We start from the raw sequence: 72,089 nt of genomic DNA, 5'->3' as shown, positions 1-72,089 counted from the left end.
TGTTGTTGGGATGACTATGGAACTGGTATGTAATTAAACTGTGTGTGTGAGGTTTCAAAACGACTTTGCTTCCGCTACTAAACTGGTTTGTAATAACTTTGTATAATACCCCGATGTGATGTAAAACTATGTTCGGTGATGAATGTATGTAATCTGTGATGGCGATGCTTGATCATGTACGATCTTGGTTGTATGTTGGTTGAATCGAGGTCTTCTGAGATTTCGTCGTACTACCGGGTTTATATGGGTTCAAGACCATTGGCTTGACTGCTTTCGTGGTCGCTAATTCACTTGAATTCTTATAAATTAGACGGTTCTGTTACAGTGATTTCCCCTCTTGATAGTCAACTACCTATCCTAAACCCGGTGAATCACTTCTCTACTCATCTTAGACCGGCAAAAGCAAAACCCTATGTTTATACCTTTGCCTTGATAATTTTACTCCGTGTCTATCATCATGATCTCCACTTCATGCTTTATCTCTTTGTGATCATGTGGCCACCTTTCCATGCCACCTTGCTGGTGAGGTCGTTGTTCCGATCTTCACGACATAGGATAACTAGCTGAAGATCAGCCGATAACTTGCTGCAAACAGCGAGGATAACTAGTGCAACCGGACGACACGCACAAGGAGCCAACCACCGTCTCTATACGGCAGCCAGAACCAAGGATTCGCCCAACCACACTCTCAAAGAACCAACCTACGCAACCTGAACTCGAGGATCAGGAGCACGGATTGGGTGCCGATGACGCGGCCGCTTCTGTAATCTCCGCGAAGGAAAACACAAGAGCAAAGGGGTAGAGATCTCTCTGAATTTGTTAGCGCACAGCTGAACAAAGTGGTTTGTATTCTCAATATCATAAGTCTGAGATAACAATGAGTCTAGGGGGTATTTATACTAGCAACAGCCCTGCTAGATAGGTGGAAAGTCGAAACAAAATAGTTAATACGAACTGTGTGAACGGGCCTCCTCGAGATGCCTTCCTGGAGAGTTTCTGCGTGGTCGTTTTGTGTTCTGTGCAGTCTTCAATGTTTTAGCCATAACTCCTTCTTGGTAACTCCAAATGACGTGCGGTTTGTTGCAACAGAAAGTTAACTTGATAAGCTTTGACTCCATTTGCCGCATGTACCACGAAACCTGGTAGATTGGTACAGTTTTGCATGGCAACTTGAACTTCATGCAGACTGATGACTCGATGACCAGTGTCGACTAAAACAGGTCGGCAGCTTTACTGGCATTACCAAACAGGTAGGCACCAGTGGTATTAGAAAGTAGACTCGAAGAGCTTTCCAACAAGTGCTCATGGACCTTCATAGTATCTCGGAAGTGAAAGTTATGATCTTTTCTTTCAACTGGTCCGTTCTGCACCGCACTGGTCCGATCTGCCCTTCTTTCAACTGGTCCGTTCTGCACCGTGTTGTTCCAATCCTTGCGGTCCAGGTCACCTCCCTCCTCATGTGTATACCTAAGCACAACCAAAGTAGAACACTTTGGTAGTATAATATTCTCATTAACATTAATAGAACTCTCATAAAGTAGCGCGTTCACCTCTTGTTGTAGCTTCTTGGCTCGGCTACGTGTAATTGCTCCATCACTAGCTTGGGCTGGTGCCGGCGTAGTCGGTGTAGAGGTTGGCGTGGAATTAGAGGGAGCATGCTTGGTTGAGATGTCCTCATCATCCTCCCCCTCTTGAAAAGGAGTCGACCTCGACTCTGATTCTTCTAATCCGAAGAATGGTGTCAAGTCAGCAACATTGAAGGTTGTGCTAACACCATAATCTTCAGGAAGCTCAATCTAGTAGGCATTATCATTGATCCTGGACAACACTCCGAATGGACCATCTCCCCGTGGCATCAACTTGGATTTACGCTTCTCAGGAAAGCGGTCTTTGCGAAGATGTACCCACACTAAATCTCCAGGCTCAAATATCACCTTCTTGCGATGCTTGTTTGCCCAATCAGCATAGTACTTGGACCTTCTTTCGATTGCTTCTTTGGTCTTCTCATGAATCTTCTTGACATATGATGCACGCTTGGATGCTTCCATGTTAATCCTTTCCTGCAATGGTAGAGGCAACAAATCGATCGGAGCAAGGGGTTTGAATCCATACACAACTTCAAAAGGACACATATTAGTTGTAGAATGTACTGCCCTGTTGTAAGCGAATTCCACATGTGGCAAGCACTCTTCCCACTCCTTCAGGTTCTTCTTTATCAAGGCTCGTAGCAACATAGAAAGTGTTCTATTCACAACCTCAGTTTGTCCATCCGTTTGAGGATGACAAGTGGTGGAAAACAGCAGCCTTGTTCCAAGCTTTGCCCACAATGTCTTCCAAAAGTAGCTCAAGAACTTGGTGTCACGGTCTGAAACAATTGTTTTTGGCACGCCGTGTAATCTTACAATATCCCTGAAAAATAGAGAGGCTACGTGGGAAGCATCATCGATTTTATGACAAGGTATAAAATGTGCCATTTTAGAGAACCGATCAACAATAACAAAAATTGAATCCATTCCCCTCTTTGTCCAAGGTAAACCCAAAACAAAATCCATGCTAATATCTTCCCAAGGGGTACTAGGAAAAGGCAAGGGAGTATATAATCCATGAGGGTTCAGTTTTGACTTAGCTTTGTGACATGTGATGCATCTTTGCACAAGTCGTTGGACGTCTCTTCTCATCTTTGGCCAGTAGAAGTGATCAGCTAGCATCTCATATGTCTTTCTCCATCCAAAGTGACCCATCAATCCACCTGCATGTGTTTCCTGTAGCAACAAAAGCCTAACAGAGTAGTGGGGTACACACAATTTGTTAGCTCGAAACAAAAATCCATCATGTATATGATATTTTCCCACCCTTTTCCAGTTGTACAGTTTGCAAATGGTTTTGAAAATTCATGATCAGTAGGGTACAATTCTTTTATGCTTTCAAGTCCTGGAACCTTGACATCTAGTTGATACAACAAAACATTTTTACGTGACAAAGCATCAGCAACAATATTTTCTTTACCTTTCTTATATTTCACAACATATGGAAAAGTTTCAATGAATTCAACCCATTTGGCATGTCTACGATTCAGTTTTGCTTGCCCCTTTAAATATTTCTAAGCCTCATGGTCTGAATGAATAACAAATTCTTTTGGCCATAAATAATATTGCCAAGTCTCAAGAGCTCTTACCAAAGCATACAATTCTTTGTCATACACCGAGTAGTTCAATTGCGCACCTCCTAACTTCTAACTGAAGTATGCAACTGGCTGTCCATTTTGCATTAGGACACCACCGATTCCGATTCCACTTGCATCACATTCAACCTCAAAGGTTTTAGTGAAATCCGGTAACACCAGCAAGGGGGCTTCGGATAGCCTCTTCTTCAATTCTTGGAATGCTCTCTCTTGTGGTTCACCCCATTGGAAGGCAACACCTTTCTTTGTTAACTCATTCAACGGAGCAGCTATGGTGCTAAAATCTCTCACAAATCTCCTGTAAAAACCAGCAAGTCCATGAAAACTTCTCACCTGACCCACATTTTCAGGAGTTGGCCAATCCTTGATTGCTTTCACCTTTGATTCATCAACCTGAATTCCTGAACCTGAAACAACAAAACCAAGAAACACAACCTGATCTGTACAAAATGTGCACTTCTCAAGGTTAGCAAATATTTTTTCTTTTCTTAGCACATCCAAATCTTGCTTAATATGATCAACATGTTCCTCCAATGTCTTGTTGTAAATTAGAATATCATCAAAGTAAACAACAACAAACTTTCCAATGAATGCTCGCAAGACATGGTTCATCAATCTCATGAACGTACTAGGGGCATTGGTCAAACCAAAAAGCATAACTAACCATTCATGCAGCCCAAACTTTGTTTTAAAAGCAGTTTTCCATTCATCTCCAATCTTCATTCTAATTTGATGGTAACCACTTCTCAAATAAATTTTAGAAAACATCATAGAACCACTCAATTCATCAAGCATATCATCTAGCCTAGGAATAGGATGACGATAACGAATGGTGATGTTGTTTATGGCTCTACAATCTACACACATCCTCCAAGAACCATCTTTCTTTGGCACCAAAATCACACGAACAACACAAGGACTTAAACTTTCTCGCACATATCCTTTATCTAAAAGTTCTTGTACTTGCCTTTGAATCTCCTTGGTTTCTTCTGGATTGGTGCGGTACGCCGGACGATTTGGAAGTGCAGCTCCAGGGATGAGATCAATTTGATGTTCAATACCGTGCAAAGGAGGAAGTACAGCAGGTGTTTCCTTTGGAAAAACATCGTCATAGTCCTGCAAAACACGTGCAACAACACTAGGGACAGATGTTAAGTCATTAGCTGAAAGCAATGTGTCCTTGCACACAAGTACAAATAGTACTTGATCTGGGTTTTTCCTCACATCTCTCATTTCAGATTTGGTGGCTATCATCACGAAGTTCTCTCCCTCTCTTTTTCTGTCATCTCTCATGTTTGGCTTGTTGCTCTCACTCACTGATTTGTGGAGGGCACTCAAATTATTTTTCTCTCCTTCTTTTGCACTCTCATTCCTCACTTCGGAGCTCTTTTGCAAGTGCTCAGCTAGGACTTGCTGCGGTGTCATGGGTTTAAGAATCAACTCCTTGCTCTTCCACTTGATGGTGTATTGATTGGTTCTACCACAATGTAGAGACGATCGATCATATTGCCATGGTCTTCCCAACAGCATGTGGCACACTGTCATAGGCGCCACATCACACTCTACAGTGTCAATATATTCACCAATCTTGAATGGAACTTTCACTCTTTGTGCCATCTTAATAGAACCTGGATTATTAAGCCATTGCACATGATATGGATGGGGATGTTTCAGTAGCTTCAACCCAAGCTTTTGAACCATTTCTTTGCTTGCAAGATTGTGGCAACTGCCACCATCAATGATCACTTTGACAACCTTATCTTGCACTTTAGCTCTAGTCTGAAAAAGATTGTGCCGCTGTCCATTTTCAGCATCGCTCATTTGTACACTCAAAATCTGAGTTACAACAAGAGCAGCACCAGATTCAAATTCACAGATGTCCTTCTCAAGATTACTCTCACTTCCACTATCTTCTTATTCTTCCTCACTAGCAGATTCATACTCCCCTTGATCATTCACAATGATGGTTCTAGCGTTTGGACACTCTCTTGCAACATGACCACGACCACCACACTTGAAGCACTGAATTCCACTACTCTTGCTGGAAGAACCCACTGAGTTTGCTGATTTGAATTTCTCGTTTTGAGCAGCCAACTCTTTGCTACTAGAAGAACCAAGGTTGTTAGTTCGTGCTCCACCGTTTGAGCTGGAAAATGTACATTTACTTCTACTTCCTTTGGGTGCAAATTTACTTCCACTTGCTGCACTCTTTGTGCTGAAAGATACTCCTCTAGTGGACTTCATATCCTGATGCAATTGCCGCTCAGCTTTGCTAGCTTGATGCACCAATTCAACAAGATTACGATATTGCTGAAATTCAACAATGCGCTGAATATTCCGATGCAGCCCTGACATAAATCTTGTAATTGTTTGCTCCTCATCTTCAATTACATTGGCTCTAATCATCGCCTTCTCCATCTCTTTATAATACTCATCAACACTGAGGCTTCCTTGCTTCAGATTCTGTAGCTTGTCAAATAAATCATGGCGATAATGTTTGGGGACAAATCTTGCTCTCAGTTCTCTCTTCATTTCAGCCCATGAACGAACATCACCTTGACCATCTTCTTCTCTTTCATTCAACATTTGCTCCTACCAGCCCATCGAACTCAAGAGCAGCCATGGCAACCTTCTTTCTCTCAGAATAATTATGCACACAAAAAATTTTATCCACCTTCAACTCCCATGTAAGATATGCTTCAGGATCAGATCCTCCTTCAAACTAGGGCATGGTGAATTTTAACTTGCCAAACCTCTCTTCATTGTGCTGATTACGCCTACGATTTCTTCGGTGACGACGATCATCATAATGGGGCTGTTCATCCTCTTCTTCTTCATCCTCTTCCTCAGTTTCACTTTCTTCCAATCCAATACCTCTCCCATGTCCATGACCAGCGCCTCTACCACCATGATCACGTCGTGGAAAAGGAGGTCTTCTTGCATTGGCAGCAGCTCGCTCTCTACGCCGTTCCCTTGCACGACGAGCAGCTTCTCCTTCGCTTTCTTTAACTTCATCTTCATGGTGACTACCATTTGCATTATCATGAGGATGAATTTGCAACTGGTTTATGAGTGCTTGAACATTGTTTGTTAGCGTCTCCATGCTTTGTTTCATCTCATTGAATTGTGCCACGGTGACACAATCATCAATCTCCGGATGCTCATACATCTTGTTGTAAAAAAATTAGTGAAGGCAAAGCAACAATATATGTAGAATAGGGAATTATATGTGGAATCTCACAATCTCACCTCTCTTACCAACCGAAGCTCATGTGAGTTCCCCGCAGAATACAACGGCCAATGCGAGGTGGTAACCGAGAATGATGGTTGGGAGAATCCAAGATCAGTATTTTCCTATGACGGTGGGTTATTTGTGGAGCTTGGTGGGGATATATTTCACAAGGAATGCAGTCTGAATTCTTGATATTGTAAAGTTAAACCACAATCCAAACTAGAAGTTCAATGCCTAGTGCTGACCACAAGATATGAGTGATGTAAATAGATCAAACACACGCGCAAAAATAATTCAGATTTGATGCAAACAAGGAGTATGCCTAGGATGCAAGTGTTGCAATCAAACCCAAGCAAAATTTTGCACCAAAGATGGATAATGACTGATTGTGTGACTTGATATAAAATTCAGAACTTGAGGACATAAACAGTGTGAACTTTCTACTCTTTCTTCACAACTTTCCTTCCTCAACTCTCCTTTTTTTTCACTTTCCTTTTTTTTGATACATTTTTTTATAACTAAGAATAAGAGCAGATATATCACTTGCACAAATTTTTTTTTGAAACAACACAAAACCGTCAGCGTTCTAACTTGATAGGCTCAAAGTTTACGCGAAGGATGATACCGGTTTCAGATTTTCTTTAGGGATTTGTAGATATAAAAGAGGCACAAAGGACACACAAAAGATATGATGATCAGCAACTAAACAAAACTCTAATGGACTGAAACTTAACCAAACTCACAAGAAAAACAGATTGAAACAAATGAATAATGCAATTTTTGTATGGCTTTTTTGTGGATAGGACGAACAAGATATATATATGTAGCTAAGGCTAAAAATCCTACCGTGGAAACTTGAGCTTTGATACCAGATGGTGAGATCGTCGTCCCGATCTTCACGACGTAGGATAACTAGCTGAAGATCAGCCGATAACTTGCTGCAAGCAGCGAGGATAACTAGTGCAACCTGACGACACGCACAAGGAGCCAACCACCGTCTCTATACGGCAACCTGAACCAATGATTCGCCCAACCACACTCTCAAAGAACCAACCTATGCAACCTGAACTCGAGGATCAGGAGCACGGATTGGGTGCCGATGACGCGGCCGCTTCTATAATCTCCGCGAAGGAAAACACAAGAGCAAAGGGGTAGAGATCTCTCTCTGAATTTGTTAGCGCACAGCTGAACAAAGTGGTTTGTATTCTCAATATCATAAGTCTGAGATAACAATGAGTCTAGGGGGTATTTATACTAGCAACAGCCCTGCTAGATAGGTAGAAAGTCGAAACAAAATAGTTAATACGAACTGTGTGAACGGGCCGCCTCGAGATGCCTTCCTGGAGAGTTTCTGCGTGGTCGTTTTGTCTTGTGTGCAGTCTTCAATGTTTTAGCCATAACTCCTTCCTGGTTACTCCAAATGACGTGTGGTTTGTTGCAACGGAAAGTTAACTTGATAAGCTTTCACTCCATGTGTAGCATGTACCACGAAACCTGGTAGATTGGTACAGTTTTGCACGGCAACTTGAACTTCATGCAGACTGATGACTCGATGACCAGTATCAACTAAAACAGGTCGGCAGCTTTACTGGCATTACCAAACAGGTCGGCACCAGTGGTATTAGAAAGTAGACTCGAAGAGCTTTCCAACAAGTGCTCATGGACCTTCATAGTATCTCGGAAGTGAAAGTTATGATCTTTTCTTTCAACTGGTCCGTTCTGCACCGCACTGGTCCGATCTGCCCTTCTTTCAACTGGTCCGTCCAACACCGTGTTGTTCCAATCCTTGCGGTCCAGGTCATCTCCCTCCATATGTGTATACCTAAGCACAACCAAAGTAGAACACTTAGGTAGTATAATATTCTCATTAACATTAATAGAACTCTCACAAAGTAGCACGTTCACCTCTTGTTGTAGCTTCTCGGCTCGGCTACGTGTAATTGCTCCATCAATGGCTTGGGCTGGTGCCGGCGTAGTCGGTGTAGAGGTTGGTGTGGAATTAGAGGGAGCATACTTGGTTGGGATGTCCTCATCACTTGCTCCTTCATCACATGTGTTGTTGTGCCTATCTCAAATCACTTAAATAGAAGGCATTAGCAACTTGTTGTCATTAATTACCAAAACCAAACTTGGGCTTTCAATCTCCCCATTTATAGTAATTGATGACAACCATCACAAAGATATGAAATAAAATCATAATGACCTTGAATTGCTTGTCCAAAGCATTTTGATCATGAAACAAGATTGGACAATCTCTTCAATTTTGGTTTTGGTAGTATTAGCTCCCCCTACATATGTGCTTCCATGAGTTTGGTTCAAGCCTACACATATGCATGGATTGGAATTTTGGGAGATTTATTACTAGCAAAATGACGCTAAGGTATATAAAATGGACATTTGAAGCATGATACCAATGGGAGTTGCCAATATACCATCCTTAGCACCAATGTAGCTAGACATACATAAAAAACTCAAGATACCTGGTGAGATCACATTATATGTCTAGATAGCATTTGTAAACAACTACTCTATTCTAGAATTCAAACATCATTCAAGTTATATTTCTAGCAAGCACCAAACAAACAAGAGTGATTGGTGAATTTAAACTTGCAATGCAACACTTCATTATGTTACTGTACATACAAATGCAACAAATGGTTCACGAGCTTGCTCCCCCTATTTGTGTGCTCAAGTTTTAAAAAGTTTTTCTCTTCTTTTCTATCCCTATCTTTGTTTCTCTCCCACTTTTTGACTTTATCTTTGTTTCTCTCCCCCTTTGTCATCAATGACCACAAAGGTTCAACTTTTAGTGAGAACTAAGTCAATCAATGTGAGGGTCAAATTATGGTTCAATCTAGTTCACTTGGCTAAAACATGTAATTCGGTTTGATCTAAGGACAGGCTTTTTCACACCTCATAAAGTATATGGGTTATCTTGACCATGTTGAATTACACATCATAAGCTCATATTCTAAATTCAACACTAGGCTTGCAAGCTCAAAAACAAGTCATATGCTACCACTAGATCAACCAAACATAGGAGCAATAGTGGTACCATACATACATCAAATCTTTTTGATTGTCATGAATGATCCTATTGTCATGCAAACATGTCTATATATTCTAATCATGTCCTTAGCAAAGTATGAGTGCTATATCAACCAACTTTACCTTGCTTTGTTGGAGGAGAGGCATGTCAAATATAGATGTGGGGGTGCACTCATTTCAAGATGGAGAAGTCGAGTATGTTCAATTCATTCCTCAACTTGCAAAACCTTTTCTCATCAAGTGGCTTTGTGAAGATGTCAGCTAGTTGATCTTCGGTGCCAATGCTTTCAATGCTAATATCACCCTTTAGTTGATGGCCTCTTATGAAGTGGTGACTTATGTCAATGTGCTTGGTTCTTGAATGTTGAACCAGATTTTGTGTCATATTGATTGCACTCTTATTGTCACATAGCAAAGGCATACTCTTGAATTTGATTCCAAAGTCATTCAAGGTGGCTTTCATCCAAAGCAATTGTGCACAACAACTACCGGCACTAATGTATTTGGCCTCGGTGGTTGATAGTACATCACTATTTTGTTTCTTTGATGACCATGAAACTAGATACCTTCCTAGCAATTGACAAGTGCCACTTGTACTCATTCTATCAATCTTGCATCCACCATAGACGGAGTCCGAATATCCAATCAACTCAAAGTTAGACCCCTTGGGATACCATAATCCAACATCATGAGTGCCCTTGAGATACCTCAATATTCTTTTGGTTGCCTTCAAGTGACTCTCTCTAGGTGAAGCTTGGTATCTTGCACATTTGCACACATTAAACATCACATCCGGCCTTGATGCGGTAACGTAGAGCAAACTACCATTCATAGATCGATATAGCTTTTGATCTATCATGTTGCCACTTGCATCACTACCTAATTGATCATTTGTGCCCATAGGTATGCTCATTGATTTAGCTTCTTGCAATCCAAACTTCTTGATCATGTCCTTGATGTACTTTCCTTGACTCACAAAAGTGCCATCCTTCATTTGCTTGATTTGAAGACCAAGGAAGTAACTAAGCTCTCCTATCATGGACATCTCAAACTTATTTGCCATCATTATTCCAAACTTTTCACAAATGTCTTGATTGGTTGATCCAAAGATGATATCATCAAAATAGATTTGCATCACAAACAAGTCATTGCCTAGCTTCTTAGTGAAGAGGGTAGTGTCAACCTTTCCCATCTTGAACCCTTTGGAGAGAAGGAAGACTCTTAATCTCTCATACCATGCTCTAGATGCTTGCTTCAAACCATACAATGCCTTCTTGATGATGAGGACATCGCCATGCTGGATACGTTGACACCATCATCTTTTCCAAGTTGCAATTCATCTTCAACTCAGCTACCACGTCACTCTCGGATTCAGCAAACACGTCGTCATTGTTTTGATCATAGCTTCTTCATACGACATCAAAACGGGGTGATCTTGGACTCGTTGGAAAGGGAAAACGACGCCGTCGTTTTGGATCTGGTCCCAGCTCCTGATCGTTTGTGGATTAATCATTATGTCCACGACAAGGTGCTGCGTCACCTATTTTGGGCCAACTTGGTCATGTATCGAATTCGGGCCTTAAGCCCATGCTGTGGGCGCCTCTCCCTGGTCGCCTCCAACCCTAGGTCGCTTCTCCTTTATATTCCACATAGGCGCTGCTGTTTAGACTTGGGTTTTGTTTAGAGTTTAGTTTTCCATCGAGAAACTAAATTGTTCATTGTAACTGTGGTGAGAAATCCTTTTACAGTGATCCAGGGCCCCCGTTCTTGATCTCCTCCACTGTGTCGATTAGTCCTTTGGAACCGAGTTCTTGAACCCTCATTTGAATATTCACATCATTCATATCTGCAATTTCAGATTGCGTGTTTATACTTTCTTGCTTGTGTTCTTCGATTCGCTTGTAGGAAAAGCCTTCTTGGCAAGGTCAATCAAGTTGTGTTTGGTTGATAACCAACAGAGCAGTGGTGTAATGGTTGCAGGGTTTGAATCGTGCTGATTTGAAGCCGGATCGCCAACGTCGAGTTCTCCACAACCGAATTTACCAATTACCTCTCGAAAGATCGGGCCTGACACTCTTCAATTTACCGATTACCTCTCAGAAGATCGGGCCTGACCCTCATCAATTGGTATCAGATATCTCAGGTTTACTGTGAGGTATAATCTCGTTTGCCCTAGATTCATATTTGTTCATTACCTACAGTCCACAACAAGCCCAAAAAAATAGTTTAGTTTTCCGCTGTCCTATGACCCATTGTGCCTTGCAAGTTCGTTTTCAGTTTTGCTTTGCTCAGTTTGTGTTCGTGGTTGAGTCTAGTTGCTGGTTTTGATTGTGTTCGTCGTCGTAGTTCATTTGCACCGTTGCTGTTCTTAGTTTCCGCCGCTATCCTATCCACTATTTCCAAACAACAAGTCAAAGCCACCACATTACTCGACTTGCCTCCGCTAGCCGCCTTGTGTGATCTCTCGCCGCCGCGCTAAACCTAGATAGGTTGGCAGCCGCTGTTATTTTGCCTGGTTCATAGCACTCCTTACATCATGTCGCGAATACCTACTACTGTTAGTCACATGGACGATTCATCCTGTGATCAGTGTTGGAGTATTGGGACACTTTGACCAAACTGCCGCCACCGCCGTCGCCGATGCCGTGTTGTGCCTTTTGAAAAACATAACTTGAGATACCTTTGGTAAAACAGGCATAACTTTTCGCTCGTTTATCAGAAAATTCTAAATTTTTCACAGTAGTTTCTTGACATCATTTGGACCCGACCCAAACTCGCCTTCGGCCTGTTTGGTTTAAGAAAAATTGCCAAAAAAATTTAGGAAAATAAAGAAAAAACTGACAAGGGTTTTGCACGCTTTTCAGAGAAGTTGCTGAATTTTTGAAGACCACATCTGTCCTCAGTTATCGTTGCCAATTTTTGTGGTTACATCTATTGTGATCCTTGTTCAGAGAAAAATATAAAAAAATAGTGAAAAAATAAAAAATCCAAGATAAATCAGGATAGAAGAAAAACCTGCTCTATTGCTTGTTTGCTGAGTTCCTTCCATCATATTTTGTTTCACCTCGTTGCACTACGTCTAGACACGTCTTAGCCAACAATTATGATTTGTTCTTTGGATACTTATTGAACTTAGCTAACTCTGCATTCGAATTGTCCAAAGCTCCACATATACTTCTATCACCACAGGTTCATCTTGCAACTGTTTACCCACGCTCAACAACAGTTACTTTGCCAATTTGGTTTTGCTCCTATTTGGCTTTGGTAAGAACACTTGTAAGACGGTGGTAAGCCACTTCTAATTTTGTATTCCACTTTTACCACCACCAAAACTTGGTTCCTTTTAGTTGTTAGGGATAATCCTTTGGTGTTGGTTTTCCCTATTTTCTAACCATGGCAGGATCTCCGACGGATTTTAATGATTGTGTGTCCAAGGGTGAACTTACAACGTTCATCACTGAACAGCGCAATCTTATGACCGAGCTGACACGCAATGTGAACAATCTGGTCACCTGCGTTGAACAGATTGAGCAACGCACTCAATCTCATCGTGGTGATGATGAAGATGCAGATGGAAATCTATCTGATCATAAAGATGTGGATGATGATGGTGATGCACGCAACCGTTGCCGCTACAACTTCAATCGTCGTGGTATGGGAGGTAATAATTATGGTAATAGTGATCCCTAAATTAAATTTAGCCTACCTCCTTTTGCTCGTAATGTTGATCATGAGGCATATTTAGATTGGGAGCTTGCTATTCAACAAAAATTTGATTCTCGTAATGTGCCTGCTGAGCATAGAGTTAGACTTGGTACTAGTGAGTTTACTACTTTTGTTTTGTTTTTTTGGAGTGATCTTTGCAATACTAATAATGCTGTTGTTGTACCTCAAACTTGGAATGCTTTAAAACAACATATGAAATCTCGTTTTGTTTCTCCTTATTATCAACGTGATTTATGTCTTAAACTGCAAACTTTAAAATAAGGAGATAAAAGTGTAGAAGCATACTATCAAGAATTGCTTATTGGTTTACCATGTTGTGGTGTACATGAAGATGATGCTGATGCTAGTGCTAGACTCTTTGGTAGTTTAAATCATGATATCCAGAACATTCTTGATTACAAAGAATGGCGTAATTTTTCCCAATTGTATCATCTTGCTATAAAAGCATAACGTGAAGTACAGGGACACAAGCAACACCAGACTTTCACTTTCAGGTCTAATAATGGGAGAATTTTTCAGCAACGTTCCGAGCCAGAGACGCTCACACCTGTATTTTCTTCTAGGGTAAGTAAATTGTCTAATGTGCAGCCCCCACAGCTGAAGAAAGGTGCCACTTTGGGTGCTTCCACTAGTTCCTCTTCGTCCAGTGCTAAAATCATTTGCCATCGATGCAAAGGCATGGGACATGTCATGACGAATTGCCCCAGTCGTCGCGCTTTCATTGCTATCGAGGATGGATACGTAAGTGCTAGTGATATTGAAGATGATTTAGCCCTTGCTGCTAACATTCCTACAGATCCCACCGAGGGTGATCAAGACACATAGACCATCGCCATTGACTCCGTTACTGCCTCCACGGGCTATCCTAGCCTTCTTGTGTAACGTGTGTTGAGTTCACGTGTGGTACATGAAGAAGATAAGCAGATCTAGCGCCACAATTTGTTCCACATATATGTTATTGTGCAGGGTTGTCGTGTTCTCACCATCATTGATAGCGGGAGTTTCAACAACTTGGTGAGTTGAGATTTGGTTGAGAAGCTTGGCTTACCCACACGACAACATTCATATCCATATAAACTTCAATGGTTCTGTTGGTGCAAAAGTAGATCTGCAAACACAAAGGGGTAATACCTGATTCAACGTTAAGGCGTGCCAGCCAATTTGACCTTGCAATCGACAAAGGTGATAACTCGAATACTTTAGTCCCAACAACAGCGATGCGCCCGGATGTCACGGCCAAGAGGTATTCATGCGGAACTTGAGAATTCGTCGAGATTGACTCGATGAATTCCTATGAAATCGTAAGTAAAAAGAAAATATGTGAGTTGACGAAGTCATCGAAAAAGTAGATGCTGGAAAAAATGTAAAAACTTGTCTTTGATTGATTGTGTGTATCTTACATCACTACGGGGTCTTATATTTATACCCTGCCCAATAGGGTTACAATCAGACACGACTAGGACTCAAATTCCAAATTGAACGGAATCCATATGCAAAACAAACTCTAACAACTAAGGAAAACATTAATCTATCTACCACAACCGATCGGCACACTATCACCATCTGATCGACAATCCCTGCGCCTCCTTTTGTGTCCATCGGCAAATCACCTTTTGTAGCCATCGGCAACTATCAGCATCAGTCATCAGCACAGATCCATCACCGCTCGTGGACTTGACCACATTCTGTTGTTTTATCATTGGTATCAACCCTTATCGGCAACTCCTCTATCAACTAGTCACCATTTTATTCGCCTGCCGATCTACACCTCATTAACTCCTAGATACGTGTCCAAAGATACGTGTCTAAAAATGGTGTCAACACATGCCCCCCAATTTCGGAGTATAAAATCATTAATGCTCCAAAATTCTCCTTAGCAATGATGTCTTTTCGTAATTACTCCCTCCTGACAGCAATCAATTGCCAAATCCAAACAACCTTAGCCCGATTCTCCAACATGCTCCTCGAATTTCTCAACTTCTTGAACCGAATCTCCTAAATACACGTTCATCGGCAACATTTCTGTTAGAGAAGACTACCGATGAGTCGACCAGGAGATCCTGCACAGTAAGATATCTTCAAAATCATGATCGCTTGCTGTCAAATCATCTATACAATCCCTTGATTACCGTGCGAATAGTTACCATATCCACCTGAACACCCTCGGATTTCACAGATACGGCAAAGAGATAAGTCAAAATTGCCCCTGCTCACTTCACCCTATAAATACTACCTTCCTTGATACTCTTCCTTCATATTGTCATCCTGCATCCTCAATCCCACCTTCCTGGCGGCGGCACTATTCGAGAAACTCAAGAACTCCAGCGAGGATCTCCTCCAACGACTCTTCGAGCCCTCAATCTCTTCCTCCTTTCAGGAAGAAATGGCCATCAACTTCGTCGTCCCTGAGGTCAATTCAGCATTACCTTTCTCCTTTTTACCTTACTTTTGGTTTTTGCACGGTTATTTATTTGGTATTTTCTCTTTTTCTTTTCTCTGTATTTCCAACCTTCAAACCTTTAGGAATTGGTCGAGAAAATTGTCATCCCCACTCATCAACCCCACCTTCAATGCCTTGGTACATTGTGGAATCTGGATCCTACCGATTTGATAAATGCAGAAACAAATAGGATCCCCTTTAGAGCCGAGAACTTCTCATTAGATCTGTGGAAAGACACCTTTCGATCATGGCCTGGTTCTACTAAGGGGTGGAGAGATTGGTTGCTGAGAATCGGCAATTCAAACGAAGTCTGATGGGGTGAGCGTAAACTAGACCAGTGCATTAGGCTATCCATTGCCGATATGGAAAGAAATGAATCGCTATTGATAGCGGCTTCGTATTTTTGGGCAGGCACCCTCAATGCTTTCGTGTTCGGCCATGGCCCTGCTTCACCTACCCATGCCGATGTGCTCATGCTCACTGGTTTGGACACATCCACTGCCGATGATAGCCACCTATATGATCGCAAACCCGAGCGCAAAGTAGAAACCCGTAATATCGGCGGCTGGTCAGGGTACATTTAGAAGTACCAGAAGACAGGACCAGTCGGGCAGAGGGAACATGCTATTTTCCTGAATATGTGGCTGGATAAGTTTGTCTTCTGTGGCCGATCGGTAGGACCAACCTCTGTCTACTTATCGGCAGCAGAAAGATTAGCCGATGGCGGCCGATTTCCTCTTGGCTGATATCTACTAAGCTCCGCCTATCACCTCCTCCATCAAGTAGCTAAGAAGCTCCTGTTGGGCCAACCCATCGGCAACCTAGGAGGTCCATGGTGGTTTATTAACATGTGGCTAAATGTCCACATGCACAAACGTCTTCGGTTTGACCTTTTTGCACAACGATTTCCCAGAGATATCACCGAAGACTATGAACTGGCAGATGAAGAATCGGCTACTCATCCACCCCTAAATTTTGGTGAAGCAGCTATAGTTCTTCCTGGCACTTGCGGTAATGAAGACCAAGTCAGCCGATTCTTCCAGACCCTATATGAGGGTCTTCCCAAGGACCAACGAGCATGGATGACTTACGAAGTTCTAGAAACCAGATTCCTGCTGGTCTTCCACCCCTTTGATGACGCCCTCAACAAAGATACTGATTTGATGATGACAATCATTACTCCAAGGGCTATCCCAGTCAAAACCTTTGGCAGCAGAAAAAACTCCAGTCCTACTTATGAGTTTTACAATCCATCAGCATTGGCTCGTCAACTGGCTTTTGGGCAGCTGCCGATTAGACTCTGTTATGCCGATGTGGTGAAACCAAGGGAAACTATAACCAACGGACTTGAGTGGATAAGAATAGCCCAGCTTCAACCAAATGCCGATACGTCAGACATTGATCTATCAGCATGGATTCTAGCCCTCTTCATTACTCAGGCGTACAAATAGTGGTGGGAAGAGTGAAAAGAACACCTATTCTGCACATCGGCTCTGACATACCGCGGCATGATTGACCCTAACTACAAGGTCCCTGATAACATTGTAAGTCTTCAACCGATACATTAGTTCTTTTATTGTTTCTAACCTTATCAGTAACTTACTCTCTCCTTTCTAAACAGGTTGACAACCCGCCACTGACAGTCAGCATAAGTGGAAGACCGATTGAACTCCTCCCATCAGGTCCAATCTCTCTGATTGGTAACAACGCACCAAGTTTGGCAGCTCTAATGCATCGGAATGTGCGTTTCAAGAAGATATCTACCAAGCGGTCAAAGACGTCCCCATCGGTTGCCGCTGCTACCCTGGCATAGGTTTTTAAGGTAAACTTTTGATTTCCTTTTACCTATATCGATTCTGTTCTATACTCACGTAATCTTTTCAGGATATATCGGCTATTATGGGAACTTAATCGGTAACCTTTATTTTTAAACAAGATTTCATCAACATTTTTTCATATTTGTACTCATGAATTCTTGGTCGTTGTGACAGCAGGCTAGCGAATCGGCAAAGACCAGAAGTGCTCAAACAAGTGCTGATGCCCCCCAGTCTAGCCAAGACAAGAGAAAAGGCCCCAAGAGCACCAAATCACAGCCAAAGCGCCAGAAGACAGCACCATCTTCTCCTCCTCAGCCATTGTCACCGATCCATGTAGAATCATCACCTTCTTCACCAAAAATCCAGACACAGCAAGTACCGTCCCCTCCTCAACTAGCACCTCAGCCACAAGAAGCACCAGTCGATGTGCTTGAGCAGACTGCTGATCCAGCGGATCTGATCATATCATCGGTTATTCCTCCAGAACAAACAAGCCATGCACCCCCTCATGGTAAAGTACTGACTACAAAATTATCACCGATGGATTTACTTTTTTCAAATTATAATTACCCTTGTTATTTCTCAGTTGACATCATCCTATCGGCAACTCCAACCGATCAACCTATAGTACCGGCCGCATCTCCTTGTCAAAGGCGCAATATCACTCTGAAGCAAGAAAGTTTCTAATCTTCACTCTTTATTATCAACATTTGATCATCGGGTAACTCATCTCTATCCCTTTTTCAGGAACAAGACTCTTCAGACAGCTTATTCTCCTTTGCTATCGACATCTCCAATGACGAGGGTGAAGAGGCAAGCTCCTCTCAAGCAGTGGGGATCTCATTGGTAGAAATCAAGGCTAAACTGGAGGACCTGTTGGCTCTACTACATCAAGATACTGCTCAACTGGTCGATGATTCTGACCCAGCCAAAGCTTTGTTTAAGACCCTTTGGGGCCAGATCCCTACCGATGCAGAAGAAGCTCTATTTCAGGCTGCACACATGGATAGTCGCCAGCTCCAATATCAAAAGGCTACTTAGCATCTTGCCGATAGAGCTGCTTACGCTCAACTTTTAGAGGAAGTAATGCAAGTAAAGCATATTGCCGATGAGAAGCACAAGAGCATTGGCATTCTGCAGTCTTTGGGATACACACTGAAGCAAAAGATCTCCGACCTAACGGCAAGAAGAGAAGTCCTACTAGCTGAGCTCAAACAAGTAGAAGAAGCCCTGACCCAAGCTCAGCAAGAAGAAAGCCAGTTGCCTGAGATGCTCAAGACTCTTCAACAAGAACAAAATATCCAGGCTCATAAGGCATTGCAGATGAAAAAGAAGCTGAAGCCAGTAGAGGGTTCAGACGATGAGGACATCCGAGAGATAGAAGAGGCTGACCAGATTCACCTGCGCGCCATATCGAACATTCAAGCCCTGCTGAATCTGTAAGCTCTCCATCGGCGGCTTGTTTCGTTCTGCCCTTAGAAACTTCTGATCATTCTGGTCTAGCCGATAGGACTGGTATCGGCACTTTTTAAAACGTTATGCACGACCTCAGATACATTTCATCCAGCCGATAGGAGTGTTATCGGCACTTAAGCTTTTATGCATCCACCCAGATGCTTGGGTAATACTTCTTTAGATATTTTCCATTCAATGCTTTGGGAAATTCAACTCCTTCGAGAGTCTCCAAAATATAAGCATTACCAGGAGCAGATCGATTTATCCGATAAGGACATTCCTAATTAGGAGACCATTTTCCAAACTTTGAACTTTTAGTCCCAATCGGTAAAATTAATTTTTATACCAAATCTCCTTCGTCAAACTCTTTAGCTTTTACTTTTTTATCATACCATTTAGCAACTTTCTTTTTATTTTCTTCTATACTTATCAAAGCTCTCAACTGATGCTCTGCCAAATCATCCAACTCATCCTTTATCAAAGTAGCATAGTCATCGGCAGCCAATTGATCTTAAAAAGAGGCCCGCCTAGATCCAGTCTTAATTTCCCATGGTAGCACCGCATCGTGTCCATATACCAACTGATAAGGTGAAACTTTGATCGATCCATGACATGCCATCCGATATGACCACAAAGCTTCATTCAACAATGTATGCCACCTTTTAGGATTTTCTTCAATCTTTGACTTGATGAGCTTAATAATTCCTTTGTTAGATGCTTCTGCTTGTCCATTGGCTTGAGCATAATAAGGAGAGGAATTCAACACTTTAATCCCCATACCGATTGCAAATTCATCAAACTCTCCTGATGTGAACATAGTACCCTGACCGGTAGTGATTGTTTGAGGAATACCAAATCGGTAAACAATATGCTCTTTCACAAAATCAATCATGTTAGCCGATGTTGCTTTCTTCAAAGGAATAGCTTCAACCCACTTAGTAAAATAATCAGTGGCAACTAGAATGAACTTATGCCCCTTGCTTGATGGCGGATAAATCTGGCCGATTAGATCAATAGCCCATCCCCGAAACGGCCAAAGCTTAATAATAGGATTCATGGCCGATGCGGGTGCCCTTTGAATATTGCCAAATTTCTGACATCCTTTGAAGTATTTAAAGCAATCTTCAAGTATAGTCAGCCAATAATATCCATTCCTTCTAATCATCCACTTCATCTTAAAAGCCGTCTGATGTGCCCCACACACCCCTTCATGGATCTCAGCCATCAAGCTTCTTGCCTCATCATCACCCAAGCATTTGAGTAAAACCCCATCTATCGTTCAAAAATATAATTCTTCTTCAAGGAGTACACACTTGGTAGCTTGAAACCAAACACGCCTCTCAACCTTTTTAGACGGATCTTTTAAATAATCAATGATTTCTTTTCTCCAATCATCGGCACTAATTGCCGATAACATATTTAAGATGGGTTGATATCCCAAGGCGTGTTGAGCCAACCGATTAGCTTCTTCATTATGTAATCGAGGAACATGCTCTAATCGGAAATTCTTGAATTCCCTTAACAGTTGCATACTTTTTTCATAATAGGTTATCAAAACCTCACTTCGGCATTCATAAATCCCAGCCAATTGATTTATAACAAGCATAGAATCGCCGAAGATCTCAGCAGCATCGGCATGAACCTCTTTTAACAATTCCAACCCCTTGATTAAAGCTTGGTACTCGGCTTGATTATTTGTCGACGTGGCCACAATCGGCAAAGAAAACTCATTCTTCCTTCCTCGAGGAGAAATTAGTACTATGCCGATTCCTGCCCCCCGGTCGCACGTGGATCCATCAAAGAAGAGCATCCAAGGAACGATTTCCAAAGTGCCTACCATACCGCAATGCTGAGTTACGAAATCAGCCATAATTTGCCCTTTAACTGCCTTAGCCGATTCATAATGTAGATCAAACTCTGACAAGGCCAAAATCCATTTGCCGATTCTACCACTCATAATCGGCATTGATAATATGTACCGAACTACGTCATCTTTGCATATAACAGTGCATTCAGCCGATAATAAATAGTGTCTCCATTTGACACATGAAAAGTATAGGCATAAGCATAGTTTTTCAATTGCCGAATAGCTTGTCTCAGCATCCACCAATCTTCTGCTTAGGTAATAAATCACACGCTCATTCCCTTCAAATTCTTGAATTAGAGCCGAACCGATGACCATCTCATCAGTAGACAAATATAATTTGAAAGGCTTTCCTTGTTGAGGTGGAATCAAAACTGGAGGATTTGTCAAATAATTATTAATTTCATTCAACGCTAACTGTTGCTCTCTTCCCCATACAAACTCTTGATCGGCTATTAACTTAAGTAAAGGACTAAAAGCACGAATCTTACCAGACAAATTAGATATAAATCGCTTGATAAAATTTATCTTGCCGATCAGAGATTGGAGTTTAGTCTTGTTGGTGGGAGCAACTATTTTGTTGATAGCATCAATAGATCTCCTACTAATTTCAATTTCTCTCTGATGCACCATGAAACCAAGAAATTGTCCTGCCGATACAGCTAATGCACACTTATTGGGATTCATTTTTAAACCATATTTCCTTGTGCACTCCAACACCTTTCATAGATCGACAAGATGCTTTGTGAAATCTCCAGACTTAACCACCACATCATCAATATAGATTTCCATCAACTTGCTAATGACCTCATGAAAGATAAAATTGATAGCCCTCTGATAAGTAGCACCAGAATTTTTCAAGCCAAAGGTCATGACTATCCATTCGCACAACCCAACATGACCAGGACATCTAAATGCTGTCTTTGGAATATCTTCTTAAGCCATGAATATTTAATTATATCTAGCATTGCCATCCATAAAGCTAATGATCTGATGTCCAGCTGCAGCATCAACTAGCACATTGGCAACTGGCATTGGATAACCATCCATCGGTGTAGCTGTTGATATTTGGTAACGCAATCAGGAAATGATCCGCAAGCGCACGGATATCGGTGAGCATTTCACCTGGGAGGTTATCCAGAGTATCGTATTTATATTTTTACCACTGGGAGAAAGGTTGCATCTGACTAACCAAATCTATTACTACTATCCCTTTAGGCTACAAAGAATGTTTCTCGATGTGAGCGATGTATAGAGAAGACTGCAACCGTAGTCTCGTTCTAACCTTGGTAAGGATGATCTGCTGTTCTAATGGGGAGGCTCACAGAATATAGACACCACAAAGGATGTTCGACCCGCACTTATAAACCCTACTCGTCTTGCTAACAAGATATGTGATGCAAAGGTAACTCGGAAATGTCACGTTCCTCGCTACTACCACGGTCCAGCTAGGCAGGGGATATCTATGAGTACCCTAGCCTAAACACCACGTTTACGCTAGCAATGATTACTATAATACTCAACCGAAAGAGATTAAAGTAAACTCCTAAACCAAAGAACAATAAAACAAGAACTTACTAGAATTTAGATGTCGAATTACTGAAGAATCCTAGGAGCAAGCCTCGGGTTAGGAGACTTGATCCCATAGGTACAACCTCGGAGAAGACACCGACAGGCCGGGCTTCCTCCGATCTACACCTCCACTCTATATCTCTCAATCTAGTAGAAACTAGAAGATCTAATTCTACTCACATTGGATGCTAAGCCTAAAAGAAATTTTATTTAGAGGTGAGGTATTCCTTCGAGGGCACCTCTCAACTCTATGATGAACTTGTCTCCTCTAGGGGCCCGAGGGTCTGCTTATATAGTCCTCCTCCTCTGTGCATTTTTGGATCAACAGGCGATGTGGTACTAAACTTTCCACCATATCTCATTAAAATGCACATAGGCCTTAATGGACCAAAATCTGATTTGGGCCCAATTAATCCCGCAGCTCTTTTATGTGGAGTCCTTTTATTAATATCTCTTGATTCTGAACTCCAAATATAGCATATAATATATGCATTTCGATCAGCTCGACGAGATCTTTGTAATGGTGTGTTCCATTCTGTGATTGGTGCTTGTACCAGGGTGGGCGCCCAAGGGGGGAGGGCGGGCGCCCTGCCCCCGGGCCCGTTCGGCCTCCCGTTCGTTCCCATGGCTTATGGAGTCTTCTAGATGATAGAAAATTGCACGACACGTTAATATCTCTATGTAAACCCGACGTGTGGGCCTTCTCTTCAAATTTCCTGATAACCCCCTGCAGAAATAGACAAACACCAAAACTCGTGGAATTCTATCAGATAAAACCCTAAGTCTGGGTGTTGGTTGCATTTGGATCCTTTTCTTTATTTATTTGAAGATTATATTTGGTACTTAAGGACCATCAACAACTCCCCCAATCTTACCTCTTGCTCGTCCCTGAGCAAGGATGGACTTAAGAGTTTCTGCAGTGGTTTCAAGCCTTAAAAGTAAGATCTCATCTCTTAGTTAGAGTAAACTTATTTAGACTTAAAACTTACTCATTTTACCTTTCACCATGGGGCTTGTAACCGTCACTTGTGTCTTGAGTAGTTAAGAGATAGAACGGTCAAGTCAAGCGCCATGTCTCTTATTCTTGATCAGCTATAGCTCTGGAGTTTTTGCAGATTTTCAAATAAAACTCAGAGATTCCTTGTATGACTCTCTCAGATCTCTCTTTTATGGTATTTCTGGATCCTCACCAAGGCACTAATGGTATATGCCTTCTCTCAAAGTATGTGGTATTTGTGGTATGAGGCATAGTGATTTTGCCTTCTCTCTCACCCTACTCTAATATGGTTTTGATATCTGGAGCTCATAGGTGGGAGACAGATAATACATACTTACAAGACATTTATTGCATAGTCAAACCATGGATCCAGAGAAACAAGTCAATAAGTCAAATCAAGATGTGCATGTGTGGCGAGTGAATGGTGTATGGTGATGATGGTGATAACAATGGTGAAAGTCTAATTCTACTTTTGCTCTTTTGAGGGGATACATACGTTTCTTGCACTTTGAAGCTTTTTGAGGGGAATGAGATGCTCTACATTTTCTTTTTCTTTTCTCTCAGGTGGGTATCTTGTATCCCTAATTCTACTGTCGGACACTTGTCCATTTTTACCTCTCGTCTCACTCTTTCTTTTCTTTCGAGGTTCCGGGCACTTGCCCCTTTTTATTTCCTCGTATTTATCCTCTTTTTTTCCTCTTTTTTTAGAGCACTCATTTCCTGAAATAATATAGCAAGTGGTAGTAACCAAGATAACTCGAGCATTTATTCCACAGGGAATAACAGGGATAGGATAATGTTTTTGGCTATTCTCTCCCAGATTAGGAGTAAAATACTTTTGGGTGAATCTGGAGATGGAAATGAGTGGATGTATGTGGATGCGTACTTCCGGAGTAGAAGCTGCATGTGTGAGTGAACGTGCAAGTGAATCTTGATTTTAACCGCATGACAAGCTCCTAAGGGTCTACACAGCTTGACCACACTCAATGCTCATAAGCAGTAAAAAGTAAATGTGTGGCTCAAAGTCTAGCAAGCATGTATATGTGGCTGTGGTAGGAATTTAAACTCTCATCATACAGGAACTCATCATGTGTTATTTTAAAGATTTTTCAAAGATAAAATTCTCTAGAATTCTAGCATCTCTAGGAACAGATAAATAGTAGCTCAACCTTCCCACATCATATTAGTTAACAACTTAGACTTTAGATCAAGTATTCTTCCCACAAGTTCAGGTTTAGAGCAAATCGTAATTCATAGCAGTCATGCCTAAACTTGAGAGAGATTTCAATTTTTAGAACAAGTCATGGCAGAGCAACTATTCATCATTTGCATGTGAGAGCTTATCATGAGGGTTCATAGCAAACTTTATTTATTTATTTATTTAGCAAACTAAGCAAAAAAATATATATAAGCATAAATTTTTTATTTGGGTTTTTTATGATTGTGCATCTTTTTATTATTTGAGTAAAGTATAAATATGAGTAGAACACTTAGCTGGATAAATGGGGGTGCTCTCCCCCAAGCTGGATTTTGACGTAATTTCTTCTAATATAGCTAGCAGGTGACAGAGGTGTATTTGAATGTCGGCAGCACCCTGACATCGATTAGGATGTCCTCCGCCTGCTAGTCTTCTTTGATCCTTGAATTCTGTGGAGCTCAAATAGACAACAAAGCTTTGTGGAACTGGTTAAGTGTTAGCATAAATATTTAGCCTTTATCATGTTGAGCCTCCTCAATAAATATTACACTCTTTGGTAGGATCATAAATTTATTTATATATTTTCATTTTTATAGGACAGGAATATATTTATTTTATTTTTATGCCACCACAGTGAATGTACTTATGGGTTTTATGACATGAGCATACTCACATGGGGCTTACTATTTTTAATATTTTTATTTTCTTTTCAAGATAGCATGAACCTGATTAACTAAGCAAACTAGTTTAAATAATTGAAAGGAAAAGGATAACTACCAAGTTTACCTCTTGGCAAGGCGTTCGGTGTTTTTAAGTCCTCCGAATGGGACTCTTCATTTTCTCAGTTGTCCTGGGATTCGCTGCATAGCTTAGTCGGTGGTTCCGGCGGCGCCTCCTCTTCGTGTATAACTATCTTCTCTTTCTGACTCGGTGCTACGGTCTCCTCAGGACAGTTCTGTTCAAGCTGTATGTCTTCAGACCTTACCACTTCTTCGTAGTCTGCCCATCCGTCCTTGATGATTTGCCTTCTCTGGTTGCGGTTGCGTCGTCTTCTCCTTGTCCTGACCAGCTTAGAGTCTTCAACTATATAGTTAAGGTCAGTAAAATAGCAGCGTACCTTCTCAGAGGGGAAGTGCATGTGGACTTCTCCGGTTCCAATGTAGACGATTGCTTTAACGGTGCCAAGGAACGGTGTCCCAAGGATGATGGGTGGATCGTACTCGTCTTTTCCCATATCAATAACTTTCAACCTTTCGGAATGTCTGATCTGCCATCTGAAGCTGTGTCATCCTTTTTGGTTAGAAACGGTGACTTAAGTCGATGATCTTGACCTCCTTGAACTGCAGTGACCATCTTAGCTGACTCGGTCCACATTTGCTTGTTCCTGTTCCTCCTGTTGGTCCTCTTCCTTGGTTCATGTCGGGATTGCTCTGAGATTCGTGTAGTCTTGTTCTTGAAGAAAAACGTCTCCTTCCTCCCCTTGATGTAGAAACTGATCTTGACAGCACTAGCGTAGATGACACCTCTCGAGGTGTTGAGGAATGGCCTCCTCAGACGCAGAGGTTCTTCAATATTCCCTTTGGGAAACTTAGTGTCCGATCTACAACCCTAGGCATAATGTTGACGCTGGAACCAAAGTCGCAGAGTGCTTCTGGGAAGTCCATCATGCCGATGGAGATCAGGATGACGGGGCGTCCTGGATCGCCTCTCTGAGTAGTTAGGCCTCTGTTGATTCCAACCTTGATTTTGTTGAGGGCGGTAGTAGTAGTAGTTGTTGTTGTTGTTAATGTAGTTTACGTCCTCAAGCATCTCAGGGCACTGATTGCCTGCGTGTCTAGTATCTCCAGTGTGTTTGTGCTCGTAGATCCAAGCCCTTCACTTGGTGGAGTCTGGGAGTTGTAAAACTCCTTCAGGTTTTGCTCGAAGTGTTCCTGCTCATAGAGACAAGGCAAAGATCAAGTGCATGGGTTCTGTTGGTGAAAAACACCAACAGAACCAAAAGTGTATTTGATCTTCTCTATCCTTAAGCATAATGAGCAAGACAAAGTTGATGGATCATGAGTGTAGCGTTTGTCAGATCAGATGGCTCAACCTAATGGAAAGATAATTTATCTATATTTTTGTTTTTTTTCTTTATATCTTCCCAAAGATTGAATATGCAACTTTTTAGCTTGTATGATTAGGAGTGTGGGATCATGAAGGTAGTACTAAGAACAAAGATTAAAGGACCAAACATGTTGAATTAATTGGGTTGGTTAATTTGGAGCTACAAATCATACATGTTTGTCTCTTTTATTCATGTGTATGCCAGAACCGAGGAGAAGCTTATAAAACTGATAGTCAAGTACCTTAAGGTATTACCTTACTTGAAGAGTGATGGTATAGTATCACCTTGTGGAAGCTTTCCTTTCTTAGCGGTTGTGCATCGTGTTTGTGGCACTCTTTGTCTTGTTCCATGGATCATCTCTCTATGATGAATGAGCTATGTCTTCCTTGTGCAAATCGTTAAACTTCATGTGTCTCCGTTATCTTAAATGAGTTTGTATCTCAAGACTTCCCAGGTTGATATTGAATGTTTTCCTGGAGGGTGTTGACGGTTCTTAAGTATCAATTTTAATTATCAAATAAACAAGAGAAAGGACCAATATGCAACCATCACCTAGAATTAGGGTTTGATCTGACAGAATTCCACGAGTTTTGTTGTTTATCTATTTCTGCAGGGGGTTATCAGGAAATAAGGAAGAAAGGCCCACATGTCAGGATTACATAGAGATATCAATGTTGACGGTCCTTAAGTATCAAATTTAATTAACAAATAAACAAAGAAAAGGATCCAAATGAAATAAAGATCTAGACTTAGGGTTTTATCTGACAGAATTCCACGAGTTTTGGTGTTTGTCTATTTCTGCAGGGGGTTACCAGGAAATATGGAAGAAAGGCCCACATGTCAGGATTACGTAAAGATATTAATGTGCTGCGCAATTATCTTACATCTAGAAGACTCCAGAAGCCACGAGACCGAAGCGGAGGCAAAACGGGGCCAGACCCTGGGCGGCCGCCCAGTTGGTCAGGGCGCCCGCCCACCTCTGGAGTCCAATCAGGACTCTGCTTTGTGGGAAGTCTCCACCGACCTAAAGGATGAATCTAAACCATACAATCTATGTCGGTTTGATCCAAGGGCCCATATTCACTTGAAGGGACTATAAAACCAGACCCCCTGGCCCCTGGAGGAGAGAGCCTCTCAACCCTAATTCATTGTTCCATCAAGGGAGAAGAAGCCTCTAATCAAGATTAGAGCCACCACATCAATTAGATATCTAGATTAGCATAGCTACATAGGATTAGAACTAGAAGGAGTCAATCTTCGATTGGTTTCCGGATCTGTCAGGAGGATTCTTGGTAATTCTCTAATTGTGTTTCTAATTGCTTTCTAATTATCTTTGTTCTTCAATATTATGAATATGACTTTGTTCTACTTCATATATTGCTTATGACTTTGCTCTACTTGCTTATATTCAAGATTTTGTTATTCTTAGTTTATCATAGTTATGTACTTGGCTTAGTTAGATACGATCTATATACATGCTTAGGATCGTATAGCGTTTATCCATCGGATCCATGGGTAAATGATAGATATTGTGTAGGCGTGGTGCTTATACCGTATTTATCTGCGATTGTACCCAATATGCCAGATCGTGGGTAGTTCGTGATAGTGACAGCTTCATTGATTCTTATATAGTCCCCCTCTCGTGTATTGGGCTGGCAGAGCAACATTATTACAGGGGAGTGATTGCTATGTTTCTCATATTCCTTGCTAATATCACTATGCATGGGCGTAGTCTTGTCTCGCAATGATTGCTAAGTATGCTTGCACTAACTATGATATGCTAGACTATATAGTTAAGAATAACTTAGGGAATATTCTTGTAGTTCGTTCTAATACCATGCTAATGACTTTCTAGAGTATCTAATTGAGGTGCTTATCATATTTATTATGTGGCTAGATCAGATTAGTTATCCTTGTCACTATTATCATTTCATATATCTTTTATGTGACACTTATCCCTGTATGAAGAGTTAGATATAATGTTCTCAATTATACATGCAATGATAGATACTCAATCTCATATTCTATTCTGTAATCAATAGTGATGATTGATTAATCCCTTCCCAGTGGTAAAAATATAAATAACGATACCTGGAATACTTCCCGGTTAAAATGCTGCATCGGTATTAATCTGTGCGCTTGCAGATCCCATTCATTATTTATTTAGAAGAGCAATTGCATATTTCAATACCGCGTCTCTTATATCATGCTGGGGATGACAACTTGGCTTAAGTGGTGTGAGGGATAGGTTTGGCATTTTTGGCACCGTTGCTAGATTTAGAACTTAGTCTACTTTTGGTAATGATGTTAAGAATACCCAACAATCAACGCACCGCGCAATTTTACATCATCTAGAAGACTCCAGAAGCCACGAGACCGAAGCGGAGGCGAAGCTGGGCCAGGCCCAGGGCGCCCGCCCCCCTGCTGGAGCCAATTCAGGACTCCTTCGCTCCGGATATTCCACCGACCTATTGGATCAAGAAAAACATAGTACCACCTCGGCTATCGACCCAAAAACGCATAGAAGGGGAGGACTATATAAGCGAGGCCCCCCTGGCCCCTGGAGAAGACATGAAGAAATTATCATAGAGACTGAGGGGTGCCCTCGAAGGAAAACCTCTTCTCTAATTAATATTTCTTTTTAGGCTTAGCAATCAATGTAAGGTAGAAATAGATCTTCTAGTTTCTACTAGATTGAGAGATATAGAGTGGAGGTGTAGAGTGGAGGAAGCCCGGCCTGTCGGTGTCTACTCCAAGCTTGTACCTGCGGGATCAAGTTCTCCTAACCCGAAGCTTGCTCCTAGGATTCTTCAGTAATTCGACTTCTAAATTCTAGTAAGTTCTTGTTTTATTGTTCTTATGGTTTATGAGTTTACTTTAATCTCTTCGCGTAGAGTTTAGAGTAATCATTGCTGGCGTAAACGTGGTGTTTAGGCTGGGGTACTCATAGATATTCCCTGACTAGCTGGACCGTGGTAGTAGTGAGGAACGTGACATTTCCGAGCTACCTTTGTAGATCACATCTCGTTAGCAGGAAGGATAGGGTTTATAGGTGCGGGTTGAACATCCTTTGTGGTGTCTAGATTCCGTTAGCCTCCCCATTAGAACAGTAGATCATCCTTATCAAGGTTAGAAGGAGACTACAGTTGCAGTCTTCTCTATTTATCACTCACATCGAAAGACATTCTTTGTGCCTAAAGGTTAGTAGTAATAGACCGGTTAGTCAGATGCACTCTTTCTCCTAGTGGTAAAAAAATAAATACGATACTCTGGATAATTTCCTGGGTGAAATGCTCACCGATATCCGTGCGCTTGCGGATCATTTCCTTATTGCGTTCCCAAATATCAACAAGCATTTCTGGCGCCGTTGCCGGGGAGAAAGACGGTTTGCTGAGATAACTTTGAGTCTTGCTATTATCTTGTATTATACTTTTATACTTTTATTCTTTTATCTTTTTATCTTTATGGATATCTCAAAATCCATAACTATTATTAAATTCTTTGCACCTTCGGAGACCAGCCATAGACCATGGGAGTCAACACGTCCTGCCCCTAATTATGATCTGTGTCCGGAGTTGATTGCAATAGGTCAAAACCAACCCTTTTCTATAGCCGAGGTCCTATCTTTTAATCAAGAAGATAATGCACTTTTAGCTACACCTAGGGAATCTGTTAATCTTTCTATAAATTCTGGTTTAGACCTAGCCCTACAAGACCATGTTTTTCCTAGATATTTTCACATTGGTCTTAATCATATAATCTTTGGTAGAGTCTTTCTTTCTTTATCTATTAGTAAAGGAAGGTATGTCTTCATTCGTAGACATCCTTCTTGCACTAGTCTTCATAGAAAAATCTTAGAGATAGAGAAGGAATCATCTCCCATACAAGGAGAGGAAGTTTCAATAGCCGATTTCCAAACTTTCCAATCCCATGATTTGGCTATCCAACCCATCCTTGAGCCTAATAATCTCTACTATGCTCTTTCTCTTGAACCTCCCGATAATCCTATGAATCTCTCTAGACATCCCATGCATAAGAAGGAGGATCGAGGAGAGCAACATCAATGGCTAGAGGGCATTAAAAATTCATGTGCTATCACCACATTTGAGATCTCCAACTCTCTCTTCTTTTCTATTTATAAAAACTTTAAAAGAGCGGTTGTCGATGCATATGTTTATAATAAATATTGCAGATCTCGTCGAGTTAATTGATGGTTTCCCAAGGACAAGCTTAGTGTCCTAAAACAAGCACTTATCAGATTGTAACATGAACTTTTAATTACTTGCAACATTACCTTTTGTATTGAGCATATAAGATAATTGTAGAAATATTCCTTCGGGTATTCTTGTCACTAACCTTTCTAGGATTGGAGCAAGAAGACCGGATGAATGACAAGCGCAAGGTATGCCCAACCAATCAACATGCAACATTGAATTAAATTCATCCAATCTTGAATTTTGCAAAATTCAAGCTTAGGGAGTACTTCACATAACACATCCTTTGCCATGTTGCTATGTTGGTTGTCCTTACCTTTGAGACATGCTCAATTTGTTAAATACTAATCATACTACTTCATCTCCACTTAAGTAGATCTCTATAAATGCCATCACGCTACCTTTGTTTATCGTAGTAAGTGTTAGTTTGGAAGTACTGCACATACTTCTATTGGCTTTTAAATTAAGCATGGTGCTTAGGTTAAACAGCCTTCCTTAATCTGATTAGACATGGAGTCTAGTTCGGTTATCGAACTAAAAATTGCTTGTGTAGACATGGGTATATTTTGTGGGACTAACCCCTGCAGGAAAACTTTCAATATCAACCTGGGAAGTCCTAAGATAAACTCACATTGGAGATAAAGAAAGTGACACATGAAGTTTAACAATTTGCACAAGAAAGACGTAGCTCATAAGAGATGATCCATGGAGGGAGCCACAAACACGATGCACAACCGCTAGAAAGGAAAGCTTTTACAAGGTGATACTGTACCATCACTCTTCAAAGGTAACATCTTAAGGTACTTGACTATCCTTTTATAAGTTTCTCCTTGGTTCTGGCGTTCACATAAAGAGACAAACATGTATGATTTATAACTCTAAATTAACCAACCTAACTGATTCAACATGTTTGGTCCCTTAATCTTTGTTCTTAGTACTACCTTCGTAATCCCACGCTCCTAAACATATAAGCTAATATGTTGCACATTCAATCTTTGGAAGATAAAAACAAAACATAAATATAGATAGATTATCTTTCCATTAGGTTGAGCCATCTGATCTAACAAATGTTTTAAATGCTACACTCATGATCCATCAACTTTGTCTTGCTCACTATGCTTAAGGTTAGAAAAGAACAAATACACTTTTGGTTCTGTTGGTGTTTTCCACCAACAGAGCCCATGCACTTGATCTCTGCCTTGTCTCTATGAGCAGGACACATTTTGAGAAATGTGAAGGCGTTTTACAACTCCCAGATTCCATTAAGTAAAGAACCGGGATCTACGAGCACAAACACAATGGAGATCAGACACTTAGTTTCCCAAAGGAAATATTAAAGAACCTCTGTGTCCAAGTTGGTACCTTATACGCTCCAGCAAACTTCGTGGTGGTAGAGACTGGTACTGAGGAGAGGGCACCCATCATCTTAGGGAGGCCATTCCTAAACACCAGAGCTGTCATCTACGCTAATGCTGCCAAGATCAGTCTCTACATCAAGCGGAAGAAGGAGACTTTCCTTCAAGAACAAGACTACATAAACTTCAGAGCAATCCCAACATGAACCAAGGAAGAGGACCAACAGGAGGAACAGGAACAAGCAAATGTGGACCGAGTCAGCTAAGATGGTCACTGCAGCTCAAGGAGGTCAAGATCGTCGACTCAAGTCACCTTTCTTGATCAAGAAGGACGACCCTGGTGTTCCAATCATCGAGTGCACAACCAATAGATACTCTTTTTAGAAAACACTCTACGACACCGGATCTAACGTCAACATAATGGCTGCAGTCACTTATCAGCTCCTGCATGGAACCATGCCCCTACAACCAATATATATTTAGCTCCAAATGATTTTCAGAACATTGATATGGGAGAAGACAAGTACGATCCACCCATCATCCTTGGAAGACCATTCCTCAACACTATCCAAGTTATCATCTACATTGGAACCGGAGAAGTCCACGTGTATTTCCCCTCTGAGAAGGTACGCCATTACTTTAATGATTCTAACTACATAGTTGAAGATTCTAAGCAGGTCAGGACAAGAAGAAGACGACGCAACCGCAACCAGAGGAGGCAAATCATCAAGGACGGATGGGCAGACTACGAAGGAAAAGTTGTAAGATCAGAAGACGTTGAGTTTAAACAGAATTATCCAAGAGGAGGCCGAAGCACCAAGTCAGGTGTGGAAAATGAAGATAACTATACATGAAGAGGAGGCGCTGCCGGAAGTACCGACTACGCCACCCAACGAACCTCAGGATAATTGAGAAAGAGGAGAGTCCCGTTCGGAGGACTTAAAAACACCGAACGTCTTGCCAAGAGGTAAACTTGGTAGTTATCCTTTCCCTTTTAATTATTTCAAGTAGTTCACTTAGTTAATTAAGTTCTAAACAGAAAGTAAAAATGTGAAAAACAGTAAGCCCCATGTGAGGATACGAGTGACATAAAACCCATAAGTACATTCACTGTGGTGGCATAAAAATAAAATAAAAATATTTTTCTGCTTTATAAAATAAAAATATAAAAACAGGGAGTAATAATTATTAAGGAGTCTCAACATGATAAAGGCTAGATATTTATGCTAACACTTAATTATTCCACAAGCTTTGTTGTCTATTTGAGCTCCACAGAATCTAAGAATCAAGAAGACTAGCAGACGGAGGATATTCTAATCGCTGTCACAATGCTGCTGACTTTCAAATACACCTCTGCCACCTGCTAGCTACATCAAGAGAAATTACGTCAAAATTCATCTTGGGGGAGAGCACCCCCATTTATCTCGATAAGTATTTCTATCTATCTTTATACTTATATTATTTTAGAATATAAATATACATAACTATGAAAAACCAAATAAAGATTTTATGCTTATATATATATATGTCTTTTGCTTAGTGTGTTTAATAAATAAATAAAGTGGCTATGCTAATCGGTATCTAAATAAAACTCAAGCATGGAAATAATGAATAGTTGCTCTGCCTAATTTGCACATTTTAAGTTCTCTCTCAAGTTTAGACATAACTGTTATAATTTAAAGCTTGCTCTAGACCTAAACTTGTGGGATGAAAACTTGATCTGAAATCTAAGTTGTTAATGGATACGATATGGGAAGGTTGAGCTGCTGTTTATCTGTTTCTAGAGATGCTAGAATTCTGGAGAATTTTATCTTTGGAAATCTTTAAAATGTTGCATGATGAGTTCCTGTATGATGAGAGTTTAAATTCCTACCACAGCCATATATACATGCTTGCTAGACTTCGAGCCACACATTTACTTATTGCTTATGAGCATTGAGTGTGGTCAAGCTGTTTAGACCCTTAGGAGCTTGTCATTAAATCAAGATTCACTTGCACGTTCACTCACACATGCTACTTCTACTCCGGAAGTACCATCCACATATATCCATACATTTCCATCTTCAGAATCACCCAAAAATATTCTACTCCTAATCCGGGAGAGAATAGCCAAAAATAATTTTGTTCTTCCTTGTGTAATAAATGCCTCAAGATCAATAAAGAGTATTATTATTATGTCTTGTATGTCTCTACTTTATTTTTGTGCAAGAAAGCAGAAAACAAGTATGGGGGAGATCCCTCGACATGCTAAACACACTCCGACTACACCACTCCATGATTCAGGTACACACTCTGCACACTTTACTTTACACATATATATATATTTTAGATTATGTAGAATATTGTTCCCGATATGATAAAATAAAAAGATTAAAATATTTCTAATCATGATTAATCTCAATCTGTGATATTTCCTAAAAACTTGCAAATTATTATAAAATCATTTCAAAACCCTGTGTTACTTAAGTCAATATGGAATATGTGATGCTAGAGTATGAGTCTCTTATTCTTGATATCATTGTTGCTTGGAGAATTTATTCCAAAATATTCAAATTCCTAGCTACCATCCTCAGTGTTTTATATGCCTGATAAAACTGAAATATTAAATATGATTATAAAAGCTATCTGCTCTGTATTGAGTTTGTTCAAAATGAGTTAGACCCTTGTTGAGAGATTTATCATGCTCCCAAGATCAAGACACTATTTCAGTAAGATTAACTCTTCCGAAGTATTATTGCATTAGAGGCATGGGCTATGCAAAAATAGAGATATTTCGAGGAAATAAAAAGGAGCAAGTGCTCGACAACCTCGCAGAAAAAAATGGACAAGTGTCCGGCAGTAGAATTAGGGGTACCTCGGTATCCACTTAAAAAAATGATAGCCCATGGTCCCTCTAATAAGCAATATGCCAGCAAGAGATGACAAAGTTTTTAATTTCCAAAGTCTTTGATCTAAGAGTATGACATTCCCCTCCTCGGATCCCGTTTTGATCAGGCAATAAATGCAAAGTAAGTATGCTTGAGAATTTTTGCAAAATAAAACAGCCTCAGTGAAATATATAAAAGATAATGAGTGATCTGAGAGAACCTATGAGGATAAAAAGGTATGCTAACTTTCTTTCAAAAATATACAAAAACTCCAAGTGACAGGATTGAGAAGAAAGGATCTTTACTCTTAATCATATACTTCCCTGACTATGGTACACAGTGGAATTTTTAACACCCTGCAAATTATATAGAGAATGTTTTAAATGTTTATCCCAGATATTGTTCTTAACCATCCTTTTCTCGAGGACGAGTAAAAGCCTAAGTATGGGGGTATTTGTTGACGGTTCTTAAGTATCAATTTTAATTATCAAATAAACAAGAGAAAGGACCAATATGCAACCATCACCTAGAATTAGGGTTTGATCTGACAGAATTCCACGAGTTTTGTTGTTTATCTATTTCTGCAGGGGGTTATCAGGAAATAAGGAAGAAAGGCCCACATGTCAGGATTACATAGAGATATCAACGCACCGCGCAATTTTACATCATCTAGAAGACTCCAGAAGCCACGAGACCGAAGCGGATGCGAAGCTGGGCCGGGCCCAGGGCGCCCGCCCTGGTAGCCTGGGCGCCCGCCCCCCTGCTGGAGCCAATTCAGGACTTCTTCGCTCAGGATATTCCACCGACCTATTGGATCAAGAAAAACATAGTACCACCTCGGCTATCGACCCAAAAACGCATAGAAGGGGAGGACTATATAAGCGAGGCCCCCCTGGCCCCTGGAGAAGACATGAAGAAATTATCATAGAGACTGAGGGGTGCCCTCGAAGGAAAACCTCTTCTCTAATTAATATTTCTTTTTAGGCTTAGCAATCAATGTAAGGTAGAAATAGATCTTCTAGTTTCTACTAGATTGAGAGATATAGAGTGGAGGTGTAGAGTGGAGGAAGCCCGGCCTGTCGGTGTCTACTCCAAGCTTGTACCTGCGGGATCAAGTTCTCCTAACCCGAAGCTTGCTCCTAGGATTCTTCAGTAATTCGACTTCTAAATTCTAGTAAGTTCTTGTTTTATTGTTCTTATGGTTTATGAGTTTACTTTAATCTCTTCGCGTAGAGTTTAGAGTAATCATTGCTGGCGTAAACGTGGTGTTTAGGCTGGGGTACTCATAGATATTCCCTGACTAGCTGGACCGTGGTAGTAGTGAGGAACGTGACATTTCCGAGCTACCTTTGTAGATCACATCTCGTTAGCAGGAAGGATAGGGTTTATAGGTGCGGGTCGAACATCCTTTGTGGTGTCTAGATTCCGTTAGCCTCCCCATTAGAACAGTAGATCATCCTTACCAAGGTTAGAAGGAGACTACAGTTGCAGTCTTCTCTATTTATCACTCACATCGAAAGACATTCTTTGTGCCTAAAGGTTAGTAGTAATAGACCGGTTAGTCAGATGCACTCTTTCTCCTAGTGGTAAAAAAATAAATACAATACTCTGGATAATTTCCCGGGTGAAATGCTCACCGATATCCGTGCGCTTGCGGATCATTTCCTTATTGCGTTCCTAAATATCAACACAGGGGTTAGTCCAACAAAATATCTCATATCTACTATAGCATACTATCGGCTCAAAAATCAACCTAGACACCATGTCTAATTTGATTTAGGAGGGCATTTTAACCTAAGCACCACGCTTAATTTAAAAAAATCCTTTGGAAGTAAGATCATCATTCCTAAACTATGCACCATGCTTAATTAAGAGATAAATGAAACTACTCCAAACCTAGACATATACTAAAGCAAATAAAGGTAGCATGAGGGCATTTATAGAGATCTACTCAAGTGGAGGTGAAGTAGTGTAATTAGTATTTAACAAATTGAGCATGTCTCAAAGGTAAGGACAACCAACATAGCAACATGGCAAAGGATGTTTTTATGTGAAGTACTCCCCCAAGCTTGAATTTTGCAAAAAATCAAGATTGGATGAATTTAATTCAATGTTGCATGATGATTGGTTGGACATACCTTGTGCTTGTCATTCATCCGATCTTCTTGCTCCAATCCTAGAAAGGTTAGTGGCAAGAATACCCGAAGTAATATTTCTACAATTATCTTTATATGCTCAATACACAAGGCAATGTTGCAAATAATTAGAAGTTCATGTTATGATCTGATAAGTGCTTGTTTTAGGACACTAAGCTTGTCATTGGGAAACCATCAATCAACTCAACGAGATCTGCAATATTTAATATAGACATATGCATTGATAACCACCCTTTTAAAGTTTTTATAAATAGAAAGGAAGAGGGGGTTGGAGATCTCAAATGTGGTAAGGTTAGAGAGACCAATTGATTGGGGAGATGTTTTATATGAGCAAGGACATGGTGAGGTATTTATGAAATAACTTCCATGCTCACTGTTGTTTCTCTCATTCTCAAACTCCAATGATGATTCTTCATGAATGCTAAAAATTCCTCTAGGATTATCTCTCAAGTTTGTTTTATCCATCCATTCAATGGTGATAGCACATGGATTTTTAGTGCCCTCTAGCCATTGATGTTGCTCTTCTCGATCCTCCTTGTGGTCTTGGTGACTCTTATGCATGGGATGTATAGATAGATTCATAGGATTATCGGGAGGTTTAAGAGAAAGAGCATAGTAGAAATTATTAAGCTCAAAGATGGGATGGATAGCCGAGTCATGGGATTGAAATGTTTAGAAATTGGCTATTGAAACTTCCTTTCATTGTCTAGGAGATGATTCCTTCTCTATCTCTAGGATTTTTCTATGAAGACTAGTGCAAGAAGGATGTCCACGAACGAAGACATACCTTGCTTTACTAATAGATAAAGAAAGAAAAACTCTACCAAAGTTTATATGAATAAGACCATGTTGACGGTCCTTAATGCTCATATTTAACCATCAATTAATCATAGAAAAGGATCCAAATGCAACCAACACCTAGACTTAGGGTTTTATCCGACAGAATTCCACAAGTTTTGGTGTTTGTCTATTTCTGCAGGGGGTTATCAGGAAATACGGAAGAAAGGCCCACACGTCGGGTTTACATAGAGATATTAACGTGCCGCGTAATTTTCTATCATCTAGAAGACTCCAGAAGCCACGGGACCGAAGCGGAAGACGAGAGGCCTCAGGGTCAGGGCGCCTGCCCTAGTCCTGAGGGCGCCCGCCCTCCCCCCTGGACCAATCAGGGTGAAGTTCGGGGATCATGCTCCACCGACCTGATACTTCAAGGAAAACCACACGATCAATGTCGGTTTGATCCGATGACCCAGATTCACTTGAAGGGACTATAAAACCAGACCCCCCTGGCCCCTGGAGATCATACCTCTTCTACAGAATCAAAGTTAGGGTTTCAATTCTTCATCCAAGTAGAGAGGATCCCTCTAGTTCTTCTAGTTCTACCTCTAGTTCATCTAGATCTAGTTCTAGTTCATCTAGTTCTAGTTCTAGTTCCTCTAGTTCTAGTTCTAGTTAGTTCTAGTTGTAATCAAGAAAATAGGGAGAGAGAAGAGGAGAGCGGAGGAGGAGCCGGATCTGTCGGATCTTCCTCAACATTGTACTTTTGCAGCAACTGGTTCGTTCTTCATCGTTCTCCAGGTTCTTCAATTCATAATTCCTGAGTTCTTTAATTACTTTTATTTACATTCAAGTTATTTATTGGATTCCCGCTTGCATCAAGTGCTCTAGTCTTTATAACGCTAGAGTAGTAATTAATAGATTAGACGTGGTGTTTAGTCTTGCGATTACCTGGAATTGCACCCAATCCCACGGATTGTTGTGGTAGCCCTAGGGTAGTGACAGCCCTAACGGTCGACGTATTCCACCACGTTCGGATCGGTGTTTGTAGGACCGTAGTCAGACCTTCCTAGCCCCCTTCTCATCTCTTTCTGTGGTTAGTGCTCTGATATCCCGATATAGATAATCTTGAAGTAATTCTTGTGTCGAGGGTACCAACGAGGGGTACCCTCACCAATACGTATAACGAGACCAACCGTACACACGGGCGGCCGTCGACGGTCGCAGCCTCGAAGACGGAAGTACCGTCGAGCGAATCGGCCAGGGCTCGAGCAAGCAACTATCGTCGAATACGGAAGCGGGCTCGAGCGAACCGAGGGGCGTCGAGCGCAAAGACATTGTCCGCCGCCTGACGCGCGCACGCGGGCCGGAGCATTAAATGCACCTGACGCTTCCCCACCTAACACACGGGTCACGGAAGGCGTGATAGGGAACAAGCTTCTGTCCCATCGTTCTTTTTGCAGCCTTCCCACCGAACGACCCAGGGCGTGTCAGGATGCAGGAAACAAGGATGGAATGTCTAATCGGGACCCCCTCGAGACACCCAAGGTCAGCGCTCCAGATATCGGCATATTACACGGCGTCCGACCCTCGACCGAACAGGGTCCCTTCCTAGGGACAAGTTGGGCGTCGACTGACAACACCACAGCTACCCCGCCGGATCCGCACCATACCGTACACGCATGCGACCTCAGAACCAGCGCAAGGCGGCGGGCAGGGTAGAACGCAGGAGCACGCGTAATCATCACCGGGCTATCAAGATGGGACGGCTCGAGGCCATGCCGTACGGAAGCCTCGAGTAGGTCAGCGCTCCATGCGGCTATCGATCCCTACTCTAACGTCTACGCATGTACCCTGTGTCTCTCCTTGGAGCTATAAAAGGAGAGACTCAGGAATAGAAGAAGGGGACACAACAACACAAGGCCACACTCATACGTAGTAGAGTCCCACACTTCATACCACGCTTGTATTCGCCCCTGTACAAGCACTTAGGTGCAAGATAATACAAACTCTCTCCCCCCGCTGGACGTAGTGCCTTCTCTTGCCCGAACCAGGATAAATCTCTGTGTCTTCTTGCATCACCATCCGGAAAAGGGAGCACGCATATAAATTTACTCGTTGGTGTGACCCCCCGGGGGGAAAAACACCGACAGTTGGCGCGCCAGGTAGGGGTCCTGCGTGTTTCTTTTTCATCGATTTCCCACTCCTTTCCGGATGGCTACTCTCGCCTCGCCGTTTCCGCGCTCCACGGTGATTTGGTTTGGGAGTCTCGAGTTCATGTCTACGGGCTCCGGCTACGACATGATCTTGCTCTCAGTCAAAGGACCAGGAGGAGCCCGCGTTACGCCAGCACGGTTGAAGGCCCCGAGACGCCCTCATCACCACGCCTCCCCGCCTAAGAAGAGGCACGGACAGCACCACCGCGGCCCTTCTGCTTCAGCACGACCAACAACTCGTGCGAGGCAGGATGTGGGCCACAAGTCGGCAGCACCATGTGACGGAGCAACAAGTGCGACGACTCAGCACCGCGCGACGACGGGAGGGGACGCGTCTCGCGCCCTCTCCCCCACCGCAGCTAGGCTACTTCCACACGGGTTGTTCTCTCCAAGGGCGGCACTGCCGTTCGGAATGGACAACGCCGCGGCGTCGCTCGCCAGGACGATATGCCCAAACGCCCAGACGTACGTGGAAAGACCCATGGTCCTCCCACATAGCTCTGAAGCACGGCGGCCGGCGTCCGAGCTGCCGGACCTTTCCCGAGTACGAGGCCTCCGTCGTCTAGGCCCTGGACGATACTCGATCACCTCCCTCAGGCAACGATTGCTGGGGGAAGGACGTGGGTGTTTCTACGCCGCCGAACCAGACTCCGACTCCGAGACAGACAGCTATGGCCCTACGAGGGAATGTTATCACGTCGACGGGGCGGTAGAAACTACTGACGAGACACGGGATATTGCTGCGGGTGGTCGAGCCCCCGCGGCGCGAGAAGACCCCAGGACGCCTGGGAACGACGGACAAGTCGATCCCGCACCTCAGGAAGACAGAATCGCGCAGCTCGCGGGAGCTCAAAATGAAGCTCGACGAAGACCGCGAGCGCCTCGTCCTGCTCGAGCAAATCCTCGAACAAGACCTGCCCTACCCGCCGGGCGGAAGTGTCCGTAGACGCGCTCGAGAGGTACATCGACAAATCGTCGGTGACGCAGAGGCGGAGCAACCTGTCAGCCGTTTCCCTCGAGCAGGCCAGAATGTAGTGGCAGCGACGATGCTGCTACGTAACATGCCAGAGCCGTCGAATTCCCAGGCCCGACGCATCCGAGATGAAGTTCAGACATTGCTTCAGGTGGCAGCAGTTCAACAAGCCGAAAGTTCGGCGTCTCGACGACGAGGAGTTGCCACAGAGAAGCGCGACGAACAGCCTCTAAACGAAGAGGAGGTGTCAGTCCATCAACAACCTCCCCCTCGAGGTAGAAAGACCGCTCTTATCCTCCCTGCCGACAATCAGCGTCGACACGACGCGCGGCACGACATCAAAGAAAATAGACGCCGCCGGCACGGAGACGCGGAAGAACGTGGTTATAGCGCGCACCGCGGTGGGAGATACGACAGCGACGAAGACCGGGTGGCCCTCGAGCCACCGGGCCCACGGGTGTTCAGCAGGGCGATTCGCAGCACGCCCCTACCCAATCCATTTCGACCCCCGACCAGCATCGCGAAGTACAATGGAGAGACCAAGCCAGAGCTATGGCTGGTCGATTTCAGGCTGGCCTGTTAGCTAGGTGGCGCTCGAGGTGATGATCGAGCCATCATCAGACAGCTACCCCTTTTCCTCTCTGACACCGCCCGTCGATGGCTCGAGGAACTCGCTGCCAATCAGATCCACAACTGGGTTGATCTGGTCAGAGTCTTCGAGGGTAACTTCAAAGGGACCTACATACGGCCGGGGAACTCGTGGGACCTCAGCAAATGCAAGCAGAAGTCAGGAGAAACTCTTCGGGAGTACGCTCGACGCTTCTCGAAGCAGCGCACTGAGTTGCCGCACATCCCTGACCACGACGTCATCTTGGCGTTTGTCTCGGGCACCACCAGTCGAGACTTGGTGCGGGAACTAGGTCGCAATCGACCTCAGACCGTCGACGAGCTGATGGACGTAGTAGCTAACTACGCGGCAGGGGAGGAGGCAGTCGGCGCCTTCTTCAGCTCAGAAGGAAGAAAAGGCAAGCAGCCCGTCGATGAAGATGGGACCTCCAGTCGAGGCCACAAGAAAAATAAAAAGAAGCAGAAAGTGCGGCAGTTCCACCGGGAAGATTCAGATGACAACCTCGTCGCTGCCATGGATCGAAAGAAGCCGCGAGGCCCTCCGGATGGAGGCATCTTCGATAAGATGTTGGAGGAGCCGTGCCCTTACCATAAGGGGGGCGCCAACCACAAACTCAAGGACTGTCGTATGCTGAGAAAGCATTTCGAAGGTCAGGGGTTCAAAAAAGATACGCGCGATGACTCCAAGAAAGAGAAGGCTGGCGGCAAGGAGGACAACAAAGATGACGACGGCTTCCCCGCCGTCCACGACTGCTACATGATCTATGGCGGGCCCTCGACTCAGTTGACCACGAGGCAGCGCAAAAGGGAGCGTCGCGAAGTCTTTGCGGCAAGAATGGCGGTGCCCCAATACCTTAGCTGGTCAAGCACTCCTATCACTTTCGACCGAGAAGACCACCCTGACAAGGTAGTCGCCCCAGGCGTCTACCCGCTCGTCGTCGACCCCATCATCGTCAACACTCGACTCTCGAAAGTGCTGATGGATGGTGGCAGCAGCCTCAACATCATCTACCTCGAGACCCTCGATCTCCTCGGCATCGATAGAGGGCGCCTCCAGCCAAGCGCCGGCGGTTTCCATGGCGTCGTGCCAGGGAAAAAGGCGCTGCCAGTAGGTCGAATCGACCTACCGGTCTGCTTCGGCACGGCGGCCAACTTCAGGAAGGAGACCCTCACCTTTGAGGTGGTTGGGTTCTGAGGCACGTACCACGCCATCATCGGGCGCCCGGGCTACGCCAAGTTCATGGCTATACCCAACTACACATACTTGAAGCTGAAGATGCTTGGTCCCAAAGGCGTCATCACCGTCAGTTCCTCCTTCGAGCACGCGTACGAGTGCGACGTCGAGTGCGTCGTGTACGGAGAGGCGGTCGAGAGCTCCACCGAGCTCGTTGCAAAGCTCGAGGCCATGGCCGCTGAGGCTCCCGAGCCTAAGCGTCATGCGGGCAGCTTCGAGGCGGCGGAAGGAACCAAGAAGATCCCGCTCGACCCCAACAACTCCGACGGCAAAGTGCTGACGATCAGCACCGACCTCGACCCCAAATAGGAAGCTGTGCTCGTCGACTTTCTCCGTGCAAATGCCGACATGTTTGCATGGAGTCCCTCGGACATGCCAGGCATACCGAGGGAAGTCGCCGAGCACTCCTTGGAGATTCGAGCCGGTTCCAAACCAGTGAAGCAGCGGTTGCGCCGATTCGACGAGGAGAAGCGCAAGATCATTGGCGAGGAAGTCCACAAGCTTTTGACGGCCGGATTCATCAAGGAGGTTCATCATCCTGACTGGTTAGCAAACCCTGTATTAGTTAAGAAAAAGAATGGGAAAATGAGGATGTGTGTCGATTATACTAGTTTGAATAAAGCATGTCCGAAAGTTCCCTTTCCATTGCCACGCATTGATCAGATTGTCGATTCTACCGCGGGATGTGAAACCCTTTCTTTCCTTGATGCTTATTCTGGTTACCACCAAATAAAAATGAAGGAGTCCGACCAGCTCGCGACCTCTTTCATCACGCCTTTCGGGATGTATTGCTACGTGACCATGCCATTTGGGCTTCGAAACGCGGGAGCCATCAACGTTGCATGCTCCACGTATTTGGCGAACATATAGGCTCAACGGTCGAGGCCTACGTCGACGACATTGTCGTCAAGTCAAAACGACGAGGAGACCTGATCCAGGACCTCGAGGTTGCCTTCAGCTGCTTACGCACCAGCCGGATCAAGCTCAATCCCGAGAAGTGCGTTTTCGGCGTGCCTCGAGGCATGCTCCTAGGATATATCGTTTCGCAGCGCGGTATCGAGGCCAACCCCGAGAAAGTCTCAGCCATCACGAAAATGGGGCCAATCCGAGACATCAAGGGTGTGCAGAGAGTCACGGGGTGCCTGGCGGCTCTGAGCCGTTTCATCTCGAGACTAGGAGAAAAGGCATTACCATTATATCGACTCCTAAAGAAGGTCGAGCGCTTTTCTTGGACCCCCGAGGCCGAGGAAGCACTCGAAAAACTGAAAAAGACGCTGACCTCGGCACCAGTCCTGGTTCCACCTCAACCTGCAGAGCCGCTGCTCCTCTACGTCGCGTCGACGACCCAGGTCGTCAGCGCGGCGGTGGTGGTCGAGAGGCAGGAAGAGGGACACGCGTTACCGGTTCAGAGGCCAGTATATTTCGTCAGCGAGGTGCTTTTGGAAACCAAAGCACGTTACCCCCAAATCCAGAAGCTGATTTATGCCGTAATCCTTGCCCGTCGCAAGCTGCAGCATTACTTCCTCGGCCACCCCATCACGGTGGTCTCGTCTTTTCCTTTAGGCGAAATAATCCAAAGCAAAGAAGCCACGGGAAGAATAGCAAAATGGTCCGTCGAGCTCATGAGTGAGACTCTCACTTATGCGCCTCGAAAGGCCATCAAATCGCAGGCCCTGGTAGACTTCATCGCAGAATGGACGGACACCCAGCTCCCCCCAACCCAGGTCCAGGCGGAACTATGGACGATGTATTTCGATGGGTCGCTCATGAAAACAGGAGCCGGAGCCGGCCTGCTGTTCATCTCACCCTTGGGCGTCCACATGAGGTACATAATCAGGATTCATTTTGCCGCATCTAACAATGTCGCAGAATATGAGGCCCTCGTCAACGGTCTCAAGATCGCTATCGAGTTAGGAGTCTGACGCCTCGACGTCCGAGGCGACTCCCAACTCGTCATCGACCAAGTAATGAAAACCTCGAGTTGCCACGACCCAAAAATGGAAGCGTACTGCAAGGAGGTCCGTCGACTCGAAGACAGGTTCCACGGCCTCGAGCTTGTCCATGTCGCTCGACGCTACAACGAGGCAGCCGACGAACTCACCAAGATCGCATCTACCAGAGGCACAGTGCCGCCTGATGCATTCTCAAAGGATCTTCACGAGCCATCCGTCGACCTAGGCACGGGGGCTGGCGTCGACACCACCATCGCCCAACCAACCAATGCTGTCGATGCGCTCTTGATGGAGGAAGAAGTGATGGAGATAGAACGACGACCGGGTCGACCATTCGATTGGCGCACACCGTTCCTCGACTGCCTTATCCGCGGTGAGTTGCCAGAAGACAAGACAGAAGCTCGTCGTATCGCTCGACGGGCCAAATCATATGTGATCTATGGCGAAGACAACGAGCTATATCGACGGAGCCAGATGGGGGTCTTACAACGTTGCATCACCGTAGAGGAAGGCCGAAAACTCCTCGATGACCTGCACTCGGGGGCTTGTGGCCACCACGCCGCCCCACGGACCCTTGTAGGAAACGCTTTTCGGCAAGGCTTTTACTGGCCAACGGCCATGGCGGATGCCATCGAGCTCGTACGCTCGTGTCATGGGTGCCAATTCTACGCCAAACAGACGCATCTGCCCGCCCACGCTCTCCAGATGATCCCCATCACCTGGCCGTTTGCGGTATGGGGGCTCGATTTAGTAGGACCTCTACAAAAGGCGAAAGGAGGGTATACCCATTTGCTGGTGGCCATCGACAAGTTCTCCAAATGGATCGAGGCTCGACCCATCACCAACATCCGCTCCGAGCAGGCCGTCCTTTTCTTCTCCGACATCATCCATCGGTTTGGGATCCCCAATGTCATCATCACCGACAACGGCACCCAGTTCACCGGCAGAAAGTTCTTGGATTTCTGCGATCAGCATCACATCCGTGTGAACTGGTCCGCAGTAGCCCACCCTCGAACTAACGGCCAGGTCGAGCATGCCAACGGCATGATTTTGCAAGGACTCAAGCCAAGGATCTACAATCGATTGAAGAAATTCGGCAAGAAATGGGTCGAGGAGCTTTCCTCAGTCCTATGGAGCCTTAGGACAACGCCAAGCAGGGCCACAAAGTACACCCCGTTCTTCGTGGTCTACGGCTCTGAAGCTATCCTCCCCACAGACCTCGAGTATGGGTCACCACGACTCAAGGCTTACAACGAGCAATCGAACAAAGAGACTCAGGAAAACGCGGTCGACCAACTCGAGGAGGCTCGAGACATGGCCCTCCTCAACTCTGCTAGATATCAACAGAGACTCCGACGCTACCACGACAAGCACGTGCGCAAGAGGGACCTCAACGTAGGCGACCTTGTCCTACGACGCCGGCAAAGCAACCAAGGACGCCACAAGCTGACCCCACCTTCGGAAGGCCCGTATGTGGTGGCCGAGGTCCTTAAGCCAGGAACGTACAAATTGGCGGACGAAAAGGGGGCAGTCTTCACCAACGCATGGAACATCGAACAGCTACGTCGATTCTACCCCTAGAAGTCCTAGACTTACGATCCTACTTTTAGTACGAAGACTTTGTAAATGAACGCATGAATAAATAAAGTCTTTCCCTCGAGCGGTTTCTTTCTGTACCAAAAAAAAAAGTTACGAGTTATAGTCTCGACGTCAAAAGGGGATGCCGACCATGACCCATCATAGTCCGCACCCCCTCGGGGGCTACCAGAGGGACGACCCCTCCCCAAGCGTCGAAAAAGCCAAGAAATTTTCTTTTCTTGTTTGGTAAACCTTGCACGGTTCGAGTAGCCAAGGCACCTCGAGCCCCTCAAAGGCCGAGGGATAATGAGCCGGAAAACTCCCACGCCACTGGGCTACGAAAACTCTACTCACTTCCTCACCCTTGAGGAAATCGAGGTTGTTTCTGACGAAAGGTCGAGCAAGGGATACAAACGTAGGAACAAAGAGAAACAAAGGAACCTCGAGCGGAAAGACAAATAAGCAGTTAACAATTACGAAAAGATACTATATCAGGTAACAACAAAATTAATAAAGTATCGTACAAGGGGCCTCAGGCGCCCTGAGCAGGCTCGCAAGCCTCAGTCAGCGGCACGATCCTCACCGCCCCCGCCTCCGCCCGAGCTAGCCTCAGGAGGGAGCACCTCAGGCTCGAAGAGCTTGGCCAACCTTTCCCCAGGAGCCTCCGCGTCGTCGATCAAGGCATGGAGCGTCTCCTCGTTCTCCGCGTCGGTCTTGGAAATGTCGGTGACGAAGCCATGGTACACCACCTCCATGTCGTAGGAGAAGCCCGAGCAGACAACCGCCATCGCCCGCTTCACCCCGATGTGGAGGGCGTCCCGCACCCGATCTCGCAGCGTTGTGCCTATGTAGCACAACTGGTCGATCAGGGCGTCGCCTCGAGCATCCTCCCTCGACTCATCCATAGGCTCGACCTCCCAAGAGGTCGAGAGATCGCTTATCGCCGTCCGCACTCGACGGTTCAAAGCAACCTCAGCCTCGAGCTGAGCCTTGGCGTTGCGAGCCTCGGCTTGGGCGGCCAGGAGTTCGTCCTTGAGCCCTATAAATGCCAATACAAAGAAGCTTTAGGAAAAACTCAAGCACACCTCGAAAAGGAAATTCGACAAAGGAAACATACCTTTGATGCTCTCCTCTAGGGCCGTGTTCTCGCCGACCAATCTGGTGTTGGCACGCTCGATCTCTCTGCTGGAGCGCGCCAGCTCAGTATTGGCGACGCGGAGATCTTCGATCACCCTGCCAGCCTGAGCGACGGCTCCACTCTTCTCCAGCAATTCTCCCTTCAGACGCTCGACGTCGTCAGAGAGACTCCGGGATCGAGCTCGCTCCATCTCGAGGTCTTCGAGGGCTTTCTTCTTTGTGTCCTCGGCGGCACCCCTGGCGACCCCATTGTCCACGAACGCCACTTTCATCTTTTGGAAGGTATCGCGGAGGGAGTCCAGGTCGGTTTGGAGAAGGCACTTCTCCTTGTCCAGGTCCGCAATGACGCTCTTGTAGGACAGGGCCTCCTCCCGGGCTCTGGACGCGGCCTCCTCGACCGTAAGAGCCCGCTCCCGTAGCCGCATCGCCTCCTCCTCCGCCTTCTTCGAGACCTCCCGGGCCTCGGCCAAAGCAGCCTCCCTCGCCTTCTTTTCCTCCTCGAGTGCTATGAGATCTTTGTAAGCCTTAAGCAGCTTTTCCTGCGACTCGAGGAGTTGATCCTTGAGGAGGGGAAGCTGCTCCCATCCGCCCCTCGTGGCATGTATGAAGCTGGATTTGATGCGAGAGGTCTCTTTCATATCCTGCGAATCAGGGGTCGGATGGATTAGAATACAGAAACCAGAAAGCACCATAAAGATTGGAGTTCGAGAAACACTTACAAAATAAGCTGGCCCGAGCCCGTTGTTGATGACGTCCGATAGGAGCCCCACCACGTGTTTCATCCAAAGGCGGAGCTCCTCGACATGCTCCCACTTCTCGACCTCCTTCTTGTCGTCGAGGAAGATATTGGGCTCGGACGGGTCGGTGGAAGCTCGGATACGAATCCGATCGGGACACCAGTTCTCCATCTCCCGATCAGCCCGCACCTTGACGCCGCGGAGAAAATTCTCGACGGTCTCGAGGGAACCCCCGTGGCGCAAGAACAGGTCGGCGAGGCAAGGGAACCGCCCGTTGTCATCCACCGTCTTCCACGTACCGTCCTTGCTCCCAGACGACCCAATCTCATCCTCCTCAGAGGGAAAGCAGTCCTCCCATGCTCGACGCTCCCGGAGGAACCCTGGGGCGATCCCGTCCATGCCGTAGATCATCCTCTTGATCTCGGACTCGGGGTCGGTGGGGGTGCGCATCATGCAGGCGAGCGCCACCACTCCGTCCGCTCGCCCCGATTCTGCCCGGATCGCGGCAGGCGCCCCCGGGAGGAGCCACGCTGGGGTGGGAGGTCCGTACGCCGGCAAATTTCCCTCTTGATCGCCGGGCTCTTGCGACGCCAGTGGCGCCGGTTCGGCCAAACCTTGAGGCGGGGGCTCGAGTGGCTCATCCTCTTGGCCCCCCAGCTGCTGTTGCTGCCCCAGCTGCTGCTGCTGCTCCTCATGCTGATGCTGCAGTTGCTCCTCCGGCTGGGGTCGCTGCTGCTGCTGCTCCAGCGACGGCTGCGTCGTCTCGCGCTCCCGCTCCTCCTCCTCCACCATCTTCCTTTGCGCCTCGAGGGCTCGAAGGCCTGCAGGCCAGGGAGTCCGTCCCGCGACGTTGGGAGTCGACGCTTCTTCCTCCATGGGTCGAGCGCCCCCAGACGCTTCGTTGCCATCAGACGTATCGCTGATGGTGATGGGTTCCCCCTCGACCCCCAATCGAGAGGGCTCGGGGGCTCCCTCCGACGCTCGCGTCTGGGGGGCCGCATCAAGAGTCGGCGGAGGCAGAGTAGGCGCGGGACGAGATGGAGCCATCTCGACGCCGGCTGGAGGTTGGGTGCTGGATGAGCCTACAAAACAAAGGGTAAGGGTTAGACGTTATGATAACCGACACAAGAACATCGCAACGCCCAGAAATAAGTTACGAACCTGGTTCCTTGGGGGCGGCACCCGTCTTGAGCCTTTTTGCCATGGATGGTTGGGCCTGCTCGAGGGTCCGCTTTAGCCTAAGAAAAGGTAGGCGTATGAGAAAAGGTGGAAGAATGGGAAGACAAAAAACCACAACATCAAAAAAGGCTTACCCCACGGGGAGAACGGCTCGCCTCCCGCTACCCCGACTGGTGAGCCTCGAGCCACCACGCGTCGGGGCTCCAGGCCCCTCGAGGGCAGGCGCTGGCCTGGACGCGTCGGTCCCTGCCTGGCGGGCGCCGGGACTGGCGCTCCTACGGCCGGCATCTCCTTTCTCAGAGGCCGCGGCGCGACCACGAGTTAGCGGCCCCGACGCCTGGGGCCTAGCCAGACCGCTCTCCCTGGGCACCGGGGGAGGGCGCGGTGCGTCTTGGCCCGCCTTGGACACGGGAGGGGTGTCGGCCCGAGGGCGACGGGATCCGCTCGGACCCTCCTCTGGCACCTCCGACCGGGAGGCGTCGACGTCACCTCGAGGCGGGCCCTCGAGAATCCGATCGAGGCGCGACGCCATCCCCTCAGAGTCGTCGCTGCCCTCGTCGTCGTCGTCGTCATCATTGGGGGATTCTTCCTCAGGCTCCCCCCTCTGCCTGGATTTGGCTCGACGCGCCTCTAATGCTTGGCGGTCGAGGTTCTTCTTCTTCTCCCCCTTTTTCGCAGAGTCCTCGGCAGACTTCAGCTTTTCGGCAGATTGGCGCCGTTTGTCACGATCGACCTCATCCTCCTTTACCGCAGGCCTCGAGGACCGGACATCCATCCGACCCTGCCAAAACTAAGGTAGACTTAGAAAAAAGAGAGGGGAGAAAGGAAACCTAGAATCAGGGATGCGCGTAAGAAGAAAGCGTACCAGATCGATCGAGCATGCGTCAGGTCTCATGGGGAAGCCGTTGACATGCTCCGGCTGAAAATCACCGGCAATCGCGGCCCTGACTCGGGCCGCGACTTCGTCGTCCACCGGGGGCTCGTTGGACATCCGACATGCCTCGAGGTCCCGAGATGAGACGCCAGGGCCCATCTCGTCCATCCTCAACGGTCGTGACATCAGAGGGAGAACTCTCCGATGATGGACGGCCGAGAGGACGAGGGCGGCAGTCAAACCTTCCTGGCGAAGCTTCTTCAGGGCGTCGAGGAGAGGGTCGAGCCGAGACTGATGAGCTTGGACGACGCCATACGTCCAGTCCGCTGGACGCTCCAAGATCAGGCGGCCCGAGTAGGAAGGCAGGAGGTTGTCGTCGTTCCGCAGGTAGAACCATTGGGAGTCCCAGCCGGCGTGGTTGGTCGACAACCCTACCGGGATGTACTACCGCGGCCGGTCCGTCTTCCCCGTCTTCTGCACCAGATTGAGGCAACCCGCCCGCACGGGCTTCCTTACGCCCGTGGTTCCGGTGGAGGCGTGAAACAGCTCGCCCCTGTAGAGGTGGAGCCACAGCTCCCAGTGCGGCATCATCCCCAGGAAGCCCTCACACACGGCGGCGAAGACCGCCGCCACGGTGATGGCGTTCGGAGAGAAGTGCTGGAGCTCCACCCCATAATGGAAGCAGAGGGCCCGCATGAAGCGGCTTGGGGCGCGCCCAGACCGTGGCGGTGGAACTTGGCGAACGACACCACGTAGCCCTCGGGCGGCTGAGGCGCCCTGTGACTCGCCGGCGGCGCGATCCACTCTGGCGACGACAGCGAGGTGCGGCGGCGCAGCAGTCCCTCCTTCTCAAGCTCTAACAGCCGGCGCTCCGTCATCGACGACGGGCGCCAGTCGTCGGCGGCGACGAGTCTTACAGGCATCTCGGCTAAAGGGACGGTGGGTTCGCTACAGCTCGAGGGGGCGTGTGCGCGTGAGATGGCGAGACAGCGAAGGCAGCAAAGGAATAAGAGCGAGAAGGCGGAAGGGAGAAGAACGGCGATGACGCGACGACGTATTTATAGGCAGCTGTCCGCCAACGGACAGATCCGAGAAGTAAGGTAACTCCTCCCGTAAATGCGCCGCCTGACAGTCCTCTCTCTCCTCACAGGCCGGACTCTCCGAATTCCCCGCCGATACGGTGTCGTAACGTCATCCGCCTAAAAAGGCGCGCCCAACGGGCAGAAAGGCGAACCGCCACGGCCGCTTCCTTCCCTCGTAAGCCAAGGGACGTAACCACAAAAGTCTCGAGAGGTCGATGGCTGGCCCGCCGAAAGGGTTCGACAGCCGATCTCGAGCGCCAAGAGTCAGGGATCCCCAGCGAGCGGTCGAAAATCGAGGCCCACCTCGAAGACTCGCTGGCGATGTCCAAGGTAGGGTTGAGACAGTCGAGAGGAATCCCCCCGAAGGGAGGCATCGAGCCGCTGGACTCTATCGAACGAGACCGGTATCCCCGATCACATCGACCCTGCTTTATGAGGACGCCTCCGGGCTACAGCTGACCCCCTCGAAAGGGGCACAGGTTCTCACTTGGACTACCCGCTAGGAACTCAAACTGGGGTGGAAGACGCTCGCTCTATCGAGAGTACGTCGAAACCTCCAAGCAAGGCAAAGCCGAACAGAACCTTCCACCACGGGTGTTGACAGCGTTTCTGCAAATTTAGCGAAATAAGCCCCCGAAGGAGTTAAATACTCCCTCGAGGGCTCGGGGGCAACCCCCGCGGGGTCGCTCGCGCGCCCCCGTGGAAACTCGACCATAAAAACGAAAGTCTTCACTCGAGCGCCAGCGCTCGACTGAAGACTCAGGGGCTACTGTCGAGGGTACCAACGAGGGGTACCCTCACCAATACGTATAACGAGACCAACCGTACACACGGGCGGCCGTCGACGGTCGCAGCCTCGAAGACGGAAGTACCGTCGAGCGAATCGGCCAGGGCTCGAGCAAGCAACTATCGTCGAATACGGAAGCGGGCTCGAGCGAACCGAGGGGCGTCGAGCGCAAAGACACTGTCCGCCGCCTGACGCGCGCACGCGGGCCGGAGCATTAAATGCACCTGACGCTTCCCCACCTAACACACGGGTCACGGAAGGCGTGATAGGGAACAAGCTTCTGTCCCATCGTTCTTTTTGCAGCCTTCCCACCGAACGACCCAGGGCGTGTCAGGATGCAGGAAACAAGGATGGAATGTCTAATCGGGACCCCATCGAGACACCCAAGGTCAGCGCTCCAGATATCGGCATATTACACGGCGTCCGACCCTCGACCGAACAGGGTCCCTTCCTAGGGACAAGTTGGGCGTCGACTGACAACACCACAGCTACCCCGCCGGATCCGCACCATACCGTACACGCATGCGACCTCAGAACCAGCGCAAGGCGGCGGGCAGGGTAGAACGCAGGAGCACGCGTAATCATCACCAGGCTATCAAGATGGGACGGCTCGAGGCCATGCCGTACGGAAGCCTCGAGTAGGTCAGCGCTCCATGCGGCTATCGATCTCTACTCTAACGTCTACGCATGTACCCTGTGTCTCTCCTTGGAGCTATAAAAGGAGAGACTCAGGAATAGAAGAAGGGGACACAACAACACAAGGCCACACTCATACGTAGTAGAGTCCCACACTTCATACCACGCTTGTATTCGCCCCTGTACAAGCACTTAGGTGCAAGATAATACAAACTCTCTCCCCCCGCTGGACGTAGGGCCTTCTCTTGCCCGAACCAGGATAAATCTCTGTGTCTTCTTGCATCACCATCCGGAAAAGGGAGCACGCATATAAATTTACTCGTTGGTGTGACCCCCCGGGGGGAAAAACACCGACATCTTGATTCTTAGATCAACTAGAGAACTCTCAGGAAACTTCCTCTCTTCCCACCAAAAATAATTATATAGTTATCCTTGGGCGATCTTGGATCTTAATTAGTACACTCACGTTCTCTGTGGAAAATCGATACTCTGGAATACTCCCGGGTGAAAGCTACATCGGTATCCGTGCGCTTGCGGATTTTTCTGTTTGCGTTTAAAATACCCAACAAGCTTTCTGGCGCCGTTGCCGGGGAACGGTAGCTGTGCTAGTTTCGAACCAAGTCGTCCGTATATCCTTTTTCTTTTCCCTTTTATACCACACTCACCTTACCATTTTCACCACACCACATGGATTTCACTCTAAGCATTAATGAGCATGGAATTTATTTCATAGCCACTTCATTTACTCCATGCTCATATGCAACATCTTCACAATCCATTGGTCTCTCCAACATCACCACATTCGAGATCTCCAACCCCCTCATCCTTTCTATTTATAAAAACTTTAAAAGGGCGGTTGTCGATGCATATGTCTATAATAAATTTTGCAGATCTCGTTGAGTTGATCTTGATATAGGTCAGCGTTGGAGGGGAAACCACTTCGCTGACATAAATTAATGGTTTCCCAAGGACAAGCTTAGTGTCCTAAAACAAGCACTGATCAGATTGTAACATGAGCTTTTACTTATTTGCAACATTACCTTGTGTATTGAGCATATAAGGATAATTGTAAAAATATTCCTTCGGGTATTCTTGTTACTAACCTTTCCAGGATCGGAGCAAGAAGATCTGATGAATGACAAGCACAAGGTATGTCCAACCAATCATCGTACAACATGGAATTAAATTCATCCAAACTTGAATTTTGCAAAATTCCAGCTTGGGGGAGTACTTTACATAAAAACATTCTTTGCCATGTTGCTATGTTGGTTGTCCCTACCTTTGAGACATGCTCAATTTGTTAAATACTAATCACACTGCTTCATCTCCACTTAAGTAGATCTCTATAAATGCTCTCCTGCTACCTTTATTTGCTTTAGTATATGTCTAGGTTTGGAGTAGTTTCATTTATCTCTTAATTAAACATGGTGCTTAGTTTAGGGCTGATGATCTTACTTCCAAGGGAGTTTAAATTAAGCATGATGCTTAAGTTAAAATGCCCTCCTAAATCAAATTAGACATGGTGTCTAGGTTGATCTTTGAGCCGATAGTATGCTATAGTAGATATTGGATATTTTGTTGGACTAACCCCTGCAGGAAAACTTTCAATATCGACTTGGGAAGTCCTGAGATAAACTCACATTGGAGACAAAGAGAGAGACACATGAAAGTTAACAATTTACACAAGGAATGCATAGCTCACAAGAGATGATCCATGGAGGGTGCCACAAACACGATGCACAACCGCTAAGAAAGGAAAGCTTCCACAAGGTGATACTGTACCATCACTCTTCAAGTAAGGTAACATCTTAAAGTACTTGACTATCACTTCTATAAGCTTCTCCTTGATTCTGGCGTTCACATGAATAAAAGAGACAAACATGTATGATTTACAACTCTAGATTAACCAACCCCATCGATTCAACATGTTTAGTCCTTCCACCTATGTGATCCCACACTCCTAATCATATAAGCTAAAATGTTGCACACTCAATCTTTGGAAGATATAAACAAAACATATATATAGATAGATTATCTTTCCATAAGGTTGAGCAATCTGATCTGACGAATGTTTTAAATGCTACACTCATGATCTTATTATCCATCAACTTTGTCTTGCTCACTATGCTTAAGGTTAGAGAGAACAAATACACTTTTGGTTCTGTTGGTGTTTTCCACCAACAGGGCCCATGCACTTGATCTCTGCCTTGTCTCTATGAGCAGGTACACTTCGAGCAGCATATGAAGGACTTTTACGACTCCCAGAATCCACCAAGTGAAGAACCTAGATCTACAAGCACAAACACACTGGAGATACTGGACACTCAGGCAATTACTGCCCTGAGATGCTTGAGGACGTAACTATGAGAGTAACCCTATTGTGGAAGTAATTACTAACCTTTCTGCCAATCAAGAGAGGCAATCCAGGACGCTCCGTCATCCCGATCTCCATCGGCATGGTGGACTTCCTAGAAGCACTCTGCGACTTTGGCTCGAGCGTCAACATTATGCCCAAGGGAATATTGAAGAACCTCTGCGTCCGAGTTGGTACCTTAAACGCCCCAGAAGACTTCGTGGTGATAGAGACCGGTTCTGATGAGAGGGCACCCATCATCCTAGGAGGCCATTCCTGAACTCCTCAGGAGCTGTCATCTACGCTAGTGCTGCCAAGATCAGTTTATACATCAAGGGAAGGAAGGAGACGTTTTCCCTCAAGAACAAGACTACACAAATCTGAGAGCAATCAAGACATGAACCAAGGAAGAGGACCAACAGGAGGAACAGAAACAAGCAAATGTGTACAAAGTCAGCTAAGATGGTCACTGTAGTTCAAGGAGGTCAAGATCGTCAACTCAAGTCGCCTTTCTTGATCAAGAAGGACGACCCTGGTGTTCCAAGCATCGAGTGCACAATCAACGGATATTCCTTTCAGAAGACACTCTACGACACCAGATCCGACAACATAATGGGCGCAGTCACTTATCAGCTCCTGCATGGAACCATGCCCCTACAACCAACATACATTCAGCTCCACATGATTTTAAGGTTATTGACATGGGAGAAGACAAGTACGATCCACTCATCATCCTTGGAAGACCGTTCCTCAACACCGTTAAAGCAATCATCTACATTGGAACCGGAGAAGTCCACATGCACTTCCCCTCTGAGAAGGTACGCCGCTATTTTACTGACCCTAACCATATAGTTGAAGACTCTAAGCAGGTCAGGACAAGAAGAAGACGACGCAACCGCAATCAGAGAAGGCAAATCATCAAGGACGGATGGGTAGACTATGAAGGAGAAGTTGTAAGGTCTGAAGACATACAACTTGAATAGAACTGTCCTGAGGAGACCGTAGCACCGAGTCAGGTGTGGAGAGAGAAGATAGTTATACATGAAGACCAGGCGCTGCCGGAACCACCGACTACGCCATCTAGCGAATCCCAGGACGAATGAGAAAACGGAGAGTCCCGTTCGGAGGATTTAAAAACACCGAACGCCTTGCCAAGAGGTAAACTTGGTAGTTATCTTTTCCTTTCAATTATTTAAAATAGTTTGCTTAGTTAATCAGGTTCATGCTATCTTGAAAAGAAAATAAAAATGTTAAAAATAGTAAGCCCCATGTGAGTATGCTCATGGCATAAAACCCATAAGTACATTCACTATGGTGGCATAAAAATAAATATATATATATTCTTGTCCTATAAAAATGAAAATATAAAAATAAATTTATGATCCTACTAAAGAGAGTAACATTTATTGAGGAGGCTCAACATGATAAAGGCTAGATATTTATGCTAACACTTAACTAGTTCCACAAAGCTTTGTTGTCTATTTGAGCTCTACAGAATTCAAGGATCAAAGAAGACTAGCAGACGGAGGACATTCTACTCGCTGTCAGAGTGCTGCAGACATTCAAATACACCTTCGCCACGTGCTAGCTACATCAGAAGAAACTTCGTCAAAATCCAACTTGGGGGAGAGCACCCCCATTTATCCAGCTAAGTGATTCTACTCACGTTTATACTTTACTCTAATAATAAAAAGATGCATAATCATGAAAACCCAAATAAAAATTTTTGCTTATATATATCTTTGCTTAGTTTGCTAAATAAATAAATAAATAAAGTTTGCTATGAACCCTCATGATAAGCTCTCACATGGAAATGATGAATAGTTGCTCTGCCATGATTAGTTCTAAAAATTGAAACCTCTCTTAAGTTTAGGCATGACTGTTATTAATTAAGATTTGCTCTAAACCTGAACTTGTGGGGAGAGTACTTGATCTAAAGTCTAAGTCGTTAACGGATACGATATGGGAAGGTTGAGCTGCTGTTTATCTGTTCCTAGAGATGCTAGAATTCTGGAGAATTTTATCTTTGAAAATCTTTAAAATATTACATGATGAGTTCCTGTATGATGAGAGTTTAAATTCCTACCACAGCCATATATACATGCTTGCAAGACTTTGAGCCACACATTTACTTTTTACTGCTTATGAGCATTGAGTGTGGTCAAGCTGTGTAGACCCTTAGAAGCTTGTCATGTGGTTAAGTCAAGATTCACTTGCACGTTCACTCATACATGCTACTTCTACTTCGGAAGTACGCATCCACATATATCCATCCATTTCCATCTCCAGAACCACCCAAAAATATTCTACTCCTAATCCGGGAGAGAATAGCCAAAAATATTTCTGTTTTTCCCCTATGAAATAAATGCTCGAGTTATCTTGGTTACTACCACTTGCTACATTATTTTAAGAGATGAGTGCTCTAAAAAAAGAGAAGAGAGAAAAAAAAGATACGAGGAAATAAAAAGGGGCAAGTGCCCGGAACCTCGAAAAAAAAAAGTGAGACGAGAGGTAAAAATGGACAAGTGTCCAACAGTAGAATTAGGGGTACAAGATACCCACCTGAGAGGAAAGAAAAAGAAAATACAGAGCATCTCATTCTCCCCAAAAGTTTCAAAAGAGCAAGGAAGGTATGTATCCCCTCAAAAGAGCAAAAGTAGAATTAGACTTTCACCATTGTTTCCACCATTATCACCATCATCACCATTGTTATCACCATTCATTCGCCACACATGCACATCTTGATTTGACTTATTGACTTGTTCTTCTAGATCCATGGTTTGACTATACAATAAATGTCTTGTAAGTATGTATTAGCTGTCTCCCACCTATGAGCTCCAGATATTAAAACCTTATTAGAGTAGGGTGAGAGAGAAGGCAATGTCACTATGCCTCATACCACAAATACCACATACTTTGAGAGAAGGCATACACCATCAATGCCTTGGTAAGGATCCAGAAATACCACAAAAGAGAGACTAGAGAGAGTCATACAAGGAATCTTTGAGTTTTATTTGAAAATCTGCAAAAACTCCAGAGCTATAGCTGATCAAGAATAAGAGACATGGTGCTTGACTAGACCGTTCTATCTTTTAACTACTCAAGACAGAAGTGACGGTTACAAGTCCCATGGTGAAAGGTAAATGAGTAAGTTTTAAGTCTTAACAGTTTACTCTAACCAGAGATGAGATCTTGTTTAAACGCATGTGTATCTTTAAGTTATGAAACCACTGCAGAAACTCTTGAGTCAATCTTTGCTCAGGGACGAGCAAAGGTTAAGCTTGGGGGAGCTTGTTGACGGTCCTTAATGCTCATATTTAACCATCAATTAATCATAGAAAAGGATCCAAATGCAACCAACACCTAGACTTAGGGTTTTATCCGACAGAATTCCACAAGTTTTGGTGTTTGTCTATTTCTGTAGGGGGTTATCAGGAAATACGGGTTTACATAGAGATATTAACGTGCCGCATAATTTTCTATCATCTAGAAGACTCCAGAAGCCACGGGACCGAAGCGGAAGACGAGAGGCCTTAGGGTCAGGGTGCCCGCCCTAGTCCTGAGGGCGCCCGCCCTCCCCCCTGGACCAATCAGGGTGAAGTTCGGGGATCTTGCTCCACCGACCTAATACTTCAAGGAAAACCACACGATCAATGTCGGTTTGATCCGATGACCCAGATTCACTTGAAGGGACTATAAAACCAGACCCCCCTGGCCCCTGGAGATCATACCTCTTCTTCAGAATCAAAGTTAGGGTTTCAATTCTTCATCCAAGTAGAGAGGATCCCTCTAGTTCTTCTAGTTCTACCTCTAGTTCATCTAGATCTAGTTCTAGTTCATCTAGTTCTAGTTCTAGTTCCTCTAGTTCTAGTTCTAGTTAGTTCTAGTTGTAATCTAGAAAATAGGGATAGAGAAGAGGAGAGCGGAGGAGGAGCCGGATCTGTCGGATCTTCCTCAACATTGTACTTTTGCAGCAACTGGTTCGTTCTTCATCGTTCTCCAGGTTCTTCAATTCATAATTCCTGAGTTCTTTAATTACTTTTATTTACATTCAAGTTATTTATTGGATTCCCGCTTGCATCAAGTGCTCTAGTCTTTATAACGCTAGAGTAGTAATTAATAGATTAGACGTGGTGTTTAGTCTTGCGATTACCTGGAATTGCACCCAATCCCACGGATTGTTGTGGTAGCCCTAGGGTAGTGACAGCCCTAACGGTCGACGTATTCCACCACGTTCGGATCGGTGTTTGTAGGACCGTAGTCAGACCTTCCTAGCCCCCTTCTCATCTCTTTCTGTGGTTAGTGCTCTGATGTCCCGATATAGATAATCTTGAAGTAATTCTTGATTCTTAGATCAACTAGAGAACTCTCAGGAAACTTCCTCTCTTCCCACCAAAAATAATTATATAGTTATCCTTGGGCGATCTTGGATCTTAATTAGTACACTCACGTTCTCTGTGGAAAATCGATACTCTGGAATACTCCCGGGTGAAAGCTACATCGGTATCCGTGCGCTTGCGGATTTTTCTGTTTGCGTTTAAAATACCCAACAGACCAATGTGAAAATATCGAGAAAAAACATGGTCTTGTAGGGCTAGGTTTAAACCAGAATTTATAGAAAGATTAAAAGATTCCCTAGGTGTAGCTAAAAGTTCATTATCTTCTTGATTAAAAGATAGGACCTCGGCTATAGAAAAGGGTTGGTTTTGACCTATTGCAATCAACTCCGAACACAGATCATAATTAGGGGCAAGACTTGTTGACTCCCATGGTCTATGGCTGGTCTCCGAAGATGCAAAAAAATCAATAATAGGTGTGGAATTTGAGTTATCCATAAAGATGGAAAAAATAAAAAGATAAAAGAATAAAATGTATAATACATGATAATAGCAAGACTAAAAGTTATCTCAGCAAACCATCTTTCTCCCCGGCAACGGCGCCAGAAATGCTTGTTGATATTTGGTAACGCAATGAGGAAATGATCCGCAAGCGCACGGATATCGGTGAGCATTTCACCCGGGAGGTTATCTAGAGTATCGTATTTATATTTTTACCACTGGGAGAAAGGGTGCATCTGACTAACCAAATCTATTGCTACTATCCCTTTAGGCTACAAAGAATGTTTCTCGATGTGAGCGATGTATAGAGAAGACTGCAACCGTAGTATCGTTCTAACCTTGGTAAGGATGATCTACTGTTCTAATGGAGAGGCTCACGGAATCTAGACACTACAAAGGATGTTCGACCCGCACCTATAAACCCTACCTGTCCTGCTAACAAGATATGGGATGCAAAGGTAACTCGGACATGTCACGTTCCTCGCTACTACCACGGTCCAGCTAGTCAGGGGATATCTATGAGTACACTAGCCTAAACACCATGTTTACGCTAGCAATGATTACTCTAATACTCAACCGAAAGAGATTAAAGTAAACTCATAAACCAAAGAACAATAAAACAAGAACTTACTAGAATTTAGAAGTCGAATTACTGAAGAATCCTAGGGGCAAGCCTCGGGTTAGGAGACTTGATCCCGCAGGTACAACCTCAGAGTAGACACCGACAGGCCGGGCTTCCTCCGATCTACACCTCCACTCTATATCTCTTAATCTAGTAGAAACTAGAAGATCTAATTCTACTCACATTGGTCTGCTTATATAGTCCTCCTCTGTGCATTTTTGGTTCAACAGGCGATGTGGTACTAAACTTTCCACCATATCTTATTAAAATGCACATAGGCTTTAATGGACCAAAATCTAATTTGGGCCCAATTAATCCCGCAGCTCTTTTTTGTGAAGTCCTTTTATTAATATCTCTTGATTCCGAACTCCAAATATAGCAAATAATATATGCATTTCAATCAGCTTGACGAGATCTTTGTCATGGTGTACTCCATTCTGTGATTGGTGCTTGTACCAGGGCGGGCGCCCAAGCGGGGAGGGCGGGCGCCCTGCCCCCGGGCCCGTTCGGCCTCCCGTTCGTTCCCGTGGCTTCTGGAGTCTTCTAGATGATAGAAAATTGCACGACACGTTAATATCTCTATGTAAACCCGATGTGTGGGCCTTCCCTTCATATTTCCTGATAACCCCCGCAGAAATAGACAAACACCAAAACTCGTGGAATTCCATCAGATAAAACCCTAAGTCTGGGTGTTGGTTGCATTTGGATCCTTTTCTTTATATATTTGATGATTATATTTGGTACTCAAGAAACGTCAACAGTAGCCTTGTTAAGATTCCTGAAATCAATGCAGACACGAAGCTTCCCATTCTTCTTGTAAACTGGAACGACATTAGAAATCCACTCGGCAAACTGACATTGCCGAATAAATTTAACCTCAATGAGTTTAGTTATTTCAGCCTTAATATTAGAAAGAATATTAGGATTGCATTGGCGAGCTAGCTGTTGATGCGGCCGAAATCCAGATTTGATAGGTAACCGATGTTCAACAATCGATCGGTCTAAACCAGGCATCTCTGTATAATCCCAAGCAAAGCAATCTTTATATTCCTTTAACAAATCGGATAATTGTTGCTTATACTCAGAATCTAACTTAGCACTAATAAAAGTAGGCCTTGGCCTATCACCATTACCTATATCTACTTCTACTAGATCATCGGCTGATGTAAACCCCCGGCCTAATTTTCCATCATCGACAAACCTATCCATTAAAACTCTTCGTCAGAACCGACTGCTTGGATCAGTGGAATTTCATAATCGGCGACCTTGAGGAAATCCTTCTCCCAAACCTCTCCTGAAATGCATCTGGTCTTTTCATAAGTATCTGCTTCTGCCGATGCAATGACATATGAAGAATCCCCTGGGACAATTTCAATTTTGTCACCTACCCAATGAACCAAGCATTGATGCATTGTAGATGGCATGCAACAATTAGCATGAATCCAATCTCTACCCAACAGCAAATTATAAGCACCCTTTCCACTGATGATGAAGAAAGTTGTCGGCAAGGTTTTGCTGCCGATGGTCAACTCAACACATATGGCTCCATTGACTGGAGACACATTTCCTTCAAAATCCTTTAACATCATATCGGTCTTGGTCAAATCTTGATCTCCTTTGCCAAGCTTCCGATAGACTGCGTATGGCATAATATTGATAGCAGCCCCACCATCAACAAGTATCTTGGTCATCGGCTGTCCATCAACCCTGCCTTTGACGAACAGAGCTTTAAGATGTTGTCTCTCATTATCAGCGGGCTTTTTAAAAATAGTCGTCATCGGATCTAGAGCCAACTGAGCTATCTGATCGAGAAAATTCACGCCCTCATCATCACTAAAGGGCACATGGAATTCCATCGGCAACATAAACACCATATTAACATCTGCCCATAGACCTTTTCCTTTAGGATATAACTGCTGCCGATCTACAGACTTAGCAGAATTCTCTCCTCTACTCAGTTCTTCTTGTCGCTCCTGCTGCAACCTTCTCTTCTGTGTCCTTGTCAACCCTTCTAGACACCATGGAGGAAGTTATGGTTGCTTTACCGATTGACGACGATTTTCTCTTGATTCCACCCGATAAGTATTAGCATCCCTACAGAATATGAATTCATCAGGAACTCGTGCATCTGCCATTTCCTCAAGCTCTTCTTGCTTCCTAGGAAAATAACCGACACGCTCACCAAGCCTGTCATGCACTCTGAGTTTGCCCACTAGTCGATCATGAACTGACGCCCTTCCTCTAATCGGCCCACCAAACGCCGATCATTGTCTTGATACTGCCAATTCAGTTTATCATACCAATTGTAGATATTGCACTCAGGACAGTCTCTAACAGTTGGTAGCTTGATGTTTTGCTCCCAACAGTGGATGAAGAACTGACAATTCCAATGATCTTTATACCGATTCCACTCTTGTCGGCGTCTTTCTTCTTCCCAATGACGATCCTCCTGTTGGCGCCGATACCGATCTTCACGGTGCTGCCAGGTTTCCCGATGCCTTCTATGAGTGATTGCAATGCCAGATCGAGGAGGCCTTCCCGAGCTGGTTCCTTCCTGGATCAAGCCCTTACCTTTGGCATCATCAGCAGTAATCTGATGCGGAGGATCTACCGATGCACTTCTTTTAGCTGCCTCTGAAGTCAATACTTTGGTCTTTCCCTTAGCATCCAACATATTTGTAGGGAAAGGATGTTGGTCGATCTTCATCGGCTTTTGAGCTTTGGAGCTATCGAACTTAATTCTCCCAGATTCTATAGCCGATTGCAGCTGTTGCCTGAAAACCTTGCACTCATTTGTACTATGAGATGTTGCATTACGCCACTTGCAATACTTGATATTCTTTAACTCTTTGGCCGATGGAATCACATGATTGGGTGACAAATTATTTTGCCCCTCCTGAAGGAGAAAGTCAAATATCCTATTGGTTTTGGTGATATCAAATACAAACTTTTTTGGTTCTTTATGCCCAAAAGGGCAAGACATCGGCTTCTTATTCTTTACCCACTCTACCAAGCTGATGACTGGTTCTTCATCAGAGTCTGAGCTTGTTGCCTCATCGACAAATGACACCTTTTTGTTCCATACTCTCTTAGGTTCAAAAACTTTGATATCCTGGTCAGAAATCCTCTGCACTAAATGACTCAGGCTTTCAAACTCTTGAGAAGCATATTTGTATTTAATGTGTGGCAACAATCCCTGGAAAGCAAATCGGCTAGCTGCCGATCATCCAGAACCACACTATAGCATTTATTCTTAACATCTCGTAACCTCTGCACAAAACTTTCAACTGATTCATCATTGCGCTGCCTCAGTCTATTGATGCGACATCTTGTCCCAATCTTCACGACGTAGGAAGAACACCGATAACTAGCTGAAGAACAGCTGGATAACTTGCTGCAAGCAGCAATAACTAGTGCAACCTGGCAAATAAAACTCGAAGCCAACCACTGTCTTTAACCGGCAATCAGAATCGAGGATTCGCTCAACCACACTCTCAAAGAACCAACCAACACAGCCTGCAATGAATCAAGGAATACCTTGAAGGGAGTAGGAGCACCAATTGGGAGCGGATGAAGCCGCTGCATATGTAATCCCGCGAGGAAATCACAAGAGCAAAGGGGTAGAGATCACTCTCTGAATTTGTTAGCACGCAGCTAAACAAAAGGGTTCTATATTTCAATTATCAAAAGTCTGAGATTACAATGCGTCTTAGGGGGTATTTATACTAGCAACAACCCTGCTAGATAGGTATGAAAACAAAATAGAGTTTTTGAGGGAAGGCAATGTGAAAGGTCCCCTCGAAATGGATTCGCGAACTGGCTTCGCGTGACTGTTGGCCTCCAGAGCAGTTTCCAATAAACTGACCATAAATTTTTATTGGTAAGTCCAAATAATGAACCATTTCTTGGATGTGAAACTAGACTCAAAGGGCTTTCCAGCAATGTATGCCAACCAGCACAAAACATTGTAGATTAGTACAGTTTTACTTGGCAAGTTGTACCAACATTCTGTCATGACAGACTGTTGACTTTCTGAGCAGTCTATACTAATTCTGATCTGCAGGCAATTTGGAGTATCCAAACTGGTCGCCACAAGATTCATTGGAAAGTAGACTTGTCAAGGTTTCCAACAACTGCTCATGGACCTTCATAGCTTTTGTGAGTAAAAAGTAATGAAGATTTCTTTGCACTGGTCCGTTTTTGACTTCCACTGGTCTGTTTCTGACTTCTTCTGGAACTTGCACTGGTCCGTTCTTCAGGGTCCGATTCATCCTTCTCTTCTTCTATATACCTGAGTACAATCAAGGTACAACACTTAGGTAGTATATAATTCTCATTAATGTTAAAATGAATCTCACAAAGTAGCGCGTAGACCTCTTGTTGTAGCTTCTTTGCATGACTACGTGTAATCGGTCCATCGATGACTTGGGCTGGTGTCGGTGTAGGTGAAACTTGAGTGGGTGTAGCTTGACTTGGAGCTTGTGACATCTTGCTTGGTGGCGTGGTCATATCATCCTCCCCCCTTGAAAAGGAGTCGTCCTTGACTCTAAAGTGTCTTCACTTGTGAATGGTGAGAGATCAGCAACATTGAAGGAGTTGCTCACGCCATAACTTGCAGGAAGATCAATCTTGTATGCATTGTCATTGATCTTCTCAAGAACACAAAATGGACCATCTCCTCGTGGCAGCAATTTTGATTTGCGCTGCTGAGGATAGCGATCCTGGCGCAAGTGTATCCACACCAAGTCCCCGGGTTCGAATAACACCTTCTTCCTATGTTTGTTCATATTTGCAGCCTTACGTCCTGCCTTGAGTTCAATTGCTTCCTTGGTCTTCTCGTGTACCTTCTAGATGTATGCAGCACACTTGGAGGCTTCCATATTAGTTCTTTCCTGCAATGGAAGGGGCAACAAATCTATAGGAGCAATAGGTTTGAACCCATATACAATTTCAAAAGGACACATATTAGTGGTAGAGTGTACTGCCCTGTTATATGCAAACTCCACATGTGGCAAGCATTCCTCCCAAACCATCAGGTTCTTTTTCACCATAGTTCGCAGCAACATTGACAATGTGCGATTCACCACTTCAGTTTGTCCATCGGTTTGAGGGTGAAAAGTGGTGGAGAACAAAAGCTTGGTACCAAGCCTTGCCCATAATGTTTTCCAAAAATAGCTCACAAACTTGACATCATGATTAGATACAATGGTTCTAGGCATTCCATGCAGCCGCACAATTTCCCTGAAGAACAAATTAGCAATATGTGAAGCATTGTCGCTCTTGTTACAAGGAATAAAACGAGCCATCTTTCAAAATCTATCAACCACAACAAAAATTGAATCTTTTCCTTTCTGAGTTCTTGGCAATCCCAAGACAAAATCCATGCTTATGTCTTCCCAAGGAGTTTTAGGAGTAGGTAAAGGAGTATATAAACCATGAGGGTTCAGTTTAGACTTAGCTTTGTGACAACTAACGCATCGCTCCACGAATCTGATGACATATCTTCTCATCTTGGGCCAATAAAAATGATCTTCTAGCAGCTCATAGTTTTCCTTTGTCCAAAATGGCCTGTCAATCCTCCCCCATGAGACTCCTGCAACAAAAGCAATCTAACCGAAGAATTTGGAACACATATTTTGTTAGCTCTAAAGAAAAATCCATCATGTATATGATACTTTACCCAACCTTTTCCATTTTTACAATGATTATATGGTTCTGAAAAATCAGGGTCATTACTGTACAGTTCTTTCAAACTATCAAGTCCCAAAACCTTTACCTCAAGTTGGTTTAGCAACACACTCTTTCGTGACAGAGCATCAGCAACAACATTATCCTTACCTTTCTTATATTTCACAATGTATGGAAATGTTTCGATGAACTCAACTCATTTGCCATGACGACGGTTCAGTTTTGCTTGTCCTTTCAAGTACTTCAAAGCTTCATGATCAGAGTGAATAACAAATTCTTTTGGCCATAAGTAGTGTTGCCATGTTTAAAGCACACGCACCAAAGCATATAATTCTTTATCATACACAGAATAATTCAGTTGAGCACCTCCTAGTTTTTCACTAAAATATGCTACAGGTTTTCCTTGTTGCATTAAAACTCCTCCTATCCCAATTCCACTAGCATCACATTCTATTTCAAAAGTTTTAGTAAAATCAGGAAGAACAAGTACAGGTGCTTCAGTCAAACGTTTCTTTAATTCTTGAAATGCATTTTGTTGTGATTTTTCCCAATTAAAGTCAACACCTTTCTTTGTCAATTCATTCAAAGTAGCAGCGATGGTACTGAAATCTCTCATAAACCTCCTATAAAAACCAGCAAGGCCATGAAAACTTCTTACTTGACTTACATTTGTTGGAGTTGGCCAATCCTTGATGGCTTTCACCTTGCTTTCATCCACTTCTATGCCCTTTCCTGAAACAACAAAGCCAAGAAACACAACATGGTCTGTGCAAAAACTGCACTTCTCAAGATTAGCAAATAATTTCTCCTTTCTAAGCTCTTCCAAGACTTGTCGAATATGATTCACGTGTTCCTCAAAAGACTTGCTGTAAATTAAGATATCATCGAAGTAGACAACAACAAATTTTCTAATGAAAGCTCTCAAGACATGGTTCATTGATCTCATGAAAGTACTAGGAGCATTAGTTAAAACAAAAGGCATAACAAACCATTCATACAGCCCAAATTTTATTTTAAATGCAGTTTTCCATTCATCCCCTATTTTCATTCTTATCTGATGGTATCCACTTCTCAAATCAATTTTAGTGAATATGGTGGAACCACTTAATTCATCAAGCATGTCATCTAAATGTGGGATATGATGGCGATAGCGAACAATGATGTTATTTATAGCTCTACAATCAACACACATTCTCCAAGAACCATCTTTCTTAGGTACTAAAATTATAGGAACAGCACAAGGACTTAAACTTTCACGAACAAAACCTTTATCAAGAAGTTCTTGCACTTGCCTTTGTATCTCTTTTGTTTCTTCTGGATTGGTTCGGTATGGTGGTCGATTAGGTAGTGCAGCCCCTGGAATGAGATCAATTTGATGCTCAATCCCACGAATTGGAGGTAGTCCTGTCAGTGTTTCTTCTGGAAAGACATCTCCATAGTCTTGCAAAAGATGAGACACAACACTAGGAAGAGAGGTCATGTCGTTAGCTGAAATTAAAATATCTTTGTACACAAGTACAAAGAGCACTTGTTCAGGGTTGTTCCTCACTTCTCTCATTTCAGATATTGTGGCTAGCATGACTAAATTCTCTCCCTCTCCTTTCTTTTTCTCCCTCAAATTTGGCTTGTGGCACTCACTCACCGAATTGTGGATGGCACTCAATTTCTTTTGCTCTCCTTCCTCTCTACTCACTGAAACAATTTCAGATTTCTTTTATAAATGTTCAGCCATGATTTGTTGGGGCGTCATAGGCTTGAGAACAAGCTTCTTCCCTGTTAGATTGATAGTAAACTGATTTGTTCTCCCATAATGTGGGCTATATCGATCATATTGCCATGGCCTTCCAAGCAGCAAGTGACACACCGACATAGGCGCCACATCACACTCTACTGTGTCAACATATTCACCAATTTTGAATGGAACATTTACTTTATATCCAATCTTGATATCTCCCGAATCATTCAGCCACTGTACATAATATGGATGAGGGTGTCGTAGCAGCTTCAGGCCAAGTTTATCAGCCATCTCACGACTAGCAAGATTATGGCAGCTCCCTCCATCAATAATCACCTTCACCACCTTATCATGTACCTTTGCACTAGTTTGAAATAAATTATGTCGCTGCCCATTTTCAGCTTCTTTCATTTTAACACTCAAGATTTGAGTCACCATAAGAGCAGCACCATGCTCAAATTTACAGCCAGTATGTTCCTCATCTTGATGGGCCTCACCAACATGTTCTTCCTCAGCTTCCTCTTTACTAGCTGATTCAAATTCTCCACTATCATTCACAATGACCACATGATTATTTGGACACTCTCTTGATACATGTCCACGGTATCCACACTTGAAGCACTGAATTTCACTACTCTTGGAAGTGGAACCCGCTGAAGTAGTGTTTGATGCTGCTGGTTTTGAACTTGGGACAACAGTGTTCTTTCCACTAAAAGTACCCTGAAAATTAGATCGTGAGCCTCCACTTGAGCCTTTCACCATGGATGGTTCAGCAGAAAACTTGGTGATTGATTTGCTTCCTCTAGAGAAGTTCCTCATACCAAAGGACAAGGACTTGCTGCTCTAAGCATCTTGCTGCAATTGACGTTCAGCTTTGGTTGCTTGATGTACCAAATCAATAAGATGACGGTATGGCTGAAACTCAACAATGCGCTGAATATTGCGATGCAGCCCAGCCATAAAATGTGCAATAGTTTGCTCTTCATCTTCATACACATTGGCTCTAATCATAGATTTCTCCATATCCTTATAATACTCTTCAACAGAGAGACTTCCTTGCTTCAAATTCTGCAATGTATCAAAAAGATCACGCCGATAGTGCTTCGGCACAAAACGACTTCTCATTTCTCTCTTCATTTCATCCCAACTTGCAATAGGATGTCTTCCATCTTCTTCACGATCACTGAGGAGCTGCTCCCACCATATCAGAGCATATCCTTCAAACTCTAGAGATGCCATTGCCAGCTTCTTCTCTTCTGAATAATTATGCAAGCGAAAGACTTTATCCACTTTCAGCTCTCAAGTGAAATAAGCTTCAGGATCAGACCCACCATCAAACTTTGGCATGGTAAACTTTAGTTTTCCCAGCCTCTCCTTATGATTGCCTCTTCTATGATGTCAGCGACCATATCGATATTGAGAATGATCATCATCATCCTCTTTTTCAGATTCTTCATTATCATGATTTCTTCGACCTTGACCTCTTCCCCTACCTCGGTTCCTCCTTCCTTGTTCCCTTGAGCTTCTACTAGCAGCACTTCTATCACTCATATCTCCATCTTCACCATGGTTGCTTGCTCCATCATGAGGTTGGCGACGCCTTCTGATTTCAGTCATAAGGTTCTGAAGATCTTGTGTCAACCTATCTTGCTTTTCTTCTATGCTTTGTCGGAGTTCATTAAATTGTGCCAAAGTAACACAATCCTCTATTCCATCACCCATCTTCCTGTAAGGTTAGCTGAATACAAAAAATTTGTATTTGTGGAATATGAAAATTTGGTGGCCCTCACAACTCACCTCTCTAACCACCAAAGCTCTTATGAATTCTTCTGCTGTAGATTACAAGGAAAACAAATGTGTGGTGGCAATTGAAAGTGATGGCGAGGCGAATACAAGAACAGAAAGTACCGATTACGATGGTTTTTATGTGGAGCTTGGTGGGGAGTAATACACAAGGAATGCAATCTAAATTCTAGTTGTTATAAAGTTAAGTAACGATCCAAACTAGAAGTTCTCTTCCTAGTGCTGATCAAAAGATTCGAAGTGTATAAATAGATCACACACACGCAAAGAAATTTCAAAATTGATGCAAACAAGGAGTATGATTGGGATGCAAGTGTTGCAATTTTACACAACCAAAGTTTTGCACCACACAAAGATAGCAAACTGGTTGCAGAACTTGATATGAAACTTTCAACACTTGTGCACATAAACCAACTAATCTTTCAGACTTTCTCTCTGAACCTTTCTCAACTTTTTTTTTTTCACTCCACTTTTTTTGCACTTTCTTTTCTTTTTTTTGTGACACACTTTTTTTTATATATAGAACTCAAAATAGGGATCAGATTATGATACTTGCACAACTAAAGACAGAAATAAAACAACAACCAGTAGCTAGATAGGATCAAAGTTAACACAAAGGATGACATAGGCTATAGAGATTTTTTTTGTGGGGATTTTTAGATATAAAAGAGGCACAAAGAACACACGAAGGATAAATGATCAGCAACTAAAACAAAGACTCTAATGGACTGCGACTTAACCAAACTCACTAAAATAACAGATTGAAACAAAGGTCTAAGAAATATATTTTTCTGGCTTTTTGGTGGATAGGACAAAGCAAAATATATATGTAGCTAGGGATAAAATTCCTACCGTGGTAACAAAAGCTTTGATACCAGATGATGCGACACGTTGTCTCGATCTTCACAACATAGGAAGAACACCGATAACTAGCTGAAGAACAGCCGGATAACTCGCTGCAAGCAGCGATAACTAGTGCAACCTGGCAAATAAAACTCGAAGCCAACCACCGTCTTTAACCGGCAACCTGAATCGAGGATTCGCCCAACCACACTCTCAAAGAACCAACCAACACAGCCTACAATCAATCAAGGAATACTTTGAAGGGAGTAGGAGCACCAATTGGGAGCGGATGAAGCTGCCGCCTATGTAATCCCGCGAGGAAATCACAAGAGCAAAGGGGTAGAGATCACTCTCTGAATTTGTTAGCACGCAACTGAACAAAAGGGTTCTGTATTTCAATTATCAAAAGTGTGAGATTATAATGAGTCTTAGAGGGTATTTATACTAGCAACAACCCTGCTAGATAGGTACGAAAACGAAATAGAGTTTCTGATGGAAGGCAATGTGAAAGGTCCCCTCGAAATGGATTCCCGAAGTGGCTTCGCATGATTGTTGGCCTCCAGAGCAGTTTCCAATAAACTGACCATAACTTTTTATTGGGAAGTCCAAATGATGAAGCATTCTTGGTTGTGAAACTAGACTCAAAGGGCTTTCCAGCAATGTATGCCAAACAGCACGAAACATTGTAGATTCGTACAGTTTTACTCGGCAAGTTGTACCAACATTCTGTCACGACAGACTGTTGACCTTCTGAGCAGTCTATACTAATTCTGGTCTGCAGGCAATATGGTGTGTCCAAACTGGTCGCCACTAGATTCATTGGAAAGTAGACTCGTCAAGCTTCCCAACAAGTGCTCATGGACCTTCATACCTTTTGTGAGTAAAAAGTTAGGAAGATTTATTTGCACTGGTCCGTTTTTGACTTCCACTGGTCTATTTTTGACTTCTTTTGGAACTTGCACTGGTCCGTTCTTCAGGGTCCGATTCATCCTTCTCTTCTGCTATATACCTGAGTATAATCAAGGTGCAACACTAAGGTAGTATATAATTCTCATTAATGTTAAAATGAATCTCACAAAGTAGCGCGTGGACCTCTTGTTGTAGCTTCTTTGCACGACTACGTGTAATCGGTCCATCGATGACTTGGGCTTGTGTCGGTGTAGGTGAAACTTGAGTGGGTGTAGCTTGA

Source organism: Sorghum bicolor, chromosome 3 (assembly GCF_000003195.3).
Source record: "Sorghum bicolor cultivar BTx623 chromosome 3, Sorghum_bicolor_NCBIv3, whole genome shotgun sequence".
NCBI classification, from domain to species: domain Eukaryota; kingdom Viridiplantae; phylum Streptophyta; class Magnoliopsida; order Poales; family Poaceae; genus Sorghum; species Sorghum bicolor.
This window is presented reverse-complemented; position numbering follows the sequence as displayed.